Raw genomic sequence first — 72,089 nt, 5'->3', positions numbered from 1 at the left:
GGACTATTGCACATTGCTTTTTAAGGTTTTTCAATCACTATCACAGTTCTCTGATATAAACATTATTAAAAAATCTGCAGCCTCCTGCAGAAAGAATGCATGAAAATTCTCAATATGATATTAGAATTCCCCAGAGTTTTGCATCAGTCTCTTTTCCTTCACTGTGACTGAACTGTAATTAAAGTGTGGCTGAGGAAAAGATCTAGCTGTACTCTGCTGAGTTTTGGTTGCATTTACGAAAAACTGATTGTACTGGAATCCTGACATAATGCAATATGTAATTATTTTACTATGAAAGTTCAGCATTTTTAAGGCAACACAACTGAACTTTTATTCGTTAAATTTTTGCATTTTGGTGCCCCCAATTGAATGTTAACTCTGAGATGGTCTTGCATCCTGTCTCTTCTCTGAGCTCTTCCCAGCCAGTAAAAGCTATTCCGATCTTGACTTTTGTCTTATTTCTTACTCTGCCTCTATCTCTCTTTCTTTTCTTTTTTTCTTCCAATTATGTCCTCTTGTCCTTTGCTAAATCAGAAATGATGCATGTCTGAAACAGCCAATGTGTTGATATCCAGTTGCTGGAGTGTGACAAAAAAAAAAAAAAGTGTGGTTTCTTAGCTTCAGGAAGCTAAGATACCGGCCCTAGAAATGTGCATAATAAATGTCAGTGTGCCATCATAATAAGTCAGTGGTACAAAATTTTAAGGTTGTGAACTTGCTTTAAATATACTTCAAATTGTTATAGTGTCAAACCAAATCATTATACAATTATGTCTGCTTTAAAATCTACAACAAATCTTTGTTTTGCATTTCAATTTGCTGCATTTTGACACTCTTAAGCATTACATGCATATGTTTTTATTTGGAAATTGTAGCAATCTTACTTTTGCATTATAGGAAAACAATCTGTAATGTTATATTGTGCAATCATACCATCCTCCAAAAGACTTTAAAAGAGTAAGAGGAGGCAATAATAGAGTACCACACATAATAACATAGTTCAAAAGGCATTTGACTTAAAAATGCCAGACATTTTCACTTATGGACTTTGCGGTCAGTTGTTTAGGCACAGGCATTAAAAACAAGGCCTATTTGCCTCTTGTCACCATAATGCTTTACAGTATAAAACACTGAAAAACCTGAGTATTTTACAACTTCTAGGCCTTCATGGTGGCTCTACTATGTTTGGACTTGTTGAGATATACATTATGCAATTTTTTGTGAGACAGGGCTTCCACAACTGTATTACTTTTGGAGATCAGTTAATCAATTTCTTACAGTTGTATGTTTAAAGACGAGGGTTTCGATTCAGCTTACGCAAGCAAGATGCAGAAATTAAGTTGGTTAATGTTAACAAGTATGCATATGATCTGGCATTTTAAACCATGTAGTTATAGTTCCATTGGGGTAAATTGAGGAGATGTGTCAGTCTTACAATGTTTGTGATGGTGAAGTGGTAGTAGCCATCTTTTGCTGTAATTTGGTTGATGTACTTTGGCAAATGTTAGATTTTTATATGTTAACTGGAAATAAAGTCTTTATGGATGATGTGGCCTGCTTGGAAATTTCGAAGGCAAAAACAATGAGGGAGTAAAGCGATGACAGTAAGCGATTGCCAGGTTGTCAGGAGAAAGTAAGTTAAAGGAAAAACATAAGCCATTACAAAATGGAATGGTAACGGAAAGGCACAAGATATGACACAAAGATGAAATGTGAGGGGAAAAAAACGGTTTTCAGGGTGGCAGGCAACTGGAAGCAAAAGGGCTTAAAAGGAAGAAAAAAAATTAGGAAAAAAAAGGTATTAACTGTATCTTTCTCAAAAGAAAGCCACATGTTCAGAATTATTATGTCAAAACTGACTGAAAAAGCATGTTTAACGGAATCAAATTTCTTTCAAATGCTCCCAAAATGAATTAGTAGTAGAGCTGAACAAAATGTTGAGTCAGAGGCATTAATTTGGAAAAATTCCATTTGGACAATCGGCTTTGTATTTTGAGACTAAGAGAGAGAAAAATCAAGAAAAGGTGGTTCAAAGGATTAGTCTCGGGAGCCGCCAGTAGACATTTCTTCTCACATGTTTCCAAATAGGTCTAAGCTGTGCAGGGCAGCTAGCTGAAATGTCTTCTATCTCTACCACAACATTTTCACATATAAAATGAACTTGAGCTGCTTTTTCTCCAAGTCAAACTTTATCACTGACAGCCCAGACAGCGCTAACTTAATAAAAGCCTTTGTGACAAAAGCAAAGGAATTTAAAATGCACTGCAGTTAATGAAAACTTGAGTAGAATTTACCAGAGGTGGTATTTCAGTCTCAAATGTCATTTCACAAAACCGGGAAAGAGTTTTTAAATATCAACTCACACAAACTCATGACGGCATTCAAATGAATATAAAAAAGAGGTCTTGGATTAACGATACAAAAAAATGTTTTTTTGGTACCAAATTTCCCTTTTATATTACATCATTTTGGATTATAGTGCAGCATGAAAATTGGATCCAATGAGAAGTTTGATATACAGGCATTGTTGCATACACCTTTTAAAACCAGTTTAGGCCCCATTTTACCTTCAAAACTGCCTTAATTTATCATGGTATGGATTCATCAAGGGATTGGAAACATTCCTCAGAGATTTTGCTCCATATTGACATGATAGAATCACACAGTAGCAGCAGATTTGTCAGCTGCAACACATCCCAAAGATGCTCTCTTGGAGTGAGATCTGGTGACTATGGAGGTCATTGGAGTCCAGTGAACTCATTATGTTCAAGAAACCAGTTAGAGATGATCTGAGCTTTGTGACATCTTGCATTATCCTGCTGGAAGGAGCCATCAGAAGATGCTACACTGTGGTCATAAAGCGATAGACATTTCAGCAATAATACTCAGGCTGTCGTCCTGAAATTATGATCAACTGGTTCTAAGAGGACCAAAGTGTGCCAAGAAAATACCCCTCACACAAATACACCAGCAGCAAACTGAACTTTTGATGCAAGGCAGGATGGATTGATTCTTTTGTGTTGTTTAAACCAAATTCTGACCCTACCATCTGAATGTGGCAGCTGAAATAGAGATTCATCAGAACAGGCAGACTTTTCAAATCTTTAATTGTCCTATTTGGTGAGCAGGTATGAATTCTAACCCCAGTTTCCTTTGCTGATAGCGGTGGCATCCGGTGTTAACTTCTGCTTCTGTAGCCCATCTGCTCCAAGATTTGAGGTGTTGTGCTTTCAGTGATGGTATTCTGCATACCTTTGTTGTAACAAGTGGTTATTTGAGTAACTGTTGTCCTTCTATTATCTCCAACCAGTCAACCCATTCTCCTCTTACCTCTGACATCAGCGAGGTATCGTATTTTCCCTACAGATGCTTCTGTGTGAAAAATCCCAGTATATCAGGAATTTCGGAAATACTCAGGTGGTGCTGCCTTATGATTGGCTGATTAATTATTTGGGTTAACAAGTAATTGAACAGGTGTACCTAATAAGGCCAGTGAGTGTATATATTGTCATTATGCTTTGTGTACCTCTAAAGTTCCGCTTTACTTCTAGTATTTTAAACTTTTGTACAGTATTTAACTGTCAGCTCTGCACTGAAAAACTAGCAACGGAGTGAAGCCGTCATGTGTCAGCCGTGATGTAAAATCCTTGCTGGATAAAATTGTTGTGTGCTAATGAAAGTTTTAGTTGAAAGTTCCCCTCTTAAAGCATTTCTCCTCTGATCCTTGGAGGATTTAAATGTCAGCCGGTTTGTGTGAACCCCATTCTCTCCTCTGAAAGGACGAGTTCACACCTTCCGCTGTTACTGAAGTGTCAGCTGAAATGTGCACAGCGAGACGGCATGAAGCGCAGATGAATGAGACGGCTGATGATGTCTTTAAGCTGAGCGGAAACAGTGTGACAGCAAGATGGAGACAGGGAGTAGAAGGCTTCCGTAAAGTTACTTTGAAGATGTATACTGCAACCCTTAAATTGGTTGTCTTTGAATAAAGGCAGAAGTATTTCTTTTTGTTCCAGTGATTTTTCACAGCTGAATGAATAAACATTTTATTCATTCAGGAAAAAAAAAAAAAAAAAAAAAAAAAAAAACATTTCATTCACCAAGGCTTTCCATACCTTTTGTAGCATTGCTCAAATACATTACACACACAGTGAAGTGCAAAAGTCTTTTGCTCACCTCTATATCTTCATATTTAGCCTCCAAAGAGTCAGATATACTTGTGACCTTTTAAAATGTTCATCAGCAATAGTTCTACAGGCTTTTTGAAGGTCTACTTTACATTTTTCTTTGGCTGATGTTTCAGTGTCCATTTTTAATTCAGTCCATGCATTTGAGCATTTTCAAGCATAAAAACACATCTGATCAACCAGGGTTGTGTTTGATGAAGAAAAATAAAGAAAATAAATTAGTAAATTATGCTGATTCTAAATATGCGTTTCCGTGCAAAATACAACTTCACTGCTAGCATTTCTATCTCTTTCTTCTCTTTGACTGTTCTATTTTTCCAGCTTTTCAGAAGCACGCTTTCTTTGCGTTGTTGTGCTACGGTGTAATCCCAAGGTTCAAGGTGATGACAAATGTACAGCGCACATCTGTGATCATTGTGAACTCATTTAAAATGACCCCCAACAGTCCATGGAAAGCTGAGGGATCAGAAGCAGAAAATGAATAGCCTACATGTCCTTTTGCAGAACTACTGGCCATGAGCATCTTTGAAATACAAACAGAGCTCCATGCCACTAATGCCCAGCAGGCTCACAAAGACAGTTCAGGGTTTGAAGAAGATAAAAGAAGAAGAAGAAAAAAAAAACAGAGACAGAATAAAATCAACTTCTAGTCATTGTTCAACAACATCTGCACTCTTTAGCTGCTCAGTGGAGCAGGGGATTTTGTGGACAGGTCTTAGGGAGTGACCAGGTGCTCCTGTTTGTTGGCTTCAAGGAATATAAAAAGACTTTGTATACAGAAAGATAAAAACTACAGTGTCAGTTTGTATTTCACTGCTAATACTCAAGAGGAAGCACATTACAAATGGGGAAAAAGCAAAAGGTCACTGTTTAATTCAGACCCAATAGAATAACATTGTTCTCCCAGAGCCTGTGAAATAGTCAGGTTTGTTATCTCTTTAAGATGAGTCAGTTTCTTCTAATTCCATCCTTTTATAGCTCAATTATAGATACAGTTAGCCTTTAATTTGTTACTGAATATTGATTTAGGCCTGTTTTTTCACACTATTCTAGCCTTGATTTTACCTTGAATCACAAAAAAGCCATGACTGATTATTGTCTAATCAGTCTAAAGTTTTCTAATATGCGGTATGGATATTTTCCGCAAAGCGTTTCTTGTATGAGATGAATCATTCTTTCCTCTCTATGATACACTTTTATTTGAGACACCAGCAGCTTTTTCTTCCTTCCCGGATATTATTTCTTGCACTCCACACTGCTAACTCATTTTTACTGTATTATTATATATCACTAGCTTATATGTTTAAAATGTGGGCCTTTTTTGTCAAATTTTGAAATCCTCTGTGTGTTTACCTTCCAAGGTCAATGACACAAGTTGACAAGCAAAAAGCATTTTTCTGCTAGGCGCCACTCATAAGTCCAGCACATACAAGCAAAGAGCCCCAGTGGCTCAATTTTCAGTCGTCTGTGAAAATGAAAAAGTCCAAGTGAAAAGGGAAGAATAGCTCCTGATTTGCTGAGGGTTACTGTGCGTATCTTGATTCAAAATGTCACACTGCCCCTGGCTGCCAACATCCCATTTCTGTCTCTGCGCTGCATGCAGTCGCAAGAGAGGCTTTAGGACGACCAGCTCAAATAGAGTAGAGACTTTTTAGAGAAGTCAAAGAAGTATAAAAATTGTGTTATACGTGGTATCAGTGCTGGTCCTGGTGCTTTTAAGCCCTTTGATGGGATGTTGGAAGGTTAGGCAGAGAGAGGTGGAAATACATCTCTGAACTGAAGTGACAGTTTCCACTACCTCTTTACAGGTGATGATGAATATTAGAGGAGTTGTTAAGGTAATTGAACATTTGCATTTTCTCTCAGGAAGCATTTTTATTTGCAATCAGTGTAAATGAAGTCCTTGGCTGTTCAGTGTTGGATAATGAAAAGACTTTTAATAGAAGGAAATAAAAAATCCCCTCCCTTAGCCACCAGGGATTAATGGTAATTTTACCTGCCTGCATACTAATGTTTTTACCCAGTGCAAGAAAGCAGGAAATAGGTGTGATGATTTAATGACACATGCAAACATAAAGAGAAGTACAGCATATACGAGAAAAAGACGATTTAGTTTCAACAAACTTGAAAGTCAATATTTTGTAAGACCACTTGTCTTCTGCAACACAGTCTGGACCCTCTTAGACAAGCATAATTTCTTTAAGTAGCCTCCAGAAAGAGTTCCCTAGGCTTCTTGACGGGCATTTAAATCTCTTCTTTGGATGTTCCTGTCTTCTGTTCTGTACTCTGTCAAGATTAACCCACACTGTTTCAGTGATGTTGGGGTATGGGCTCTTAGGAGAATTAATTTCTCCATAAGCCTTTTCAGACCACTGGGTTCTGGCTCTGGCATGATTCTCGAGTCTCAGAATCTTTCTTGTGAACCAGCTTATGTTCATCCCAGTTTTACCAGATCCAAAATCGGCAGGCTTTCCTTTGCTAAAAGAAACATAAAGAGCTTGGATATTTCGTCATGAAGTAGTCAGGCTCAATTATAACTTCTGGTTTCCTAAAATAATCAATATATTAAGACAAGTGAGCAAATTTGACAAGATATTAGGATGTCACCACAAGCTTACATAAATGTAGACTATCGAAATTTTAATTCTTTGCCAAGGAACATAGCATTCAGGTCTTAGTCAAAATTTCTTATTATAGCATTTGATTAACCTCAGTTAGCTGAACTTTATTTTCCACTCCTGGTCCATAGTCCACTTACTGTCTTCATCACTGCCAGACCAAAGGAAAGGGAGTACTGCTCCAAATGACCGGCTCAGGTCAGTCTCATCACTGGCAAAATGTATTCACCAGTTCTAACCCAACATCTCCCTGGAAATAATATGATTTTATATTTAAGGTGACAAATGGAATAAAAAATCAAATTTACCCAGTTACACTTGGAAGCTATATATATATATATATATATATATATATATATATACATATATGAAGAGTGGCTCAACACTTTAGCATAGTAATAATAAAAAAGTGAAAAGAAAGAAAGAAAGAAAGAAAGAAAGAAAGATAACCTTCTGACTACAGTCTTTCAATTCTAGCACTTTTCTAAAATATGACTTTAGGATGAAAATATCCACAAACACTTGTTCGTAATAATAATGTTGAAGGACTTGAGTATTTTGAGTGTTTATCCAAACCTGGTACTGACACAGCACATAGAAATGCTACAAACACATACATCACCTAAGCAGCCCTATTGACCACAGACATGGACAGCCTTACTTTCTGCATCTATAAAAAGATTTCTGTGAAGCTCCACTTGTTTGGCTGAGATTCTTGAGAGGTGGGAGTCACGGCCATGAGCCCTAACTCTGCATGCACTACCATGGGGTCAGGCAGCAGCCATAGAGTCCATTAGCACATTACACAGTCCTCTCAGCCTGGAAACGAGGAAAAGCCATTGAACATCCCATTCCACCCCACCACACAGATTAGAGTGGCCCTAATGCAACTGCAATAAGGTGCGTTACTCATGAGGGAGGACGAGGAGAGGGAGTAAAGACCCACAGGGTGAGAGTGTAAAGGGGGAGGAACGAGAATACAAGAAAGAGAGATGAGGAAGCAAATGAAGTGTGCATCAATGATGATCATTCTCTTTGATGGTGTATCACTATCACATTCAGTAGACTGCACAATCATTTGGGGTAGAGAATAGAATGCTTTTTCCTTCCTCGTTTTCCCTTCACATGCCTGGTTAAAACCAACCCAGCATTAAGATAAACAACCTGATACAACACAGTTATCTTTTTTATCAGTAGGTGCAACTCTGTGCATGCTGACTTGTTTATCTAAAGTTCTTAAAATAACAAGTCTGTAGAGGAAAAAACATAAAAGGTGTTGCATTATATGTCCCCATGGGAGAATACTTTGTAGAGCCTGTCCCTTAAGGCAGGAGTTACATCCTCTTAATACTTTTTGTTACTGTTTGGGGTTTCTGGGCCAGTGGAGGAGTATGTGTCAATGCATTTGTGGTGCATGATGAATTGCTCAGCTTTCTTTGTTCCAGAAACTTGAAATAAATCTCATCCACAGGCAGGCGGGGTCTACGACAGTAAGTGACTCTAACTGTAATGAGCGCATGCAAGAATGCATGAAAGGATCATTTGACAGCTTTATCTGTGAAGCAGGTTTTACTGTGATAATGCAAACAGTCTTAGTGGCAAATCAAACCACGAACTTCTTTCACTGTTTGTTGTATGACAGCCATACAACAGGCATTCATCAAAGCACAGGTCACAAAAACTTTGAGAGTGTGTAGGGCTCTAAAATAATTTCCTGAGGATCATTAAAAGAACATCTCTTGTTTCTGCTGCCCTTAGTTTTTCTCCCATACCTTTTTGATGGAATGGATTGTTGGTTGTATGACTTGGAGAAAACAGCAGAAGCATGTTAACAACTTATTTATCTTGCGTTTATTTTCTAAGGATTTCCATAAGGGGAGGATAGTTGCAAAAATTGAAAGAGGCAGAAAGAAGGGCTGTGAGAGCACAGTAATTCATTAAAAATGATTTGTAAGCTCAGTCCACCTCCCTGCTATCTGCCCCTGCAGACACGAATTACCTCTGGTTATATTACAGACACAGTAGGAGGATTTTGTAGATGTCTCTTCCAATAGATCCATAAATGCACATACAGATAGACAGGGAAGCACCAACCATTGTAATCACATTAAATATACCACTACCTGTCCATGATATAAAAAAACATGCAGAGATATAAAAAAGCCTACCCTGGGGAGCTGTGCAAACATAAACAGCTGCAAATGGTGTTATTTCTTGATTTCCCAGCTTCTCATAAACAATCACCAATAGTCCTTTTTGTTTGTCTTTAATAGCCTAATGAATCTAGTGAGATCTCATCGTTTAATTGTAGGAGAAAACATATCTGGCCACCTCTTCACACCATGAATTTCGTCTAGAGACATTGCTGCCGTCTTTTTGCTAATATCCATTAAACTAATTAGCGTTTAGCTGTATTAAGTGCAAGCACCCTGCTATATAAATAACTCAACAAGTTGATATAGTGATGAGCTTGTCATACCTAATTTTCCATGATAAATGTAAGACCCTGTTCTAGCAGTTCAAGTAAAATGGTGAGGCCACACAAGATTTTTTTATTTGACCATGATGAATTTAATTTGTTGTACAGTATTTAAAGGCCAATACTTCATTGCACCTATTGATCTGTTACCTTGGGAATTTCTATTCAGATTTACAATGTTCTCAGAACTTTTTTTTTTTCTCTCTCTACAGTCCTCTTTTGTTTGCAACCCTGCAGGAAGAGCAAAACACTGAAAAAACGGTGTAAATGGTTATTTGTACTTAACATTGTGCTCCTGCTCCAGCCTTACCTTCACATCTCAGGTGCATTTCAAATCAAGCACACAACAGAAGTTGACATTTTCTATTTCTCTAAATTTATCGCTGCACGGAGATACTGGAAGTCTGTCAGTTCCACCCAACACGGCCCCACATGGCTGGCTGAAATGCCACACAGTGGTCAACGGATTTCAGAAACATTTTCTTTGTTTTAATTCTAGATCTTTTTGGAAGGAGAAAGCAAAAATGGAACTCAAACGTACCTTTCCAGCTGGGCTCAGTGGGTCTTTAGAGAAGACAGTGAAAATATGTCAGTATATTCAGCATGCAGCTGATTTCCTGTGAAAATCTGAATTAATGGATTTCACTCATCTAAACAGAACATCTGCTTGGTCGGAAATAAGGCTCAGTAATTAAAATGCGGTTTCCTGTAGGATGAGAGATTTTACACACCCAACAACAAGTTTCAGTCTCTGGACAACTACAGTAAAATCTGCAGCCTTTATTCCTGCAATTATTTTTGATTATTTCAGAAATCATAGTTCTTGAATCATTGCACTTAATTTGCATTTAGCTGTGAACACTGGTTTCATACCAGCATGTCCACCATGTTAAATACTTTATTAATGCTCCAAAATAGATACTATTCACATAGGTGTGGCCAGTGCCCCACTGAGATATTAACCATCCAGCATTGAGGGATAAGATGATATAGACCTAAAAGTTACAGTAACAGAAGATGATGCAAAAGGGTGCAAATGGTCCACGCCTGCACCCATTTTTTCAACAGAGTTACTATTAATTTAAAAGCAGGAGGGATAAGATGGCACCAGTGTGTGGAACGCCGCTATTACACCTGCACCAGTGTCTGACATGGACACACCCACTCTTTCTCCGGATTCCCGCTCTCAATCTCCTGATTACTAACCATCCACACCTGTGACAAGTTAATCAGCTAGGCTTTATAATATCCAGCTCTACACTCATTTCTCGTCAGAACTTGTTCCAGAACTGTTGGACTGTACTTCTCTCCATTCCCTGGCTCTGACTTCCTGGTTTTCTCCTGTGCGCTAGTGGTTTCTAACACCAGTTGGTCTTTCAGTAAGATTGTTGATTTTATCTGTCAGCAATAAAAACATTCTTATTCTCCGTAGAGGTCCTTCATAACAGCCGCCTGTTGCTGTCAGTGTTTGTAGTTTTGCTGTGTTGTACCTTTGGTATTAATGGGATCAAGTAGACGTTGGTGTATAATCTCCAAAAACCTCTGGATCTAGGGCTTCTAGTAAAATATGTTTTTACCTTAAATACTGTAGGCCATACATTTTTTACCCCTCTTTCTCACAGGATTCCTAGCTCATCTACACCAGGCTCCAGCGCTAGCCTCCAGGTAGAGACATTGTCGAGGTACCCGCAGTGGATAGCTGATGAAAAATCTGACTGAAGAATTTTACTACTTCCCAGGCAGGGTGTGAATTATTTCCCAGTGTCTTGCATCTATGCCTTGCTGGAGCCGGTCGATGGCTACTTGAGGAGCTCCAGCCCAGCCGACTCTGCCCTTCCTAACTCAGCTGGCGCGTGGCAAATCCAGGACACGTAAGGCCGCTGTGTCAGGTCCCCTCTCTGTCAAAGCCCTGGATCCTGTTCCAGCCAGGACTGGCCTGGTTAACACAGATCCCTTGCAAATAAAACAGAGTGGAGCGCAAGTGGAAGAAGGACAAACTGCAGGTATCCTTTCAAATTTTTTTAAAGACTGCTGGAGAAACTACCAGGATGCAGTAAAAGAGACCAAATAAGAGAGTATTTCTCAAATATTTTATCTCAGTCAGAACCCACAAGTTTTAGTACCATTGACTCTTCTTAATGCAGACTACTGGTTTAGAAGCCTCTACTGAGTTGTGTAATTTTATGCTTTTTTTTTTTTTTTTTTTTTTTTTTTTATTAAGGTTACCACCACAAGGGCTCTCATCACTCATCCTGACTCTGATCCTTCTGCCTATGTTCCCTGCTCTGCTGCTCAGTCAGTTTGAGCCTGTGACTCCATCCCTTTGAGATGATGTGATTGCTCATATTAAGCCTTCTGGCTTTCAGTTGTGAATCTTGGTCTTAGAATGGACAGTGATTTTCAAACTGGTCAGTCAAATTAAGGTCAAAGTCAAATGGAGTTTTTATCTTTTAAGGAAACTGGCAAAGTTAAACCTTTTCTTTCTAGGCAGCAGTTTGAGACAGTAATCCATGCCTTTACATCATCATGGCTGGATTACTGTAATTGACTCTATTTTGGAGTATGTCATTCCTTACTGCAGCTTGTTCAGAACACTGCTGCATGACTTCTAACAAGAATCTGAAAAAGAGAGCAGATGACCCCTGTCCTGTCTTCTTTCGGAGAGAAAGTAAGGTGAAGAGAAGCTGCTTCTTCCTGATTTCATTGAGAACAGCGGTGAGCATCATTTGCACTAACACTCAGTTTAAGTTGATTTCAGTAGCACATTAGGATTAATTTAGCTAACACATTGATTACTATCAGATATTCAATGTTATCACCACCAATCGATTTTGTGGAACCCACAATAAAATATAGGTACACTTTGTATATTTTAGCCCTTTCTCAGTGATCTATAATGACTTTTTTACTGTCAACGGATCCTGTAACCTCTGGATGGTTATTGAAGAACTGAATTAATTAGACTTTTACTGTGATTATACTAAAACTAATACAAATAATCTACCATAAGTTTACAAAGGGTTCAAATGAAACAGAAGAGGAGAATACACCAACTTCAGGGGCATAATCAATGAGGCAGAAAATAATTATTATAAACCTCTGTTAGTGAATTTGAGCCATATTTAATGATTTGTAAAATCTTATAAAATTCATATTAATTTATGTATCTGATTAGATTAAAATATTTCTATTTGTATATTTCACTTTTGGTTGACAGCACACAGAGATAATGATAATGTTTTATTTATTTAATTATGTATTTATTTATTTATTAATGAAGCTCATTTCTTAAACCATTATTTGCTGTTTCAGTTTCAGCATCAGTTGTTTGGAAGCAGCAGGAATACTGGGCTTAACAAAGCAAAGTAGATGGAACATCATGTTGTCCATTTCATCAACATCGGGTCTTTGTGAAAATCTGAATTATAGGGGGCCTGTGTCCCTGTAGAGCCCTAGCAAAATCTTTGCTATTTCAAGTCACTGATTTCATTAAGCATTTACCACAACATAAAAATGGTAAACTGTACATAGACAGACACATAACAGAGATTATTAACTATGAAAACAGGCATAGTTGTAGAAGATGTGACATTTCTGTGAAAGAGTATCGAATTTCTTGCATCAGCACTAATCCCTAAGAGAAATGTTTGCAGTGGAAAACACCCCTGAGAGAAAAAACACTTGGCTCTGCAAAGACACAAAGACCCAGACGGGAGAAAGAGGCAAGAAAACAAAGCAAATCAAACTCCAATGCCAAAAGCATTGTTTTTTAAGTTATCTTTTGTCACACTGGACCCTAACAGATGCTGTCAATCTCCATCTGTCTCTCAGAAAAGCCAGCTTTTTATATGTCTTCTTCTGGATGCTGTCTTTTTTTTGTGTGTGTGAGACAGACAAAAAGACAACACATCATTTAAGGTAAAGGCAACATCCTCTCGCATCCCCATGGCATTTGCAGCTCCCATAAACAGTGTTGAAATGCAGAGTGAGAAGACAACGAGATGATTTAAACAGTCAATTTGCTTCACAATGTTCTGCTGTTTTAAAAATAGCCCTGCTTGTAAAGCCATTTAAATGGCTTGGCTTGTTCTGGGTTTGTATGTTTAGCCTGTTCAGCTTGCTGCAGCATAATAGGACGAAAATTACCTCTTCAGGCTCAGGGATGAGAATTTGGGAAGGCAGGAGCAGAGTGGTACATGGTGACATTATTTCTCAGCATTAGTGCTGATTTTCGAGAAAATATGACGCATAACTCTAATGACTATAAATTTTACAAACATGCACAAAAACCCCAAGCTTGTGCCATTTTCTAAAGTACTGCCAAATGGCATGCAGCAGCTAATATAGAGTGCCGTATATTTATTAAAAGTTTGCCATAAATTCATTAAAAGCGGATGCATGTTTATGGTTTTAAATGTTTGAAAGGCTATTTCTTAAAGGAGCATAAAAATCCCTCTAGCTTCCTTGTTTCAAAATATCTTTCTTTGAGATGCTTTGAGATATGAAAAAATAAAAGGAATATTTCCCAGATTAAATTAAATGGCTCTTTTGGAAAAGAATGATTCATTTAAGGACGATTGAAGTGGAAGGTGAAGGGATGCACTAAAATATTTTCTTGTTACCTTGAAAAATTTTAGGAATTTTAATCTATCCTTCATAATCACTTGTGTTCATGCACCTAACTCCAGAGAAAAAGCCACCCTTTGCCTCTGACTGACATTGTTATAAAAAAAAAATAGTAAGGCAGTTCTCTTTTCCAGTGCTGCCCTCTCTGTGGTTTTGAGAAGGGCAGTGCATGCTTGAACCAGCCTCAGTCTCACAGGAAGAACTGGAAATAGTCACAAAGCAGAATACTTTGTGTTCATGCTGATAAAAAAAACAATCTCTCTATAATTTTTTCAATTCACGCAGCTGAGCTTTCAAAGAGATATCTCAGTCAGATGAATGGATCATGTTTTATGTGTTTAACCAAGAAAGCCAAACTCATTAGCCACTAATCAAGAAAAATGATGTGTTGAGGAAATAAATTAACAGTCTCTTTTATAATGGAGGCCATGATATTTTCCCCATCTTACCATGTAGCATTTTTTAATGAACCCTGAAGGCCTTTGAGCGGGATCATTTAGTACCACCTTTTGTGTCAGGTTCTTACCATGCATGGGCATGTAATCAGATGCAGAGGTGTGTAAAATAATGATCAGCAAAGTCCCCTTAAAACAAGCATCCATGTTGTTCTTCTGCTCGTCTCCTGTGTACCTGTCTGGTATGTTGTTTTTCTTGAAGGAAACTGATTCAGACACACATACTTACGCAGCACATTTAAGGACCAGATAAACTCTTGCAGACTTTTGGAGATAATGAAATTTAAGCCACTCAGACCTGATTGCTAAACTGAAACTGCAAATTGGCTTTGAGCTTTTAGTTTTTAATGCTAACACTTTGCCATGTAATTTGTAGAGTAATGACAACAAAACGACTGAATCCTAGATTACATTAAGAAGTAAAGGTAGTGGTTAAAGAAGAGTTCAGTTGTTTCATGTCAAACAGCTGAACTCTTCTTGAACACACAAGCTACACACAAAAATCGTAAGCACTTGCAAACCATCCAACCTCCAAATGTGGACTTTGTCAGCTTTTAAATGTGATGAAATAGTCATTTTTGACTGTTTCACAAAACCTATTGACACTGTGTTCCTCTGTAGAGATATTTTTATCTCCAGTAGTACAATAGAATTAATTACTATGGGCATAAATCATCAGTTTTTGTGACTTCACATTTTGCTGTGAGTTAGGTTGGTTATTTGGAAAATTCTGCAAAGAGTCTTGGTAACAACATATGGAAGACTTGCACAAAAAGAAGGTGGCACCTGCCTCTTACGTCTTGCTGCAGGGAAGGAGGCCTGGGAGAGCCCAGCAGCCTATCTGAGGAGTGAGGCTTTATTTTTGTTGGTCTCAGGAGCTTTCACCCGCAGTAAGAGTGTAAAATAACTTTGATGTGGCAGGAGACTCAGCTCCTGCAAGTATGAGATGAATAAATTAACTTACCCCATCAACCTGTTGTGTTTCTTTACGCAACTAAATCTTTCTCCTCTGTGTTTTATCCTTGTTACTTATTCCTCACACTGTGCATGCAAAGTCTGCATGTCACTCAGCAGTAACAAACTCAGAGGCACTTTTAAACCAGGCTCAGTTTTCCCAAAACACTTCAATTAGGGTAAATTTTAGCTCTACCCAACTGATTTCTCTCACAAATTCACCTTGAAATAGATAAGAATTAGAATTTTCCAAATGTTGTGTCAGGATAGCTTTGAGCTCATTTACCTTAACTTACTGTAGATCCCACATGTTCTGGGTTGAACTTGTAGATTTATTAATGAATACACATTTTAAACCATATGCATGATTAACAGGGGGAATAAAGCAGATTTGGCCACCTTGGATATTTATTCTTCAAAGCATTTAGCTGTCACAGCCAATTAAGACAGGTTAAAAACTACAAGATAATCGGGACGATTTTTGTCCCAATTTTTGTCCCGATCTCCCCCCTGTGATCAAAGCCAGCAAAGGCCCGATTGTCTGGTGTCTGGGCTCTAAATCTGTGAAGGTTTAAAGAATCCTGTAATGTGGAAAAGCTGACAAACAGAAAGAGAGGTTATATCTCGACTATGCTTTGATCTATAAAAACCATCAAGCAAATTGAATGGAAAACTCATTATTACTTATTAACTTATGTTTTGCTAAAACAAATTATTTTTGTGTCCAGTTAGCACGTCCGCCATATTGAATTTAAATTTAAAGCTTTGCTGCAATACTTTTCCCAAATTTTCATTCATGTGGGAGCAGATAATCTTATGACAAAGCTTTACAGTTGTTATCACATAGAATTAAAGATTTTGATCACTTTTGAACGAGGTGGTGAGCCCACTAAATAAGATGGCATCATGCGTAACTAATATTTTTTCATGTACCCTAAACTCATATGAACTTGTCTTTTTTCCTTATTATTCCTTGGGCAAGACAAGTTTATTTGCACAGCACAATTCAACGACAGGCTGATTCAAAGTGCTTCAGGTATATTAAAACATCATCACACAACAGAAAATAGGAAGCATTAATGGCTTGGTTTTCCAGTCAGTGCTTACACCTGTGTTAACAAAATTAGACTAAGTTGTCATGGTGATCTTTGACCCCTTCAATATCTCTTTACCAAGAGCAGTTGAAAACAGATATTTGATATTGTATTTTGTCTATTGTAATAGCATTCCATTAAATACATTTTTTCAGTGTTTGTTCATGTATTTCATGCTCATGTACCCCAATTCTCATTAAGCTGCCTTTGACATGACAAAGATTTTGGTTTATGATAGTTTTGTTTGTCATTAGGGGTCTTTCTCTCCCTCATATTAACATATTATGATTGTAACAAATTGTAAACACTATTTCAACATTTCCAAAACATGGGAACAAAACCTTTTATAGTCACATGCAAATACACAGATGTGGCCATTGTATCTTGCTTGTCTGTTTATCCTGTTCTCTCATGCGGAGAATCTTTCAGAGTGTGAGTCACTCCCTCTATGTATTGTCAGAAATAAAACTAGTGCGCTCAAACTCATTTCATTTACTATCAACAACATACCAAAAGCAGAGTGATGCTGGAATACTGATAACCTCAGGCCTTTATCGAATAAGAACGGAACAATACAGATGAATAACTGTCCCTTGTGTCAGGACTAATGGTTTTGGCTGTTGCATTAATCAATTTCCATCTGTAAAAATGGCATATTCATAATATTCACTGAGTGCAATGTTTTGCCTTTGTCTGCCTACTGAACCGAAGATGATATATAGAGAAAATGGAATTGATTGCTTACCTTGTGTGAATGGAGTTTCATGTTCTTTTTGATTTATTTATTTAATAATATTGACCTATGAAAGGTGATGGAAAAAAGGCATCTTAAATATTTCTATAGAGAAATAAGAAACCAGCTATTAAATATATATATGTTCCTTATTTTTTTGGACCCACAAGCATATACTGAGTTTTTTTGGATAATGAAATCCTAGAAATTTCAGTAAAACAATGTGCAGAAGGAATTTTAATAACAGCTGAAGCACCAGAGTAGCTTTAGAAGGCCAAAGTAACAACATAAAACACATTCATCCTTCCATACAGACCTCCCTGTATGACCTGAGTGCCTTTAGGTCTTTGGAAATTATTTTGGGTTCTGTCTTTGAGAGGTCATCAAAAGCTGATCCATTTCTTCAAGAAAGACTCATCTCATATGCTACTTCACAGATTCCAGTGCTGTCCAGGCAACTATATGTCTGATATGTGCAAGATGTTGAAGAATTTCAGAAATGGTCAGCATATACAGTTTCTCTTTTTCAGCTGTTGATATGTGTTATCTAAACCGGAGCTCTTTTTGTTGCATTGAAGTTAATTATCATTGCAGATTTTGGAAGTTTCTGTTTACGTACCTCCCCTTCCCTGAGTGGTACATTTTTGCCTTCACTGGCAAAATAGAGCAGAAGCTTGTCTGTTGATCTGTTTTATGTAGTAAGCAGGAGAAGCTTTTTTCCTTTCTTAAAAAATAATGAGGACAAAACACAGTTACAGAATGAAGGAGCTGAGAAGCAAACAGCTGTTTCCATGCATTTTAAAGAACAATCTTGTTGGGCCACCCATTCAGCTCAACTCCTCTTTAAGCTTCATGCAAACTTCATGGCTCCATGACAACATCATCTCATTTTTCATTATTACTTTGGCAACAAGATTTGACTGTAGATTCAAACAAAATGTGAACCAGAAGGGGGTTATCGTGGATTCATACCATTGAAGAAAGGGGAGCTCTTACAAACATAGACTGCAGTGTTGTGAATACGAATATTCGCTGACCAATCAATCAAAACCGATGATGTTGGCATTGATTCTGCGTTATATATTGTTTTAGTAGCAGCAACTCATTCTGATACCTCTGTTCCTCAGTACAGTCAGCAGGTACCTGTAAGTGTATGTGCAGTGTATGTGCAAATATGCAAAATGTCCTTCTTAGCAAGATTAGCAGCATCAGTGTTATTTTGGCTAGGTCGGCCATTATGATGAAATAAATAAAAAAAAAATAATAATAAATAAAAAAACAACCAACAAACAAAAAAGACTTTCACAAACATAATGGTCCCATGGCAGTTCCTATACTCTGGTCTCCCAGACTATCAACTGATGCTACAACTAACCACTACACCTCTGAATGAGTAGTTTTCACATAGATTTTTACTCCTTATACATGCTGTGAATGGAATTCCTGTCGGTACTAATAAATAAAATCCGCCTACTCAACTAGGAAGTGGAGGAGGGTCCATTGCCATGACAAGGGCAGTGTCAGGAACTAATAACAGCCATTTAATGGACACATTTATCCTACTAAATGGCGGCAAATCTAAAAACTACATGGAAGTTAGATAAAACGGCATTTAATCAGTTCTTTTTTAATATATATATATATATATATATATATATATATATATATATATATATATATATATATATATATATATATGAAATGTGTTCTGTTTTAACTTAACAGCACTCTGGACCAAGTCAACCAAGCTCTTATCCAGTCTCCTGACTGTTATGGCAAATATTTCAGAAGCTTGTCACAAGCTGTTTCATAGTAAAAGTCGTTTACTTATCAAGCTGCAATTGACTCTCCAACATTCCCACCCCACTGCTTTACTCCTCTGTCACAGAAAATATATAATACACTCCAGTGTTATGCATGGACCAATGCAAAGTGACAATTTAATTAAATTCACAAAGGAAAGACCTTGACAGCCACATTTTCTGAACATGGTAGAGTAACTCCAAGTGAAGTTTTATTTCCAGCATTCACCTCTGGCTGAGTCATACAGTCATAATCTCAGTAGCTGCTGGGTGTCAAGGCTTTTCTGCAAAAATGAGAGAAAATTTATTGCTTCATGCACAGATGTGCATAACTTCTACTGACACATTAAATTATACGAGACATCCTAAATGAGACTTTAATCGAATTTAAGCATTGACAGGAAGTCTATTGTATATTCATAAATCTGTTTACTCTGTTCAACCTTGTGTGAGATGCCATTCACTGGTCTGTGTGTGCTCCTACAACTTCTGACTCTATGTTGACATTGCTGTAAGTTGTGCCACGATATAAATGGATAGATATCAATATTTAAATAGCTTGCAATACTTACAGAATTGGATAAGAAACAGATGTGCCCTCCTTCTGCTAACACAAACAATGAACCAAAAAAGAAGCTATACAGCTATAAAAAGCTCTGTGCTTTTGATTAAATATGCAAAAGCTTTATAGGAAATTATGTACAAAGGCAAAGTTTACATATATTTCATAATCGTCTTAAAATTAAGCCAGCATTCAGATTTGAATATTCCTTCCATAGTTGCTTATTGTGTATTCTGACTCACCAGGTGAAGTCCTCCGATGTCTGCCCACACTGAAGGTGACTCCGGTTACCAACTGTCTGCAAGTTGGGTTTAAATGGCATATGATGGCTTTTTTTCTGAGGACAAAACAAATATTACGATCTTTAACTGCCTTTACTGTTGTTTAAACACTAATGTCAAAACGTATTCATGCAGACATGTCAGTGTACTAACACTTACCATTTGTGCTTCCATCATACAGGATGTTGTCCTCCATTGCCTTGCCAACTTCTGTTCTTACTTATTTGCCCTCAGTCTTACATATTTATGAAGATTACACAATAATGTCACAGTAGCAAAGAAAAATGGATAAATAAGATGTGATAAGCTGTAGTCTGGAAAAATATCTTTCCATCAAACTCCTCTGGTAAATATAGCTTTGACATTGAGTTCTGTGGCCGGATCCCTTTATTGAAAGAGATTATGTTATTTTTTTGGTTTCTGTGTTTCATACTAACTACTGTGATGGTGCTTTTGCTTCTCCATATATGTTAACTGATCTTACAGTGGTGTTCTGCATGTTTTGGGACTACATAAAGAAGGATTTACATCAAAATATCACCACAGAAGAGTGTGAGAGGGTGTGCGCTGAAGTTCAGTCAATATACACCATGAATTATTTTAACTCAGGATCAGTAAAAACAGATTCAACACAATTTACCAATGTGCGAAAGTTTAATCTGAAACAAATTTGTTTGGCATTTGGTATGCAATGCTTCATTTTGGTGAAATGGTGACACTCAGGGAATTGGATGGATCCTCCTCCAATTCTAGTCACTGATGGTGGATGAGCAGAGACAGGAGGTAACAAATGTCTCTGATGAGGCATCTCTGGTATCAAGAAGAGGTGGTAATGGGGAGGAGCTTGGTGACGAGAAAGTCAGCCTGATGAGTTATTTTTAAAGTTTTAAAGAACAGTGATCAGTCTGATTGGTCAAAAAAATGGCAAACAAGAAGGCCATTAGACCATCTATTTATCCATTGTCTATACCCCCTTATTCCAATGTACAATCTCTGGAGGGCTGGAGCCTGTTCCAGCAGCTACAAGGAGAGAGCCAGGGTACCAGTCCATCACAGGCCACTGAAACAGAGTTGTGAAATCAGAATTTAAGAAGAATGGAGTTTGACATTGTGGGAAAAAATGAAAATGCCAAAGTGAAATTGAGACAGCATAGCAGGATAAAAAATGCCAAACACCAAATAATGAGGGACGGTGGGAGGGAAAGTATTGTTATTAAACTTAAATTATGCATTAAATACAATGCAATTTAATACCTGCTGACCTTATATTACCGGCACTGGCAGTATATTATTATTATTATTATTATTATTATTATTATTATTATTATTATTATTATTATTATTATTATTAGTAGTAGTAGTAGTAGTAGTAGTAGTAGTAGTAAAATTACTGGTGATTGCTTTGGCATGGAAAACAATTAACAGCAATCACACCAGTTTAACCTGAACCAAAGTGGGAAGAATTAACTGTGGAAGTACTTGCAGAAGCAAAATGGCAGATCACATTGATTATCTGTAAACTTTTGTCCATATGCAGTCAACCTACCTCCTTCATTTGTGGAAGACCCAGGGGAGGGAGTACTCAGCTGGCATCTTGTCTGGCTGTGGCTGCTGCAGAGGCTGAATTCTGCACCTCTGTTACATTGTTTGCTTGTCAATGACCCAGCACACTGCCCAGCAGTTTGGAAGACAGAGAAGTAAAACCATGTTCAGCTCCTTTTTTTGCCCAAGACTTTCTTTACCATTGCAATATTCTTTTTCACTTTCTTAAGCTTATTGATTATTTGCTCTGGTGTTTGGGTGAACAAAGCCTTTGCCTACTGATGACATCACAGTTCGCGAAGACCAACCACTATTTTTTGGTTTCAGTTGAGGACCGTCTTTTCAGTTTACCATACCTGCCAGTTAAATTTTACATTTGAGAACCAGTAAAGGGCTATGTGTTTACTTACATGTGTACAGCTATATGCTTAATGCATGTATCTATCGCCAATAAATAAATATGTTGTTGGCAAAAAAGAAAAAAAAGATCAGGCAGGGATTACAATCATAAGATTTTAATTTTCAACAGAGGTTATCACTCCTACAGGGTTAACATTCCAACAGCTCTCTTGATTCAATATGAGCATATCCATTCACTTAACCTACTCTCTTCTATTACCTGCTATCTCTATTTTCCAGTTGAACCTGAACATATTTTTGTGTCACTTCTAATCAAGAAAAGTAAAGGGAAAGAAAAAAATTAAGTCAGAAAGGTTGTTGAAGTGTGTGATGAATATTGGCTGGGCATCAGTCCACACAGCCATACCTTGACAGCATGTGTTCAAATGTGTTCTAGCAGCTCACATAGAGAAGATGACATCACCCCCAGGAAATAATATCTCAAAGTTTGAATGATTATTCATATTTTCCACAGGGAGCTGCATGAAATATCAAGTGTGCCCTTTGACTGGCATTTGGACATGCTGCTCCTACTGATTAACCAAGGTAGCCAGGTCTGTATTCTCTGCTAATAGGGTAAAACTGACATGCTGTTCATTAGTGGGGTCTCATAATCAAAGGTATGGAGGCTCTCATTAAACAGTTGCCAATCACCTATCCAGGATCTGCACAAGTTAAAAACACAGCAGGCTTGTTTGAGCAAAGAACAGTGAAATCAAACCAAACATTCTGACAGGTGCATGTTTTTTATGATGCACACTGCAAAACATAAACAGACATGTTTTAAGTTGGATTTTTCTGCAGCACCGATGCTGATGCCAAGAATAGCATTCTTTCTTCTCCTTCCCTTAAGGTCTGATGACCACTTAACTTTTGTGGATTAAAGAGACTTTGCCAAATTATTTAATAGTAATAAAGGGTCCAACTAATTATTGTGGTTTTTACACATTTTATTTCCATCAAGATAATTAAGCTAACACATTTTAATTAATCACCAAGGAAAGCCACAGACAATGTGATGCACGTCAGAGCATTTGCTGATGAGAGTTCATTTAAATCATTGTTGGCTCACATGGTCAGGTGTCTTTAGCACTGATGCTGACTGGTCGGTGGTTGGAGCAGTGATGGTCAGGCAGAGCACAACCAGTGCATGCAGGTGGCACAATCAAAGATCCACATAGAGAAACTTGAGTGGACACTCAGAGGCTGTCAGTGATACAACAGAGATGGAGAGCATCCAGATCAAAGAGCTGAAAGTGGGATGAAACTCCAAAGAAGTTCTGTATACACACACACACACACACACACACACACACACACACACACACACACACACACACACACATATATATATGTATATCATGCAGCATAAAATCATACAGCACTATTTTCACACACTGGAAGCTGTGTAGGAGTGTGGATTAATAGGCTTTCATCATGTGTCTTAGATGTGTAGGAGCATGCACACATATGCTGTCAGACACAAATAAGAGGAAGCCTTTGGCCATGCTGGGAACCTTGTAGCTTCTCCAGAAGACCGACCTTGAACTGTTTTTCTTTTCTTTCATTAAGGCTTTCACTGTCATTTTAGTCTTTGATTGTATGTTCAACTCACAGGGACAATTTCAAGACAATTTCCCTCCTAGCTATACTAGTAAAACTCTCAGTGCCGCAGTAAATTACATAAGAAAGGTTTGTACCTTTGCTAACTGAACAAATCTGCAATGTCTTTATTTTCTGATTGTGAGGAGTTACCCTGTGCAGTTGAACCCAGCAAACAATGTTCACTCTGCTTTGCTAGTCATGAAATGATCTGTCTTAAGAGAAGGGCAGCAGATGATCAAATACTGTCCTATGGTTTCTAAAGGCAGTGAAAATGGGTAAATGGGAAACTTCAACAAGGAATGTGCAAATACTCCAAATTTAAAAGGCTTGATGGATTTCAAATGAGGCTTATCAGAAGAAAGCATACAAGCTAAAAAAACAAAAGCACAACAGGGGATGAGCAAAAAAGCGTATTTGAAGATTTTTGAAGATTTGCTTTTGGGTCAAATTGGGGTTATGAATGTACATTTAAGCTGGAGTGGAGGAATGTGTCTTTAGATCCCCATCTTGTTTGACAGCTGCATGGCTTTCTTCGATAATACACTATGACTGCTCTCGTCTCATTCAAAGAAGAACAAAATTCATGAAAGACCTTTAAAGTCCTTTCAGAGTGACGCATGTTCAGCAGCGAGGAGGGCTTCTCTTGTAGCTTGATTAGATTCAGACTTTTTTTTCCCTTCTTTTTTGTTCTCCGTTGTGTTTGGTGTAGAGACCCTTTGAAAAGTTGCTGTGATCTGCTGTTTTTCGGACTGTAAAATCCCATGAACGTGTAAACAAAGATAAAGTAGTCTCTAAAATGAATGAGTATTCATTTAAATTACTAAGAGTAGGATCCTGGATCGAGACAGCCATGTTAACGGATGAATCCAGCAATAAAAAATTAAAAAAAGCTTTGCACTTTCAGTGTTTTTCTTTGTGTTCTTAGTTCAGAAGGATGGCAGTGGTGTGTACATAACAAGCAAGCAGCTACTCTGTCCCTTCTCTACATGAATTCTCTTAAAAGCGCAGTATGGAATTTCACCTGCTCGATGAAGAGAATAACAACGGACGTAATATGAAGACAGTGTGAAGTAGTGGGGGATGAAAAGAGCTGTCTCAGTTGCTGACATTGAAAATCTATCTTATGTGACTCGCAGATGAAAAAGTACATTAAAGTTTTAGTCACAATATCATATATATTCCCTTTACATTGATTTATTTTGGTGAAATAGGGATAACGTCTGTTGTTTAAGCTTGACTTAACTGGGGATAAGTCATTTAAACACAAGCCATGCAGTCTACAGCACATGTGAACACAAGAGTCCGGAATGTTCTTGTCTAGTAAGATTCGTCCTCTTTTCTGCTGACATGTTGCTTTCTATCCAGATACTGATGTTATGGCTCCTTTTTCCATCTAGTATTGATATCTACACAAACATTGGGAAAACCCATCCGCCATTGTCAACGTGCTGTGAAAGAAACAGCAATCGCAACATTGTACTCACTTCTATTTCATGCTATGACAGTGCCACGGTAGCAGAAAAATTTCCACTGTCAAGTAAATGTGTGAGCAGCAACTGTAAGAAAATATCTGAACTAAACTGTCTAAGATTTCATGAACACGGCTAACTGTGGACACAAACCATTATGGCTTGTTTATCTTGTGTGATTTTGGGGTTGTTCGAGCTGTGTGGCCACAGCAATGAGGGACATAAGGCAAAATATTATATGTAAACATCACTCCAAAACATATGGCTTGAATTGGAAAATATCACACTTCAGGTCAGTCATTGAGTCTAAGAAGACAGTGTGTGGGTTGTTCCACTACTTTTCAGATTTAGCATTATTGACAAAAACATCCATTTTTCAGTTTTTTTTTTTTTTTTTTACTGGTGACACTTTACATGGCATACAACACATCTCAGCAGAGCATGCAGGTTTTGGCCTTAAAGTCACCACTGTTTTCTTTGATGATTCACAGGAACCAAGCAGAGGAAACTTAGGGTCAAATCAGTATGTGCTTATTCACAGCAACCTGGTTTCACACAGTTATGTGACAACATTGTAATGCTCTACACACACCTGCAGGTTTGACTCTGTGACAACCCTTCATTTCTGGTTTTGAGGTATATCAGCAGCACACCACCTTCACCTCCATTGAAGCTCTGTAGTTACAGAGCTACTAAGGATGTGCTCATGCACTCACAGATGTCTTGGAAATGCTACGGTTAACATGCATCTATTCATGCCCGTTCTCCTGCCTCAAACTAATGATGGACAATTTCAAATTAATAAAGACGTTTTAGAATTTATCACAATTTGATAAACAGTTAACTCCCACCTTACTTTTTTTTATTATTATTATTATTATTATTGCCGCTATTTTAAGACCGTTTTAAAAAAATGCAGCACCAGTATGTACACTCTATGCTATAGTGGAGTACTGATGTTCTCACTGACTGATCTTCACTTCAGAGGAAGGCTTAAAGAGATAAGGAGCCAAGAAAACATCTTATTTTTCTTTCTTTGAGCTGGTGTTTAGTATGCTGCATACAAACCCTCAGCCACATTAAACACACTACAGATTAACTCATGAATGTTTTTCTGGTGAATTTTAATTAAACTTTATATGGATTTGGCTTAAATTTAAATTTGGCTTATTACATATATGTTCAGTTTTCAACATCTCAAACTCAGCTTCTGCTTACCAGTAACTGCAGATGTTTTGAATATGAGTCATATATTTTGAGCATGAACCTCCTCCTCTTGGTCCTCTTTAATGTGCTAAAGAATAATTGAAAATACCACCGCTTAGCTCAGCATGAAGAATGAATTGGTGTTAAGATGAGAGTAGGCAGCATTAATTGGGAAGGATGACATAGTCGACATGATAGGTGTGATAAGAGACACATGGTAGTGGTGAGGGATACGCTTTGATTAGATTAGGGTTAGGAGAATTTAATATGCACAGGGAAAGAGACTCCATTTCCTCTAGAATCTATATTTGATTCCTTCCCTTATGTTATGTTAGGTTACATTAAGCTTGGATGTTACAACTTTAATGATTAGCTTTAGAAAAACTACATGTTAGGGATTTCACATTTTACTGTTGATGGTTTGTGATTCATGGCGGGCTGCATGGTGATGTGGTGGTTAGCACTGTTGCCTCACATTAAGAAGGTTCCCAGCTCAAGCCTTGGCTGGGGGGAGGGGCTCAAATCAAGATTTTTTGTAGGCAGTTTGCTTGTTATCCCTGTGCATGCATGGGTTCTTTCGGGGTACTTCAACTTCCTCCCAGGGTCCAAAAATATACATGTAAGTCTCCCTAGAAGTGAGTGGTTGTTTTTTCTCAATGTGTTGGCCCTGTGATGGACTGGCGACCTGTCGAGGATGTACACTGCCTCTCACCTAGTAGCCACTGGGATAGGCTCCAGCCACCCTACGACCCTCCGCTGGATTAAGAAGGTACAGAAAACATGTGGATTGTGACTCCTGGTACACGTGGCCCCACAGCAAATAAGCGTCTGCTGTTATGTCACAATTTTTAAGGATTCATTGTGACCCTACTTCATTTTAAAGATATAGACAAATGTACCTATTGAATATTGTCTGAAAAGCTTGGGTTTTCCATCCAGTGGTGAGTTTCATAATGGGTATGTATACTGTGTAATTTTCTTCATAATGTTTAATTTATTTAGTTTGGTTTCAGGTCTGAAATGTGATATTTGCATAAATAACTAAACTTGAACTGCATAGTAATTTGTATCAAATTCCACCAGCATTGTACAACTGCTGCAGCTGCAACATGGTTGATTAAAAAGATGCTTTACCATTTACTCATTTATTTGAATCAGGTGTGTTAAAACAGGGAATTTTCAAAAACCTGCAGGTCTGGGGCTCTTACCCCTGGCTTACACCACCCTCAAACAGTGACTTTGTTACTAGTTGTTGTTTTTTTTTGTTCAATCATGGCATGAATATGAGCATGTTTTATTTTATGGTCCTATATTGCAAGTGACGACACAACATTTAGGAGCACTTATAGGGTTTGACATCTCACTTAAAGTCTCTTCTGTCACTTCCTCTCCTTCTTTTCCTCGCAGCCTCAGATAATGTCTTCTCGGATTGCTGAATCAGCCATGAAGAATGGAGCGTGTCCAAAATGGCTAGTGTGTTGATGTCCTGTTGCTGGTGTGGGATGTGGTACCATAAAACACAATGCAGTTGTCACATGATGCGCCGGGCTCAGATATAAAGTTTGGTTTCTCAGCTCTGAGACAAAGTAGGGCAATGATAGCATGTAATGTGCATAGTAAATGTCAGTGTCCCATCAACACGACACAGAAGCAGAGTTTTAAGGTTAGAAACTTATCTAGTTTTGCTTTAAATTGTCTGCATAATGTTACAAAGGGCAAAACTTCAAGGACATTTACAATAATTAAAAACATATATTAAGTCTAAACAATACTGCCAGCTTAATTTTCACCAGATATAGAAGATCTATCAGCTGTATAATTCATATGTTAGCACAACAGACATCTTTAATTTAAAATTAATAGGAGTAAGAACAAAATACTATAAACATAACACAACATCCATAAAACATGTAAAGCATACAATATGGAAAGTGGTACACACCAATGAGCACCAGAATCGGTAAGGATCTTGACCAGCTGTGAAGGTTTGTGTCTCAAAAAATTGCTGCTCATTTGTATTCCTTTCTTTTCCTTCCTGAGAATGTCTGCTGAGAGTGACAGAGAGGTAGAGGTTGGATCTGAGCACGACACTTTCAATGAGCCCTCTGCCTTCTACACTCATTTGTGAAAAAAGGTCTGTAAAAGGTGACAAATGACACCATGAAGGGAAAGTAAGAATAAAGTGGGAGGGGAGAACAAGACTTTCCAAAGACAATGGTCCTTGGGTCTTCAAGTATTCTCTCCATGCAGCTGCCATCATCCCAGAATGCCAGCCTTCTGCTTCCAAACAGACCTGTGAGCCACTGAGCTCCGGGATACTAATTTTGCAGCCCTAATGTTCTGTGGCAAAAGAAATCTAAGTCATTTCAAAACAAATAAATTGTATTTTACAGCTCCTCTTTTTTCACAAAGCATGCCTGCAGGTATGAAAAGGATGACCATCTCTGAAAAGCAAAGGAGGACATAGCCAAGTTTTACTAGGTTTTGCAGTCTGATGGCATTTAAGTGGTTTAAAATAAGAAGAATGGTGGGGAAAAGAAAAGCTGGAATTTTATCAATGACTGATAGGCTTCTGAAGAGGTCCTGCATGCACCTGGGCAGTGGATCTGAATCTTTTTGTTAGATATGATTATAGTTACATTTTGAAAGATTGAAAAAAGGAAATGGTGGATGACAAAATACAAAAGAAGAGAAATAGTGAGAGTGCAGGGTAAGAACAGTAGGTGGTTTGGGAAAAAAGGTTGACATGACTGTATGATCAATGTTTCAGAACACTAAGGCTATTACACAGCCTGTCAGAGCCATCTCCCGTTGCACTTGCCCTCTTTTTTCACCCATGTTGTCCATCCTTTGGTCATCCTCAGACATAATCTCAACAATTTTTTGATCCACTCACTTTCCAGCTATTTCTTGACCTATTTTTTGGTTTGTTTCATAGTGCATAGGTCCAAATGTCAAATGCACAAAACAGGCTACTGTACATGAAAGGAAGGAAATGTCAGCACAGAAAATCTCTTGCAGCTCATGCTTGAGCTTGACTTTAAAGATCAAACTGACAAGATTATGGTCAGGACTCCAATTGCAGATTCAGATTACAGATAATAACACAGATTTACTTTGAGGTAGATTCACTTACTTGAAGGTCACGTTAACCTTTTGAAGCGTGCATTGAACATAAAATTAAAACCTTTGCATAACAGAGAGAAAGTATACCTTAGGAATGAACAACACTGATTTAATTTTAGGTTTTCGGCTTGCTGTTCTTATTCCGTTGCATGTTTACAGAGTTAGAAAGTTAATTAAAAAAAAGAAAAACAAAACATCTAAATTCCTTGCACCCATATGTGTGTATTCAGAAAAATAAAGCTGACTGATAGAGTACAAAGGTGCATTTATGACAGTACTTCAAATATGGATGTTTGTGTACAGCATGGAAGAATTCTAATACAAGAATGCTTCATGTGTATCTCCAACCCAGCAACACAAAGAATCTAGAAGTACTCCTCATTTTTAAGATGGACGTCCAACCTTAGTGTTATCTTTTCCATATCCAAACAAACGTACCATATGGTGTTGATCATTGAGATGTTTTCTGCACAATGCCATGTTATGACCCTGCAGAGCAAAATACAACAATTTTCCAGATTGACTATAAAATTTGATTAGACAGAGTATTATTAAATTTCTTCACTCATTCTAATCCATTTCCAGGATAAAGACATGGGTGGAGTTCATTAGGTAGAGATAAATCATTCAACCATGAGCTTCTGAATCTCCTAACACACCCGGATAAATACTGTCAGGCAGAAAATACGTTGTTTTGTTTTTAAAATAATATGCATGTTACCATGTTTCCTACACATTTAAATGAAATGTTTTGGAACCACAGGAGGTAAATTATTGGAGTTATTACAACAATTCCAACATCTAGCAGTGTTTTCTGTTTATGGTCATGTTGCAAAGCATGTTCATTTGGACACAGAGTATTACTGAGATTGTGCTTCCACCATCTGCAAGGGAATCCCTTTAGCTTTGAAGCACTGTTTTAAAATGAAAGCAAACTTAGGAACTCTTCACCTATGTGAGCACTCCTAATTTAGATTAATGATAAAATACGTGATCAATCATTAAGAATTTTGGTTTTAATGGCCTTAAATGCTACCAGGCAGCAGTTTTGGTTCTTCACTAATAGTCTTCACTGAGGTTACTGTGACCATTTGAAAAAATAAAAAATCACTAGGCTCAGAAAAAACAGGGACTATCCAGTTTTTCTTTCGTTACTCTGGCTGCTTTTAAAGGGTGTAGTCATCTGTACTGAAACACTTTTTCAGAGAAGTGATTGCCCAGCTCAACCTTGCCTATAATAAATTGAGATACTTCTTGTATGTTCAGGCTTATGAGAGCAAATCTGTCACTGTTTTTGTTTTATTTTTATTTATTTTTTGGCAGTTAATTTGAATGAGGGACCGTCTTAAGCTTCTCAGATATAAAGCCTTTGTTGTGCTACTGATGAACAGCATTAACATGAAACGCGCAGTCAAAGTATTGCAGTCAGGCAGGGTGGACGCTGCCTGCTCTCTCCTTGCGCGCACTTGGATTCATCATCTCTCCATTCGCGTGCCTAAACCTCCACGCACCACCACTCATCTCTTCCTGTCTTTTACTTTTTTGCGGGGGGTGTTTTAAGTTTATGAAGGCAACGGAAATTCAGTCAGTATCCTGTTAGAGACAGAGTCCTTCATATTCGTAAAAAAGAGCGATTACAGACCGTGTTTCTTTTTTCTTTTCTTTTCTTTTCTTTTCTTTTTCCGGAACGAGGACCTGTTCGTCCGGAATGATTAAACCTTTCTTCACATGAACAAGTCTGAGAAATGTCTTTACCCTTGGACAACACCGTCAGCATCTCTGCCATGATGCACAGACAAAAACAAGCGAGTCTTTGTGTCCTTCTGACAGTAACTGGATTGACAAGAACTCAAAGGTAAGGAAGTAATTAATTTCTAATCGCTTTTTTTTTCTTTACAGTTCACCTTTAACACCGCACATGTCCCCGTTGTTTTATTTCAGAGCTAGGGAAACCCTGCCAGAATTGTCTGATTATTAGAAAGTAAGCTGTCTTTACGCACAATATATTGAACATTGCGCGAGTGTTTAGATTTAAGTGGCACATGTGTCGCATTGCAATGCGTCTTCCGAGATGGAGGAGGTGGAGGCTGCTGGTGATAAAGAACTCAGCACACAGTTCGCACCTGCGACCGCCAGAGCTAAAACCCAGTTCTTATGTCTTTCTGTGTAATATCTGTGAAGAAATGTTTCGGGCATAATCAAGGATCATGGACAGAGAGCTAGATTGTTTTGCACCTACAAAACAAACATAAGACAAAGAAAGAACAAAGAACAATAAAGGTGTGTTCTGTGTGCAGGTAGGACATATTTATCTGTTTACTTATTTCTCTTTTGCATTAAGTCTTTGTTAAGTGTGTATAAAGGTTAATTGATTAATTAAATATTTAGTGAGTTGGACTAAATAAAGAGGAGTGCAGTGAACATCACTCCTCAGGACAAACATAAATCTACCTAAACACAGTTCTTAACACTTAAATGACTGATTTATATGATGAATACTGGTGTTTTGTCTCCAAATGGAAAATAGATTTACAGATTGTCTATAAATGGGTAGAAATATGTCCCTACATTGAGAGTTAGACAAGTAGAGCCACACACAATGCCATCAGTTAACCCCTGTCTCCGATCCTCCCTGACTGCAATAATTTAGATAGTCTGATCCCTTTTTAAATCGCAGCTCTATTATATATCTAGTTAGGTATCTAGCTGTCTATAAGACACAATCTAAATTCCGGTGTCTTGTCATCTGCTCCTGGAGTGTGTGATCAATACACAATGAAGAGAACTCTGAGCCTGCTTCTCACAGACAACAAACCACTCCAGCAAAAGTGTACATGGCTGCTGTTGACAACACCCTCCCATTGAATAATTCAAATGCATGTGACAGAGATGGTGGATTTGCACACTAGGGAACGCTTGAAATCATCTCTCAAAGGTGTGACAAAGTGTAAGTGAAGTGGTAAGATTGCAGCTGGACACAAGAGCAGACAGGGCTCCAGAGGGGTCCTGACTCCTCAGTAAAAGGGGTATTTAGGGTTTAGTGTTTTATCAGCTCCACAGATAGTCATGCAGACAGAAGGGGACAGACTATCAGCACCGGCTGCTGACACAGGAACAGGCTTTATATTCATTTCAAGTGCATTATGACATTGGATTTTATAGAGTCTCCTTTGATGATAATAGTTCATAAAAGGATCAGTCAACACGGTGTTAAGCCCATTACTCACTTAATCGTTTTCTGAAGCTTAATCTGTCCGCAGACTTTCATGTGCTGAGGCCAGGAGAAGGGTTCACTGACAAATGTGGTCTGTGATGTACTGTAGTAGCATTTTAAACGATGAGTTCTTGTGCATCATCCTGAGTTGTGTTCATCAATAACTACCTGGTGTTGCCTTATTATGCATATCAGATGCCATATGCTGCTTCTAAGATTAAATTACACAGAGCTGTTTTCGTCCAGGGCCGTAAGCAAATGTCCACAGGCGGCATCTAGGAAAAGCTGTGAGAGACCATGGGTGAAATACGCTGGTAAACATGTCAGACAGATAAGACACATTTGTATTCTGTTGCATCTTGCAATGCTGGCCTCGAGGCCTTGTTGATAATACCCGTTTTCTGCTTCAGGGTCAGAGGTCCGAGAATGATTGGCAATGGCCTGGCACAAGTAAATAGACTTTGCTGACTGGAGTCTAATGGGGTTGAAGCACAGAGATGTATCAGCATGGCTGGCTGGCATGTTAGCTGTGCCACAGTCTCAGTCTTAGACTTTTGCAACTTGATGCTTACAGGTTGTTCACTAATCTTTGAACTCCTCATCAGACACCTCTGGGCATCTCCTAAGCAGCAGCACTGCAGCAGGCAGGCCTCTGCTCAGGCCATGTCTGTCATGCTGAATAGTTTTCCTTGCATCAACGACTGCTCTGCCTCATTCGCTTTCAGTCGTACCTCCCAGCTCTTTATACCTCCCAGCCTCTTCTGTCTGCCAAAGTGCCCAAATGCACTTTACCAAAGAATCACACATAAGTGTGACCTCTCTTTCGCTACCCTCCTCTCTTCCTATCTCTTTCTTTCCAAAACACATCCACCCACTCTTACTCACATATATTTATTCACAGCCAAACATACACAACATGCAAACGCCTCCAAATAACCATGCACACCCATACAAAACTATGTTTATTTATTTTTATGACATTTATCCTCACTGATTCTGAGGTGTCCTACATTGCTCAGCTTGCACTAAAATAGCTTATTCACACTATAATTACTATTTGCTGAGGGAAAATATGCTGCCCCTCTGCAGCAACAACCCAGCAGCAACAAATTTGGAAGCATGAAAACAACATAAAGATTTATCAGAGCGTCTCTAACTAATGTCATGAAAGGTAATCTGCTGTCAGCTTGTAGCATAGTAGGAGTTATACAGTAGCAGAAGCAGTGAAGTACTTAGAGGAATACTTCTTCTGGCTCCTCCAACCATGTCAGTGACTTAGTTTATTAGCATTTACAAGGCTGGCAGAAAGCTTTTAGACCTTTAAAAATGACTCATTTATATTTTATTTAATCCATCTGGACATAGTTCTCCACAGTAACAACGCAAAAATCAGATTTTGGAGTGTCTTCTCAATGTGTTTAAAGATTTTAGGACACTTGCAAATGAGCACTGGTGTATTTTACACCTATCAACAGATCTTGAGATGATCCTAAGACATACCAGAGTCCCTCTATTCTAACTGAATTTATTGGTTATAATCAAGAGGATGCAGCTGCATATGTAAGGTCTGACAGTTATTGGTTTATACCAAGTCATGAGATTAAGAGGATTGCCCTTAGACCTGCAAGGCAGAGTTCTGCACTAAAATGAGCATGTAAAGACCTTGCAGGTCCAGCTGACCAGCCAGACTTACTACAATGGGTCTGTGTGGAGGGGAAAGACATTTAGAGGCAGGACTGTTAGGTGTTTCAAACGGTACCAAAATTAGCCAGAAGAAACAGTGATTAAATTTTTACCCATAATCCCCAATAGTGTGTGTGAAGGAAACCAGGCATGGAGCAGTCAGTAAATCAGTGCCATCCTTAAAATCAAACATGGCAGTGGCAGCATCATTCCATGGGGATGTTTTTCTTGAGAGGGGCAGTGAGGCCAGAAATAAAGAAGGATGGAGAAAAATAAGAAAATCATTTGAAACATACAATCTAGAAAACAGGAACAGCTTTGAGTGATCCAAAAGTCTGGGCCTGGACTGATCAGAGCCACCTCTTCACTGAAGTCACCTCCTCTTTCTGCCAGGACAAACAGGTGGAACTGTTGACCTATAACAGATCTAAACAGTGAATCCTGCAGAAGACGACTGCAAATTTGCAGTCACGTGATTTTGGTAATTAAAGATTTACTTAACGCAGTGTTGATTTATTGATGCTAAAAGGCTACTTGTGGCCCCTTCGAGTTAAGTGTCTATGCTTTGATTTCCTGTGACATTTTAAAAACACGGGGATACATCGCATGTTATGTGACACTTGTATCACTGTTGGATCCGTTTAATAGAAGGCAGGACAAGAACGAAAGGAAAATCATCCCCACCAGGTAAGTTGCAGCTTATTTTTAATGAAAAACAGTAGATCCCCTGCCGTGGATGGCAGGGGATCTGTTTTTATCTTTTTACTGAGGCACATGTGACCACAGGGTTTAAACCAGGGTCAAAGAATATTCTGCCCCTGAAGCAGCATCAACATCAGATAGCAACCTCAGCACCAACTCATCCTTTAGCGCTTGGTCCTCATTCTTCCATTCAACAAATATAAGAGCTGCATGAGTGTGCGAACCCCGGAGCTAGACATGGACTATCAGGAGCACTGGTGTGGAACAACAGTGTCAGCACATTCAGACACAGGAGGTCCGGCAGGGAGGAACCATGGTTGTCCAGCGCTTACAGAGCTTCAGGAAACCTGGGAGTCTGGGGCTTGTATTTTATTCATGGAGCAGAAAACTTGAAAAGTATGGCTAACAAAAATACTGCAGTGGAGGAAAATGAACAAGCAAACAAAAGAAAACTGCAACATAAGAGCTTCTTCCGGGAGAGGAGGGAGGGAATTCAGGAAGGATGTGTACATTAAACTGTAAAAATTGAAAGTGGATGGGTAAATGAATAAGTACAGGCAATGCCAACACAACTAAATTATTAATGAAATTGTTGATCAGTGTCCCCATCTGGACTCTGCTTAAGTGAAAGCACCTATGGACAGCTAAAGAACTTAATCCCAACAGCATGAAGTCAAAGCTCAAACATATTTGTGTGATTCTGACTAAGATAACTATATAATATGACACTGTTTGATTTATGTGATGCGGAAAACAGAGAATATGTAGAATTTGACATTTAAAAATGGAATTGGTTGTCAAAACGTGGAATTTACTCAAATCAGGCTGAACCTTATACTTTCCCTACTAATCTAAGAGTTTTTCATGGTGTTGGAACCAAACGAACAAGAAGATATGGATGGGAGTCAAACCGCTGCAGCTTCCTGTCTGTGTGGCGTCATCTGGGCTTTCAGGACTCAAGTGTCCCCCAGAAAACTGGCGACAGCTAATAGACCAACAAAAACACCAAAGTTGTGCAAGAAAGGAACTCTTAAGTGGCTGTAGAAAAAAATGAAAAATTTGCCTTTTTGGTGGAGTGTTGCAACGAGGAGGAGCGTTGGCAGAAAACGAGAGCAGCCTCTATTAAACTCACTTACCTCGAGTGTTCCAGCTGCAGCTGGAGGCTGTTATGAAGAAGATTCATAGGCAAAAATATTAGTCCATGTCGAAAAAGCTAGTTGTTGGAGAGACTGCTGCGTATTACATTAAAGGATGTTTATGACAGCCAGCTCATTAAACAGAGACTACAGCTCCTCCATGCAGTTGATGCAGGTTTGAATCCCAGCATGGAGTCCTTTGCTGCATGTCACCTCTTCTGTTTCTCATCTCTTTCCAGGAAATTCTGGAAGTAAATATAACAAAGTCTGTAAAAAGCTAAATAAAAAATATGATAGTTTCTACAACACAATAAAGATAAAAAATATATATATACCCTCAAGAGGTGCAATCTGTAGGTTTTACCACAGCTCTCATAGTCTTCACAACTGAAAAATCAGCATGCAAGACAACCAATGATTCCTACAGAACGGAAAGCCTTTTGTAGGAGGAAAGAGAGAAAGTTCTCCAAACATGAATTGATAGACTAACAATAAGTGTGTAAAGGCTAATACCCGGGTACTAATGTTGACAGTTTTCTTTGTAGCATTTTGCTTTATTTGCTTACACAACATAAGATAGAAATTTAGCTTTATGTCTTTTCTAATGAGAGCATTTTCTTGTAGTTCATTCTATTACTCTAAAATACAATTTGAAGCTGAACAATGTGGCAGAAATGAGAGACACAGTCCAAATATTTGCTATGGTACTCTTAAGAAACTCTGGTAAAGTTACATACTGGGCTTTTTAATTTTGAATTTGAATTTATTTGAAAAGAATTCAACTTGTAATAAAATACATCAATGTTGAAAAAGGAGGAAGAAGACGTCTATGCTTATTGAATCTCACCGATTCTTCCTGAGTTAGTGTGTCTTTTGTGGTGGAGGGAAATTCAACATATGGCTCACAATATAAGAGGCTATGCTAAATAAAGGGGAAAAATGTGTTTTTTTTGTTTGAATCAACAGGTTTTGTGGACATAAAGTAATCAAGCAAGCAAACAAATGCAGGAATCTTGATTGAAATGACTGGGGTACAAGTTATTAACTCCTGAGCCAACCATCTATTATCTTTAGCCCATTACTACAATGCCATTTTGCATCATGTCTAATCTTGTTGTCTGCAAGTAGAAGTATATAACCTTCAAGCATTTGGAAATGCAGCAGTGAGCCAGCCATACACGATTGGGATCAGGACCCAGAGAAATAATCTTCATTTGGCATTTCTATATAAACCACAGAATAATCAGAAGAAGGTTAAAGGTGGATATGGAGAAGCAGTAAAATTTAGGGTTATCTTTTGCAGTGTAGAATTAGGAAGGAGGAAATAAATGTATGTATATATATTGTTTTGGATGTTTATACAAATTACAAAACAGAGTAACAAGAGGTAGATAATGATAATAATAACAGGTAGAAAATATAGTTTTGATCTTTATCTGTATGAGTAGCACCAGCATTATATATGGTGCTAAAACTCATCAAAGCTACCAGCAATTTATAGTTAGGATTTTCATTTCTTGTGATGCATTTCCTTTGATTGTGTAATTTAGTCCTTGCAAATTTGGATAAAATAAAAATATCTCTGAAATAAACACAAAAATATATATATTTTTAAACATGTTGTTTAGTGTGAAACTTGCAAATTCAGGTAAAAATCAAATGATCTGAATTGCTGCTCCTGTACAATAAATTCAATTTAAATTAAAACTAAAACCATCAATTCAATTCATCAAATCATCAACCATCTTTAATGGAAAGAATATTGCGTTTTAGTGTCTGCAGTGATGCAGGTGTGGTATCAGTCTGTAGTGGTGGAGACAGTGAAGCCCTCAGGTCAATTTGTCAATTTACTAGTCAGTCTCACCAGAGCTGTGGTAGCGACTGCAAAAGTAAGCTTGTGAATACAAATGGCCAAAATGAGCTTCTTCCAAAAGGTGTCTTGCTTCATCCTAAGGGAGAAGATGAGGAGATGAGTCACTGGGAGGGGCTCAGAGTCCCTGCTGCTTTACATAGACAGGAGCCAGTAAGGCAGTTCAGTCATCAGGTCATGATGCCTTCTGAAAATCTCCCAGGGGATTCAGGTTGGACCATCTGGGTGGAAGCCTCAAGCAAGCCCAGTATCTGCTAGAGACATAGTTCTTGGATGCTATGGGAACAGCTCAGAGTCCCTCCAGAAGAGCTGGAGGAAGTAGCTGGCAACCTCAGCTCAGACCCTTACCTGACACAGTCTTTGATAAGTGCCAAAAGATGGTTGGAGATGGATTTATGGCTGTCTCCCACCTATTTTAACTCTTATCCAAATTCCATTATGAATAAAAATGAAGAAATAAAAGTCCTACTTATTATATTCTGAATATCAGACTTGTTTAATTCAGATGTGGAAGATTTCAAACATCGGTGGTTTATGAGTGTAAGAGGTCTGAGCTAACACGGATCAGAAAGTGAGGCAGATGACACCTAATAAGATTATTACAAATATACTAGGTGCACAAAAAAACCTGCACAGACACCAGGATATTTTAAGGAGAAAAAAGTGCTATGATGCGTCGCTGTTCCCACTTTGGTGTATTTACATATGTGTCAACAGCAGGGATGCAAATTAAAGTCAAGGATTCATCAGCTGGGTGCAGTTCTAGACAAGCTGAAAGCTGTAAAAGTTGTTGCTTCCGAGGGAGCGACCACTTAACTTTGATCTGATGTCGGGTTAACTGTTTCCTGCTGGTAAATGTTGTACAAAAACCTTCCAAGTTTTCTGTTGAAGCTAAAACTCTCCCTCTTTCTGTTGCTGTGTGTTTCCTCTGTAGATCTCCAAGTGCTTAATACCATTTACTCCTTTATTGACACAAACATCCGCCACTTAGGAGCCTGTTCATCCGCCACTCTTTCATCTTTGTGCTGCCACTGAGAAGCTCCTTCCTCTTGCCTTTTGACCCCTGTTGCAATGGAGAACCTGAGTGAGCTCCAGAACCCACTGCTGGACAAAAACACTAAGCACATGGTCAACGGTTATGGGGGAGAATTCCCAAATAACCAGTACCAAGAAAACATTATTAATTACTTTGCTGGAGGAGGAGGTGGAGGAGGTGAGGGTGGTGGAGGAGGAAAAGTCAATAACAGCAATGTAGTGAGCGGAGGAGGTTACAATACCAATGGGAAGATGAAATCTCAGCAGTTTCTGGATGCCACCTCACTGCATCTGGCTGTAGAGGCCTTCTACAGGCCTAACTTCATCCTGTACAAGGAGGACAGTGGCAGCATCAAGGCTAAGGAATACAAAAGTGAGTGCTGTGAGACCACCTTTACAGAGAAAAAGGCAAAAGATGTCTCCGGCACAGAGGGAGCAGAGACGCCCAGCACAGAGGATCCTCAGAACAAGCTGCTGGAGGACGGTGAGCACGTCAAGATCCAAACGGTTTCTTACGAGGTGGAGGAGGAGGAGTATGTGGAATATGAGGTAAGACGGCACAAACTTGCACAGATTAGACTTTGGAGAGCAAGTGGGATCAGTTACATGGAGGTAGATTTATAATGTTCAGTGGCAAATTTGATTGCTAAGCACTTAACCTTGAGTTTTCATGCCACCAGCTCAGCAGAAGACCATCAACAACACTAAAATTTATAGAAGTATAAGCACTTCAGTTTTGTTTAGTGTAGTAATTTATTGATGCTGTGTTCCTTTACTTCAGAAATCAGAAATTGTAACTGCGAATAATGCCACACCCAAGATCCAGGTAGAAGTTTGGAAAACCAATGAAATTTGGTCATTCGTTTGCTCGTTGCAGGCTAGCTAATGTTAGCAGCAGAAGCTAATAACGTGATGTCTTTCTTTGTTTGGCAAAAACAAAATGCTCTGGGGAAGCTAATTATGTGTGTGGCTGATTTAATGAGACACAAACTGACAGATTAAATTAAGATTAAATACGCAACTATCAACACTTTTTATACGAGGCACAGCCATGTTGAATTTGGTAAGATTCCTTTAAATTTCCAACTTGGAGACACACTTTTCTTGTTAGGAACTTCGGAGTTCCAAAGGAAGGTACCATCAGGTCGGTGTGTAACTGTGTTGTTTTCACTGAAAAGCCTATATCAGGCTCATAATCTGGTTAATAGAAGCTTGCATGCTTGTCATGTTTTTGTGTTAAATGAGGGTTAGCTTGCTTGTAGTCCTGCAGTGTGTGTATAGTCATTTAGCAGTCATTTAGCAGGCGCATTGATACCTTCACACCAAAGGATCAGGCTCAACTCCTCTATCTGACTGACATTTTACTAAGTGCAAATCCCATTTGAACCCCTGACCTTGCCCCCAGTTCCCAACCCTCATAAAATGCATTGTTAGATCATAATAAATCACCTTTTCCTGCCTTGTGCAGAGCTATGAGGTGCCACAGTACCATTGCATTAGCTGCAGTATTTTCACTCTCAAATGGCACAACCAACAGCACAGAGCACTCCAAAGGATTTAGAGGATTGGACAGGCAGAATGGGGAGTTAAGAGTCGATCAGTGTCCTGTAAGACTTAATAGACTGGCTGCCACACAGGAGTCTGCTACAATTAGCCTGGATATCGAAAATAAAAATGCAGTTGTGGAAATGCAATGTGATGTGTGCATATAGCTACAGGACCCACTCATTTCAGGTTTTAAGTACGAAAATATTCACTGAGGGAAAAACACAATTCTTAACTAATTTTAACTTCCTTGATTGTGCTTATCCTCATGGAATTAGGAATTTCTTCCATGTTACTCATTTAGTTGTGAACGTGTTCGCTAAAAACCAAAAGAAAAAAAAGATGAGGCATACGCAGTCTCTGCACAGACGACTGCCGGCTCCCTCAACCCGTTCAAAGGTTAAATGAGCACATTACCATATTGCTCATATTTTTCACACACTGCCTTTTCAAAAATGGACAAGTGCATAAAAAGAGCATCATCAGGCTGCAAATATCATTTTGAGAAGTAGAGAAAAATGCACAGTGGGACTTATTATGTAGCCTCCCAGCTGGAAGTAACTGACACCACAAAGTCTGTGGTGTCTCTACCTCTCCTGCCCAAAGTCCAACACAACCCAAAGATCTCAGACTAAAAAGCCTCGCAGCTGACATGCACAGGCTGGTTGGAGTTCAGCACTGAGTTAACACAGCCATACAGATACACTCACTGTCTAGTCTTAGTTTAAACTGCACATAAGCAGACAGAGTGCAGCTACCTCCCAGTCATTTTTACCATCTTATTACTCTTCTTGCATTTTTTTGCAAATTTCTCTAAAGTCATTGCACCTAAATGATGGTTTTGAGATGTCAGAGGCCATAATATTAATTACACTGAATCAGTAATGTGTATATTTTGTCTTGCCTTTCTCACAATCAGTTGCTTCCTTCTTGAGACTTAAAGTCATTCCTCTGAAGTTTCACTTGGAGTGTCAGCAACTTTTCTTGGATGCACTTTGGGTTTGTCTATCAGGGGATTTGCAGCACTTCTGGCTGCTGTAGTTTACCTCACCTCCTACACTTCTGTCTGCAGCCCTGACAAACCCATCATAGCTGTTTGACATGAAAGGCGTCACTATCAGCACTGAAATGCATCCACAGCCAGAGATTCATTGTGATAGGCTTAATCATTGTTGAGTTATCTTGTTTGGCTTGAGTGTGAATGTGACAGATGTTCATTTATACGCCCAGAGTAATGCTACCCAGTACAGGTTGTTCTCATTTGAATAGACAGTATGAAACATTTACATCAACACAGTGTCTACAAGACTTTAAGTGAGCAGGATGTTCACAAACCAGCAGCTAAAATGCTGGAGCACAAGTGAAACTTAATAAATTGGGTTATTCGTAGTTATTCTGTGGTTATGTGTACACACACTGCTTGGCAGAAGAGCTTTTGAGGGGAGGATGACAGCTGCAAAACAGCAAAGCTTCTTGTTTCTTACTTAGATTCGGAGTTCAGTCTGACAGTGCTGTGTTGGTAGCTTTCAAGGTGCAGTCAGCTTGTAAGCAGTCACACCTAAGATGAGTGTGTAAAATGGTTGGATGTCACCAAATATACTGTAACAGACATTTTTGATGAATATAAAAACACTTTAAGGATTCTGTCCATCAGCATTTAAACTAATGAAATCAAAACTGAGTTCAACTTTAGTCCAATTTTTGCACCATTGACCATAGCAAACTGTGTTGACAGTGCAGGGATCAGAGTCCTCAGGGGTCCAAAACGAAAGAAGCTATCATAGCTAATTAGCGGCCACAGTGCTCCACTGAAGTATAACCTGAATCACAAAATAGGGATTCACAGGGAGTTATGAGACTGCATTCAAGTACCTTTTGAAAAGAGAGAATTAGTTTGCTAACTAACAGCAACTTTTGTCGTGTTCCAGTGAATAAATACAGTTTTCATTGATTTCAGTTTTTCTTACTCCACATCTTAAATGATTTTTGAAGTTTTGAATCCATCTTGTCATTTTCCATTTAAATGCAGCTCCTCTTCAGCGAGCTGCATTGATGTAATGAAGGAATCGGTAAGGTGTAATGTCTTTTGGCTGATTCAGCACTGCAGTGTGCAGCAAAGAAGAAAGTTAGTCTCTAAATACAGTATGCTAGCTTTTTTCAAGGCATACTTTAATGGTCATCATCATCATCCTGGAAAAACAGTGAATATTATTGGTGGTGTTTGAGAAGTTTTCATAAAAAAAAAAATCTTAGTATCAATTATAGGTCAATCCATAAGGTTTTATCCAATAAGATACACAAGGGAAGTAATATATTACAGAACAGATTACAATGTAATGCAGCCTAATGCGACTCTTTCACACACTATGATCTCAATCATAAATATTAAGTGGATTGCAGCATTTTAACATCTGCAAAAGCTGAAAAGGAGGAAGAATTATGGCAGAGTGGTTGTATTAGATTACATTAGGATTTGGATGAGTCACTTGTTATGTGCTGTTACTTGAGAAAAAAGACACTGTCAAGATTTTGACGTTGCTGGCCTTTGTTTGTTCATATCAAGCAGAGTAGGCGTAGATCCGAAGCAGAGAGTGTTTTCAAGCAAGTCAAAGATGCAGAAACACAGACAATGGTGTCATCTCCGCCACTGGCTCAGAAGCACATTGGCTCTGGCTAAGAATATTCAAACATATGTACTTTTAAAAGCAGAGTATATCCTTATTTACCATATGCACCACTTCCATAATGTAGTCAACACACTGACAATAATGCAGGCCACCTCTCGTCAGCATAGACTGTTAGTAAAATATGTCATAGCAAGGTTGGCACCTGAGCTGTCATTACTGGAACCACTGTTGCCATGTGAACACAGTGGAGATAAGAGCATATTTGTGACTTTAAACCAAGAAGATAATGGTGCACAGTCTGGTGATTTAATCCAAGAAACTTGCTTTTCCAGTCCACACATAAACATAACAGTAGAGAATGAGCACATGACGTCACCGGGTCTGTGGCTGCCATTTTGGGGAAACCCATCTGTTGTTTACAAATACACTTTCAGGTTTCTGTCTAGAAAAACATGTTAAAAACATGTCTAAAAACAGGCTAGATAGAAATGTCCTTACTGCGATAAGCTCACAGGAGAAGCACTAATTAATGACTTGCGTCATTACAAGCTGCTGATCAGCAAACAGAGTTCAGGTTAGGTGTGTTACCTCCTGTTTCATTTTCAGATATCAGTGCTTACCTTGTGTTTGTAAGTCGGTACACTGGCCATGAATTTAACAAGTACTGATCATTAAATGTTCAAGCAGCCATTTTACAAATGGATGGATGAGGAGCCAACCATCATACCAAACCATCATACTGAAAATGTATATGTTACTGAAATATTAATTGTTTAGATATTTGGATCCTGAAATCAAATATATCTTCTGTGTGGATTCATTTCAGATAAATTAATATATTCTGGGATTTCTGAAAAGAAAAGACAGATTTCTAAATATAGGTTTAACTAATTAATATAATACATCTTTGTTAAAGCAAAACTAGCAGTAAAAATATAAAAGCAAGCAAAAATATAGAAGATATATTGTATATTTATTTATTACAAGAACAATAAAATATACAAAAAAAAAACTTTACTGGATCTGATGGCAGCTCTACTCTGAAAGCTCTGAAAAGAGTAAAAAGTCCTCAACATTTTCACTGAATGTGTGACAGAGCAGCACTGAGACATGTTCATGTGAATCAGAGAACGACAAACGGCCACTGTCTTGTTGAGGAAAATGATGTTCTCATTTGAACATGGGGTGTCATCCAGATCGCTACCATTTCATTTAAAATCCTGCAGCCAGCCCCGAGGCAGGCTGGGGTGTGTGTGGTAGGGCCCTGGGCTCTTCTGTGCTCTAGGGCTAGATGGTCACCTTACTAGAATCTCACACAGAATCACATGTAGAGTAGGGCAAGCATAATATGTGACTGCTGGCCTGGGTTGGACTTCCACCTGCCAGTGACAAGGCCTGCAACGAATGAGATTCTGGGCATTCTGGTGGTGGTTTGTCTAAGTGGATGGTATGAGTCCCTTGGGGTCACTTGGGCCCTGTGGCATCTTCCCTTGTTGATGGGCAACCTGTTCTGGGCACGTCCCCCCTAGACCAGTGGTTCTCATACTATATATATATATATATATATATACATATATATATATGTATATATACACCTCAGACTTGAGGGAGATGTAAGAAACACATTTAATGTTGAAGCAGGAGCAAGATATCTGCTGTCTTTTCATCCCAATTACCTGTTTCTCCATATCTCTCTTTCTTTTCTTCCTTTGCTGCGTTCAATAAACCCTGATCTCTGGGCTGCAGGTCTTCTTCTTCTTCTTCTTCTTCTTTTTCTTCTTCTTCAACTGCTGCTGCTGCTGATTCTTCTTCTTCATTTTTTTTGGTGGTTGCCAAAAAGAATTACTGCCACCCAGTGGTCTGGAGTGGGGACCAGAACGTTTACAAGAGCCCAAGTTGTCAAAACACTAGTTTGTCTGCTACCAATCCCATGCACCGAAATGACAGAAAAGTCTGTAGTTCTCAAAGTACTATTTTATTTGGTTGCACAAGGCTTTGGGCGCCTTCTGTCTTTATGCTTATTGTGCAAAGAGTAGAGTGAGGGGGAAACAAAGACTAGAAACAGAAAAGCATGAAGTCAACATTCTGCTAAAACATAAACGTTAAATAGTTCCACTGTAAAATAACAAACAGGGACTACATATGCAATGATGTGTCTTTAATAAAATCATTTAAAAAAGGAAAAAATGTAATACATCTTTTAATTATTATTCACTATATGATCCAAAAATCACAAATCATGTGTATGTCAATAAATAAAAACTTAAAACTTCAATTATTAATATATTTCAGCTGGCAGCAACTTATTTGACACTAATTTGACACAAGCAAAGAACAGCTTCTCTTTCCTTCAACATCCTGTGGTCACGAAATAGTAAATAATAGTGGGGACATATTTAGATATTTAAACCATGAAACTAAGCTAATAAATGGGACATTCATTAATCGTCATAGTTGCTTTGGAGCTCTAATGTTGGATATTCATGGTTTTTATATACACAAGGATTTTTTAAGTCTCTCGTATTGCTTGTTGTTTCTACAGCCAAAAACTGTGGAAACAACAAAAAACAAAGGAAATCCTGCAGTGGATTGAAGTGGTCTGCAATTTATTTTCAAAAAGAAAGGCGTTAAAAAACGTTAGGTGATTAAGTAAAGCATAAATTCTCCATTTATCAAAAAGCATAAGTAAATTACACTTTGCCTCCAAGGAGAATCAGTAAAGTGGGAGAGAAATGCAAGATGAGAAGTATCTGTTAATTATTTTCAAAGTGGAAATTCATTAGGATTTAATGTAACATATGTGGGTTTTATTTTTCTTCTAAATGCTTTTAAAACTGGGGAGAAGAACTCTTGTTGGCATTCAACCACATGGTTTCTACTTAATCTGTCCGGAGCCTTTCGATGCTTCACATCTTTACATCTTTACATCTTTACATCTTTACATCTTCACATCTTTATTTTATGTCTTTTTAAGTATCATCTTGAACATTCATGTTGCAAAATTCTCACACATATCATCTTTCATTATGAAGTTGCTTTTGTTCTTTTTTTTTATATTATCACTTGGACACAGAGGGGCTGTTACACAGAATTAGTCTGCAAAAATATTGGAAAAAATGTGCAAACTGAAATACGAATAGATAAAAGAAACAAGTAAGTTGATTATAATGTGAAAATTTATAATGTAAAAAAAAGGGAAAAAGATTAAATGTATCTTTCTGTGCTTTGTAAATATTTTCTTTTATAACAGATTCAGTGTACTTGATTTTGATCATCTCATAATGATTTATTATTTATTTTGTAATGATAAATGGTCAACACAGTTATGTTGATCCATCCATCCATCCATCCATCCATCCATCCATCCATCCATCCATCCATCCATCCATGTATACATTTTTATACCCACTTAATGCTATTCAGGTTTCAGGCCTGTTCCATTTACCAGATTTGTGCAGATTGTCTTTTCAGATGTTAATATTTTACATTTTTACTTAAATACAGTAAAACAGCAATGTAGTTAGTAAGCAGAACAGCTGTTAGCAGGTCCCTGATGGCATGTTCCACAGCTATTTAGGTGATCCTTTAAGCCAAGTGCAGAATCCATCCTAGCTGCAGTGCTGGAGCTCTGCACTTTAGAAAATCAAAAGTGGGAATTTTACTCTCAAAAGTCAACAAGCAAAACACGTTGTAGTTTCTGTTCTTTACGACCAAGGTAATCACACCTGTCTTTTCTTATCAACTTCAACTTTAACAGGTGTACAGTAGGTACAAGAGGTCTGCTAAATGAACCTCAGTCTGTCTCCATCCTGCTTTAGTCTAAGCGCTCACTGGCAGGTTAGACCATGTACATTCAGCCAGCTACACCTAAAAAAAAGCTGCTTTCCTGGAGCTGGGACACAGGGCTTGTACACTCATATTCCTGGAGCAGTGACTAATTTTAAATACTAGTGCAGCTCATTACAAGTGAGAAGTATATTTTTATTCAGTCAGAGGATTTCACAAGCATGCAGTGGGGTTATAGGATTATTGGTGCTGCAGTACTCAGACGACTGATAGTTAGCAGGTAGCTGATTATGAAACATGGACAGATTCTGATTAAGCTTTCTCACAGTGAAATCAGGACGATGTTAAAGACAACAGCTAAACCAAAGACACTCTTAAATAGTAGTTCTGTGTTTAAATTGGGAGGGTATCATGAAGTTACACAGTCCTGAATACTAAGTTAAAGCTGTGAGGCTGAACGTGGATTGTTTTAGCTGTTGTTTGTTCATTGAATGACGCAGCCCGATTACTTTTCACACCAGGTGCATCTTTTCTGCTTAGTTTACTCTGTGGGTAAAAGTATCATGACACAGACTGGACCTAAAATGTCTGCATGTTTGTTGGTACTGTGGACATTTTAGATCTCTGAGTGTTGAATGTCATTTCATCTTTTCCTGAAGTGGATGCTACAGATGTCACTCTGGGTAGGCAGAAAAAAAAAATGTGAAATTGAACTCTTAGTTTATGCATCATGCTGTCGGATTTTTAACCCATGCTGACATGTGTGGGACCCATTTGCATAAATTTGCAAATAACATCTTCCTTCAGAAAATAAGCAGTGATGCAGGTGTGTGCTTTCTCTGGGAACAATCAGGGACCTGCAGTGTTTCCACACCACATGTTGTTATTCATGTTGTTGTTCAATGCAGTTAGAGCTTTGTCCAAGGTGGTAATGAAAAGAAAAAGGTGCCATCTACAGAGGAAACAGTTTGTGAAAAAACTCAAATCGAGCTGATAACTTTAATTTTAAATTAGTTCATCTAACAAGACTGAGGTCAGGCTATGAACAAAAATGTTGGATCTTGTAAGTTCTTTCTTACAGTAAGAAACCAAAACATAACTTATTTTTATTTATTTAAAAAATATTTGTTCATTTTGTTGGTTAGTTTTTGTTGATTTCACTTAAACTAGATTTGGGAACACGTCTGTCCCCTGAAAATACTAAGACTGTGTTAATAATGCAAGATGTGTTTCCCAACGACACAATAATTGATCGCTTGCTTCAGGAAGTATACTTTGAGTGGCTGCTCTGTCAAAAATATGACTGGAAGAAAAATGACTTGTGCATCTAATTATGCTGAAAAGTGCTATAGTGGCCCATATATTCTCCATTTCCAAAAATAAGTGGAACATGGGGAACTGCTGTATTGAGTGGCAGATAATGGGTGGAAATACATTTAGTAGCTGTGCAGAAAAAGCTGCAAAAACCAGGTTTGATAGGATGAAAATGTTATAGCCTCAAGCATAATACTCTCCTCGCCAGTGACCCTGGATGTCTTTGATCTTGCAGTCATGGATTCGGTCCATTAAAATTTTCATGTTTTTTCACCTGCAAACAAAAATAACACTTGAGCCAAACCGTATCTATTTGTCTGCCATCTGTTGCACCATCTCAGTGCATGAAATTTGCATTTATCAGTACATTTTATATTCACACGGTAATTTGAACATGCGGCGCCCCTGTGCAACCTTTCAATAAAACAGCTTCCTCTCAGCCTTTCTGTTGTATCATTTTTGCACAACAAGCATTGAAATGTTAAAATTGTCTGCATGGGTGAGGGATCAATAGAAGGGTTAGTTTTAAAAATATAAATCAATGACCTCCTCCCTCCTCATTTTGCAGTTTTTTTTAGATTGGATCAGGTTTGATTGGGAGGGTTATTCATTCACGCTAAATATGAGAAAATGTCAGTACTTGTGCTTTCATTAGATCTAAAATGCAATTACTCTACAGTTCACTGCACACCAATTGTTCCTCAGCTCCTCAATGGTCCATCCAGTTTGAGTTTCAAACACACGCTCTGTCTGTCTGTCACAGATTCAGACACAATGGTCTCCTGGGTTATACCAGAATGTCTGTATGTTTATAATAATTGCAGAACATACTGGAGCAATGCTGGTCCTCATTGGGAAAAAAAAGGTTTAGCTTTAATCTCCATATGACGGTGCAGCTTAAATCTCTCTAAAAGTACTGGAGGTGTGTCCTCTAAATACTGATTGCCAAATCTCAGATCAGCTCAAAAGTAAACTGCATTTATGTGAAATCTTAATCTCTTAACACTTGAATTTATTCCTAATAATTCCATAACTAATGCAGCCCCCTACTATAAATTTATCATATAAATGCACACCTATTTAGAAAAACAAATCGCACTAGCAGTAAAGAAAGACACAAAACAATTGTTGTTTACAAGGTTACTTCTGGCATAGCACTAGCATGTAGCCAAATCAGAAAATAATATGATCATTCATAAACTTTTAGAAATGCCTGCAAGTACAAGAAGTCAAGAAGAGGGTGTAAAATTAAGTACCAGGTAAATTGAAAGTAAAACAAACATTTTTCTTTTACTTTAAACAGACTAATTTTAGAAAAAATAGTAAGGCTCAAAGTGTCTAACACAGTTAAATATATGAAGTAGGATTAATGCATGAATAGGCTTTTTTTGCCCACCACTACTGAAAAAGAAATAGAAGAAGACAGCATGTAACATATAACTGAGTAATATAACTCTTATCCCACCTCTAGTTTTCCTGACATGCTTAAATAGCTTTGATCTTCTCTACTTCACTTGTTAATTCTGACATTGTGCTTAAAAATAACTAAACTCTGAGCTGCTGTTGCTGAGGTACTTACAGATTATTTTATGACAGGCCACTCCTTCCTACAACAACACTAAAATTCCCTGCTCCTGCAAGATCTAAGCATCAGGACCAGGACCAATGGGATCTCATTCCCAATGCAGCCCTCGTCTTGACACTGGGGGCAAAATTTAAGAAATAATAGTATAACAGCAACAGAGAAAATGTTTCTGTTATGATGTATAAAATATACATTTTCCACTATACATGTTTTTTAAAAGCAACAAAGATTTGCACAGGTTATCCCAAATTGTGTAATGATGACACAAGACATGCTTTTACCTCTTAATTAGCAAATAAGAAATAAAGGATTCTGCATATTCTTGGTTTGGTGATGGATTTCTTCCATGAGTAATAAAGTAGCTTAGAAATGATTCTGTGTCAAATCTCACTGGTGCTTCTTTAATCCTTCCCTGAATGGCAGCTTGGAGTATTAAAAAAAAGTGAATAATGAGACAGATGTGTCTGTAATGCAATGAGTTTTGAGTAATATCAGCCCTTGGAGGGATGATTACGCGTCGCAATTCAGAGCAGTTTTTCTCTTAGAAGCAGACTCACATGAATCAGGGTGTTGGATTGAGATGGATTTAGATACTTTTGTTGTTTTCTCTCTTTTTTTCTCTCTCTCAAAAATAAACAAAGAACAAAACTCTTTGTGATGTCGGTGGTTAATACAGTGGAAATGTTCCTCTTCATATTTACTCTTTCAATTAGAGAGCAGGTCTGATTTGACACCTAGTGGATGTGAGGACAGTCTTGCCACATCACTCATAAAACAACTAATGTAACCACCTAATCAACCTTCTAAAAGGGCTCACGTTAATGCAGCAGTAATTATGGTCAGAGGGTCAGTTTATTTATATGGGCATGCAGGAGGTGTGATGTGGTTATATACTAATCATACAATTATGTCTACCTTAATTTACCTCTTTGTTTTATAGCTTCTTCTTGATCTCTTATATGGAAAGATGTTGGAATTGTCTCTTTTTGTTTTGTGTACTACACCGGAAGGCATTTGTGGTACATTTTATACCTGTGTTTGATGCTGGAGAAGTGATGGGAAAAGGGAAAGACAGGGTATGACATGCAGCTAAGGTCTCTAATGGAGCCTGAACGTTGTGATTTATTAAACTCCCAAGGTTACAAGAGCATCCTAAAAATAGTGCTTTTCTAAAAACATGAAATGCATAAGAGGGATTCATGTTTCATCGGACAAGAAGCTCTTGTCAGATTTAATTACTGATTTCTTTGCTCCACGACCTAATTTTGCTCGTGCATTTCAACCTGTTTACATAGCACAGTGTGAATACTAAGCATGATTAGCAGTGGTTTCCTGCTGTTGCCACATCACCCGAATCTCAATTGCACACCTGTCAACAACAGACAACAAGGCAAAGGAAAGAAAAATAAGTATTTTGGTCATTAATGCAAAGTGGGTAGTGTGCCCCCCCCCAAAAGACGATGGTACGCATTTGGGTGGACTGCATCACAGCGTCATGACAACACTCTTATTATTGTGATCACACACTTTTTTTTTTGTTCATGAATGTAGGGCAGAGCAAGTGGCAGAAACCATAACATAATGCAAGTTAATATGCATAATTGCTGTCAAATCACATGAATCCTCGCTCTTTCTCAAGCTTATAAATGTGCTGAAAATGTAATTTTGTGTTGCATTGCATCTCTAATGGAATTTGTTCATTAACTTTGCTTATGCATCCAGCCAAGTAATTGCATCCCCTTTGGTTGTAAAGTTTCTCTCTGCATCCAGGCCTCCCTGCATGCTGTGCCTTAGTGTGGCCGCACAGTAAAACAATTAATTTGGGTGTAATTTCAACCGCAGGGTTTCTGCATTATAAAAAGGTTGAGAAGGCAACATTGATTTTATTGTTTTAATTAGACTGTGTGGGGTTTTTATTTAGAGAGTGTGTGTTTGTGGTGTGTCCTCTTTCTCTTAGATATTCAAGCAAACAGCAGCAGATCAGAAATGCTCTTCTTTTTTCCACCCAAGCATTGAACCTTTTATTATTATTATTAATATAGACTCACTGGATAAAAAGGTGTGCAGCATATTATTTTTAGTAAGAAGTCAGCTTTCGTAATATGAAGCTGCCCTCTGAAACCTCTAAGAAACATCTAAGGAGAATGTGACTTTTTGATTTTTATGTATCTCTGACAAATAGAAAAGCAAAAATAATGATTGCAGAAATCCAAAATTGAGAGGTGACATGGAAAGAGTCATAGGGTGGTAAAGGCAAACAATTTTAGAATAAAATGTGTCTAAAATGTGGATATAAGTTAATGTTAAATTCCCATTTTAGATTATTAAAATTTAGGAATTTGTAATCATGCTTTGTTGGATGTTAGCAATATATGCAGAATCTGAATAAAATTATAACAATGTGCAAATATAAATGATTGATTAAAATGTACATTAGAACATCTCCTTTGCATATGATTGCCTATCCTCTGGATGCACGTGGACAATAGCTCATTCCTTGTTGTACAAATTAGACAAATCCTGCAGGTAGCACTTGCCATTTTTTCAGCCAGCTGTCAAATGTTCTTGGATTTTACCCCACAAGGCATATCTATGAGCAGATAGAAGCATCTAAATATAGTCACTAGGGCCATCCAAAAAAGTGAAGGTGAATGATTGACAGAGCACCAGCACTCACACATACTCATTAAAAGTTAGAGGGAATATCGAAAATACTATTTATATTAAATCAAATCCTGCTCGGCTGTGAATGCAGTAGAGGTTTGTGACCCATAACTATATTTCCAAACAAGTTCCTGAGAGATCGATTTAATTTCATGGCTGCAATCGATTTGGGAAAAGAAAAGATAATCATGTCATTGCAGGCTAATAATTGGTTCGTGAGATTGCCATTAGCCTATTTTCTTCTGAAAAGTTTATGATAAATGACCATCTCATGTTCTGCACCTCACTAACTTCCTGTGCTTATTGAACTTCTCTGTCTTTGGTAATCTGAGCCAATGGGAACTCTGGAAAAAGTGTGTTTTCATTCTCCAAACAGCCAAAAGGCTGTACAGATACTGGTATTAAGGTCTGAGGCACAGCACAGAGCCGGCAAGGTTCTACAGAGATTGTACGGTAGTGCAAGCTTAGGGCTATAAAGGCAAAGGGACATTATGCACAATCTAACCTGCATTATGCTCAAGCATGATGGCTATTTTTTGCCACAGTATTTCATTGTAGAGAGAATAAAGTATATTGATCACCACAGCAGGGGCCTGTTTTTACAGCTTTTTACTGGTTTGGGAGCACAGCTTGATAAAACATTGTGGCATTGTCTGAAGGCACTCAAAACTTTGAAAGGTTTTGCTTGCACAACCATGGTTGATGTTTATCATGTTTCGGTTTTATTTATTTATTTATTTATTTATTTTTATTTGTCATAGATTGAATCCAGTATTTCTCCTACCATCTGTTGGGCAGACCCTCCACACAGCTCAACCATCCAGTGTCTAATCCCTATAATCAATCACACAAAATGGCTAGTAATGGTATGTGTGCTATTGAAATTATTTGAAAACAGTTTCACTCTGAAAGATGTGCTTCCCTTGCTTTCACCCATTTGGTTAAGAAAAATAAATATATTACTCAAATTCAGTCATTTCAGGACAATGTGGCTGCCTAAAAGGGGGTGTATTAACTGTCAGCATAGTAACTGTTTCAGGTCAGGTTAGGTTTTCGCATATTGTATGTACAATGTAAAATGTTTTTTTTGTTCAATGTTCACATCGTATCAGCTCAGAAAATATGTCCTAATTATCGCAGGCACTGTTTGTCTTTGGTAATTTACAAAGAGCACGTAGAGGCTGCTCAGTGCTGCAACAACTTGTGCTAACACGTCATGTTCAGCTGAATGACCAGGGTGTTGGTAAGAGCAGTGTGTTCTAGCAAGTCAACTTGTCCTTCTATACAAAGCTTATTATATGATCACCTCTGTTGTCAGAGGTGTATTTCCCCTAGGTTTTTTGGCTTTGGGCTGGTGGGTGGTGTGGCAGTGACCAATCGTTGATGAACCATAGCGACATTAGCCGATTATTTACTGACCACAGCCGATTGTTGATGAACCTTGCGGAATCATTGACGATCGATTGTTGATTGCCAATTTACATGTCTGCCATCTAGTGGTGAAAAGTGGTAACAGGTTTAAGCTCTATTTTCTGGAGACATGACCTGTTGCTTGTCGCAAATTTGCGACTTTGGCACTTGAAGAATTAAGTGAGATTCACTGATGTAATCAAATTATTATTAATTACTCCTTCATTACTGGGCATGTAGGGGAAACTTTAGTGGTCCCTAAAAACCAAAAGTGGCTCTTGATTTCACATCACTAGACACCGAAGAACTATTAAAGAGGTACTACGGAACTTTTGCAGATCTTCTCAGCAACACGTCCCCTAACAGCGGCTACATCGGCATCTATCTTGCATCCTACCTGTACTGTGAGCTCTCTCAAACCAGTAAAAGTCAGTCCAATGTTGACTCAAATCGGCCATGTGTTTATATCAGCTTGCTAGCATGTGACAATGTGGGTAAAGCAAAACTCAGTCACACAGCGTTCCGGAAGCAAAAGCTATGAAGTGTGTTTTTTTTTGTTGTTTTTTTGTGTTTGTTTTTTTTTTTCTTTTTAGCATCAGGACGCTGGCAGGCAGTGACAGCTCCAGAAATGTACATAATAGATGTCACTATGTCAATATTGCATTTCTGTCAGATTACTCCATAGTGAACCATAAAATTAATGCTTAATAAAAGGTGTAAGTCTATATTCTGTTGTTGGCATTTTGTAGGACGTAGTTCACCTAAAGTGGTCAAATTCTGTAATATCTTAGAAATATAATGAATATTTAGAATAATCTGAGAACTAGAAGCACTCAGAGAGCGCAGACCTCCGCCAAGCCTCCTATTTTTTATTTATTTTATTTATTTTTTTTTGTCAGTGATTGTGGACATTATTTTGAGTTAGGAGCTCTAATGGCAAAACTATCTATATCTCCCCATAGTAAAGAATCCTTTAAAAATTTCCTGGATCCAGGCGATGATCCTGATCACCCCCAAATTCTAATCACTTGTTCTTCATTCCATTTCCAATATGAAAATTGAATCAACTTTTTGAGTTATGTTGCTAACATACATACGTATATATACATACATACAGACAGACAGACAAACCAGTGCCTCTGAATACATGACCACCTTGACGGGGGTAATTAAGAATTATGGACCCACTGACAATAGTTATAAGTAAGAATTTTGTAGAATCAAGTTTCAAAGGAAAAACTACTTCATTATTTTCTTTATCAGCTTACCATCTTTAGACTTACCTGTTCACAGAATCTCCCTTGCTTCTCTCATCTCATGCTGGCTTTGCCTCGTTTCTGATTGAAACATCCAACATAATAGTGAACTCCATTTCTTTGACTCAATAGCCTTGATTTTTTAAATTTATTTTCCATGTTCCATACTCCTGCAGGATCATCCTTCAAACAGGATAATGTTGGAAGGATGCAGCTTAATGTCTCATATAGAAACAGTGACCTCAATCCACAATTTTCTTTTCATTACTGGAACCATTGAAAGTAAATCTCTGCTTTTGATCTTGCATTTATCATTGTACTTTTATATGTGTACATTATATGATTATGACATATCATTTAATGCACCTCAAAAACCTCCAAAACACAAAACAGAATGCAAATGTATGTGTGACTGTTCTCGTTTGCTGAAGTCTCAATGTGAGGAACATTGCTTGGAGCGTGAAATAGTTTCATAAAGCTTTAGGGTGGAGGTGTGTTTGATTCATAACTATTTCACATCTGAAATGGAGGTTACTTCCAACCGTAGCTTTTTTGATCTGTTGTTCAGTTGCCAAAATGTTGAAATCTGCATATATCAAAACTAATGAAAAACTAATGGGCCATCGCAAAAGATTCATGAATACGAGCTGTGATATTTGAGGAAGCAAATGATCCTGTGGGCGATGACATGTTTTGTTTCCTATTATACAAATGCATTTTTCCTTTTCAAAGGAATTCAGCCTGAAAATCACCTCTTCCTGCTCATATTGTTGTACTGCACAGACTAAAACGATCTTTCATCCTGTACGGTGAAATCTGAGTTAATTTGTGTTTGTTTGTTGATCTATTCAACCAAAGTTCAGCAAATTTATCTTTAATGAATTATGTCAAAATGTAGTTCAGCAATAATAAATAACACAAAGAAAATATCGAAAATTTGCAAGAATATATATATATATGTATATATGCATTAAACTAGGTAACCCGATAAGCATGTTTTATTGATCCTGAGCTGCTACTGTCAAACCTAAAACTACCTGTACCCCGTGATTATTCTGATTGGTCCAAACCACTGTAAATATGCCACAAGTGCTGGCTATAATGGTATATGATGCCCTAAACAGAGAATGAGGTCGGTCTACTTCCATGTTTGCTGTAATCCAATCATCCCTGCTGACTGTTGTGGCTGCCTGCCCTACCATGCATAAATATAAGTTTATTTAAGCAGCTCCAATGCAGTTTATGTAAACCATGCTCTCAGGCCAAACAAAAAAACTCCCACATAGTAACTTCAGACAACACTGAATTGATGGAAAGCCATATAAGTTGTAAGGTCTCTGAGTTAGGTTCAGCCTTGGGTTCTAGTTCTGTTTGTTTGATGCTGTTCAAGGATGACCTTCAGTAGTTTCTTGTTGTGGTCATATTTAAACCTTTAAGGTTTAAAACTAAATATATACTGAAACAAGAAATACAATGTTTCAGAGCATTAAAGGAGCTTCTGTTGCTACCTGTAGCCTAGCTGTATACCTTTGTTTCCATTTTTCATCCTAAGCTAACCCCTACAGGTACTTTTCAATCAGCTGGGGATTGGACTGCCAAGGCCTCAAGGCTTCTGCTTTAGACTGGACCACCCAATCTATATAGCACTGGGCCCTTAAGGGATCTCTTGCAATTATTGGGTCAGTAATAGGGTGATCCAAAGTAACTCATGTCTATGAGTAGCCAGACTTTACGGGCAAAAATCCTACCACCAGGCTCTTGCTAATGAGCCTTTACTCTAGGAGTGACTTCAACCTGGGCAAAATAATTAATTTCTTAGGTCAGCTTGTCATGAGGTTCACAAATCTCACTTCGTATGGCACTTCACCCAAAACCAATTAGCCTTCAGAGAGTGTACTAGGGTCAAACTGCAGTCAACAACACAGCTTCTAGTATCCTTGGACCACTCTATCCCCTCCATCATGATGAGTTGGCAATTTATGGAGAGGGCCCATGACATGCTGGAGAGATCATATCTGTCAGCTGACTCTCAGTGGCCACCTCCCTAATCACCTCCTGAAGCTGTTCATGAAAGGTGACCCTTCCGTCATAAGCTGGGGAAAAGCGAGGTCTGGGGAACTTCGTTACACTACCCCCCCCGTGTAAACAGCATGTTTACTGTGTCATGACCGCTGATAATGTTTTTACTCCTCATTCATTTTTAACTTGAAGTTCCAGAAAGCAACATATCAGTTATTTAAGTAAATCTACTGTTTGTTTTTTTTATTGTTTTTTTGTTTTATAAATGCATGCTAATTCGGATGGATGGATGGATGGATGGATGGGTGGATGGATGGATTTTCAATTCAAATTTTATAATGATATTAAACTTTGCATGACTTTTAATTATTTTGTGAAAAAAAATAGTGACATCATTATTTTTAGCATTGCTAGCATTGTAGTTTTAGGCATTGTCAGCTCTACACAGTCATTGTTTTATGCTACATTACAAAATTTAGAATTTATCAATGGATAAAACATAACTTGTACACATTTTGACTTTTTACTCTGTGCAGACGGACTGCTCCAGCGACAGCGAGAGTGAAGATAACTTCATAGTTGTCCCTCCACGAGACCACCTTGGCCTGGCCATATTCTCCATGCTCTGCTGTTTCTGGCCATTGGGCATTGCAGCCTTTTACTTCTCACAAGGGGTGAGTATACACACACACAAACACAGATATAAAACTCACATGCCTTCTAAGCAGCGAGCCGTTGCACATGAATGACGCAGCATCTGTTTGTCAAGGTCTAACACTATCCAGCCCCCCAATGACACTCACATTTTCATGAACACTCACACATCCACATCCCCAGCTTTTTCTGTGTCTCATTATTTGAAGATTAAGGATCATCACACATAATAAAAGACTTACAGCTGACTGTCTTAATGCAAGGCCAATTTTTACCTAGCAGCCCATCAATAACTCAAGGCTAGTCTGTAAATGGGATGCTCTGTAATCAGGACTAGAACCTCCATTAGGAAGAGTGTATAAATCACTTTCAAGGCTTTATATGTAAGTGCTAAGAAAAGAGGTATTGAGAATGCTTAGATGAGACTGTCCTTTGAACTGGGCTTTTTCAAAAAGATTAAAGATGAGTCCAACTGAATGTGTGTGAAGATGATGATCTCTCAGAATCATTAAACAGACACAAGTCTCTCTTTTTGGAGAAAAACATGAAAACACTACAATATTGTACATATTATTTGCAATGTTTTGAATGAAAATGTCTTTTTTTCATACCTATTTTTGAATAAAAGCCATTGAGAACTTAACTTAGAGGAAGGCTTTATAATTAAAATATCTTAAATCGAAAGCTCGGGTGTTGGATCATTAATTGGCGTTAGACTGGCAGTCATATATTTACAAAGGCTAAATTCTTCAATGTGTTATCCTAACAGTGAAATTGTATTTGCCTATCATGGAGAGATTAAAATAGATAATTAAGTTGACATAGGTAATTAAGTTGCTGGGTGAAGTGAAAACGTAGATCATATCAAACACACATTTACTGCTTTTCACTCTCTTAATTTGTCACTGCTATACTCTTAAGTAATTGATTTTTCAGCTTAAAATTTGCAGGCAAGTCTACAAAGATGTGATGTGGCTGTCAATGCTGGCTGTTTTTGCAGTATTGTTCCCTCATTTTAAATTTTATATAGTATTCCAGTTCAACTTCCTTTGTCTTTCATTTCTGGAGGAAACAACTCTGAAGGTGTATCACAAAGATTCTGCTGCTAAGGCTTTATGTCCTGTCCATCAACAGCACATATACTTTTACATTTAAACACACACACTGTACTCACATACATGCTATTGACAGACAGGCTTTTGAGTAAATTGCTCTGCATTTGACCATAAATTCTTATCAAAAGCTTGAGTATTTAGCTGTCTTATCTGTGGGTGTAAGGAGTCCAAGCCAGTCAGTGAATTATCTTGTCAGGAGCTAATTTGATTCTTCCTGGGTAATTATGTGAAAGTGATGGCTGTGTTTAGGGAAGGATGTTTTTTTATGTCAATCTTCCTCTAGTAGAAGGTGCACCAAGAAGAGCTGTCAGGAGGAGATATTGAGGGAGTATGAATTGCTTCATTTTATAGCTCAATAACCCACTTCAATGGGCTTCATTTCAGAAAGTCCATCAAACTAAAAATTTTATTCTGCAGCAGTGAACACTACAGTATTGAATGCTTTTAGCTGTATGCAGACTAGAATTACTTATAGTTGCAAGAAAAAATAGTGACAATTTTGGCATCGATTTCTCATAAAATGCAATCTGCTCTCAATTTAAATCACAATTATAGACAGACACAAATTGACTAAACTAATAACAGAAAAACAATGGTGCTTTTTATGCCTGTATTGAACAGAGGCTTGAAAAAGGGTAATGATGTCTGTGAGTGGCTGAGGTGACCATGGTATATTAGAGGTGAGAAGTTAATCTGCAAATATCACACCAAGAACATAGGCAATCTTGCAAAAGTAACAGCAAAATATGATCAGAAAAGTGCAGAACTAAAAAGAAACTTATACAGGGTGTTGTTTATAGAAATATAGGAGAAAAAGATGCTTCACACAAGCAGCTAAGCATAGTTGTAACTTTAAAGCAAGATGTTGGCAGAATTGTGTGTTAAAGCTTTGTTACTATGAAAGGATCTGGATGAATGTAGTCTTAGTTCTTAGTTTTTACTAATTCTATAAAAGCAAAATATATACAGGTAAACATCAGAGCAGCTTGTGATTGCTAAATAAATGGTTGGCGGACGCAATTTTTTTTTATTTTTAAAAAATTTTTTTTTGTCTTGTTTGTCTCTGCATTGGTCTTGTGCGAGGCCAGCCTGTCTATTGTATCTCGCCCATTGGCAGCGTCCCACCATAACCCTGGATTAATTTATAAATTCAGGTTAATGAATGAAAAGGAAAATGAATGAATAAATAAGACAATGGCCCAAAGCCCACAAGTAAACCAGCATTATTAAGCAGTTAAAACAATTAGAAAAATAATTAGTATTTAGGCGAATAATGAAGAAATCAACAGCAGCTCACAAAACCTTTTTGCAGTATTGATTTGGGCAATATTTAACTTAAATCCAAATGTCTATCATTTCTTTACATATTTATGTACAACTACATGGCACAGCTAACTAGTTAGCTAAAGCTAAATCTACCTACTAGCCTTGTACTTTTATTGGATAAGTAATAGCACAAAAAAAACTTGAGCAACAAAACAAAAATAACTTGCATTTGGTACTTCACCTGCCTGCCTGCAGTGAGCCTGTCTGTGTGCATTGCTCTTAGTAAACTTAAACCAGTGGTTACACCTATTATCGAGTTGTTTTCTGAAAACTGAAATTAAAATGATTTATATGCACCGCATGGAAAATAAAGTTGCCAACATGAAGACGTAGTGCCAGATGTCATGTATGGAGTAAGGGTGCAACGTCAGCATGACAGTGTCATCCAACTCCCTGTCTCAGCCTAGTATGAACCACAACTTAATCACATTTTGTAAATGAGATATTTCTCTGATCTACCGCATGCACAGTTTCCTCCTTCAAATACAATAACAAAACAGTTTATGTTGCACATTTTCACAATAAATCTATCACGGTAAAATGTGATAAGGTCCAATTTGGGTGACAGCTCTATGCTTCTCTGTATTTCAGCTTGGTACATGTTAGCTTTAAATCAAGGGGGTGCTAACATGACAAATCAGTGCCCACAGTCGCCAAGCCCCATGTGAAGGGTGTTGAATAACATTGCTGGAAACTGTTTTTCATAACTGCTCAAACAGTCAGACACAAAGGAAGAGATTAGGTTTTACCTCAGAATTGTATGTTTAGAAAATCTGGAGACAGCAACCATGATGCCACCCACTGGTTTGCAGACTCGGTAATTAAGCCTTGAGTTTAGTGTGGCTGTCAGCATATTGGTCTTCTGAAAGTGGAAGAGTGGAAAACTATTAAAACTACACATTGCCTTAGGTCACAACAGCAAGCTGTCAATCACAGCATAGTGCTGCCCTAATGTCCTCCCTTATGCACTCTCTGATAAATGTAAATGAGATCATAATTTACAATGGACATCATACTCTATTAAATGAGACATTAAACTAACTCATTAAAAAATTACCAAGGTAATAAATTAAGTGACAAGTAGCATAATTTTCCAAATGACTTGCATACCAACTAGCATCTTTTTTCAACCCCAGGCCAATAGATAGAATGCAGGTTAAGGTACTTTTTAAATTGGTCTCTTTATTTAAATGGCATTTTGTTTTATACAACATTCATATTCTCCACAGCAAAAGAGCTCTTTTAGCCTCTCACAACCAAATCTGGGGCTAAATGAACAAGATAAAATTATCTTAAAGTATGTTCATTATGCAGTATTACTAAGCTCTCACCTTTAAATGTGTTTTTTTTTTTTTTTTCAATTTCACTTTTGAAATGTAAATTTGGCCGTTATAAAGAGGTGCATTATAATTTTTGGCGAGGGCACAAGAAAGTTTAGAAATGATATTACATCAACCTCAACATTTACAAACAAACCGGTTAGTGACTGTAAGAGCCTGTGGATGGCAGATCAATAGTGTTGTTGTTCCACTGGAAGGTCAGGCCTAGTCCTGTAGAGCTGCAGGAGTGAAGCTGAGTCTATGCATTAGGGAACATATCAGCACAAAAACAGACATGATTCAACACTACTTTGCTATAGGACTGCATTTTTAAAAGATATGTGTTTATGGTAGTGACCCATGGTTTCAGGATTTATGTTCAGCAGCTTTCACAACTGATGACTAAAATACCATAAATGTCTGAAGCAAATCAGTTCTGGTTAGGAAGTGGTACTAAGTTTGAATTGTTGCCACTAATACGGCCCGTGTTTTGTTTTGTTTTGATAAAGCAGATCATTTTTCTCTCAGCTTTGACATATCTATGATAGTAAAAAAGGCAGAGCTGAGGAGCAGCACTGATTCCTTTCATGATTATGCAAATATGACCCCCCGAAGTAATATTGTGGCATACAAGTCATTATAGTAAATGAAAATGAATGAGGTAATTATTGTTAAACCGTTAATGTATTTGTGTGACTGTGAGAGGTTGGGAGACAGACCCAGACAGGAAGAGAGACAGTGACATCATGCTTTCCGTGTTATCTGGTAGAAAAATGTTAAATTAACTGTTAAAACTGTTAAATATACTGAAATGACTTTTACAAACGTAAAGCAATTTGAGTCTCCATGCAGCCAAGTCTGAGATGTTATCTGCAGTTTTCCATGACACCCCATTTCAATCATTTTGCCAAGGTTGTGGAGATAAAGCCATAAATGCTTCTAACCATTTTGCTCTCAAGGGTATTTTCACATTCACGCTGTCATGTACTGGACACAAAGTTTCCGTCAGCTTTGTCCACATTACACTACGCAGTCAGATCACTTGGCAAGAGACCCTTCATGGTTTTATTTAAGAAATAAATAGTTTAAAGAGTATTTGTTCAAATAAATTGTGGATAAAATGAATAGCAATGAACCCTTTAACGTTGCCATGGTGGAGAAAACTGCATCTGTTTTGTCCCTTTTAAAGGTAAAACCTTAGTATCATTGCTTTTGTTTCAATAATTACTGTATTGACTTGGAGGCCAATGATCCTTCCCTCAAATACTCCTCCTTTGTCTGTCTGCTTCATGACCTTTAAAGGTATTTGTTTAAATGCCTCTGACTCTAGTCTGACTGCCTTTGCTTTTATCTATAGAATATTATTTTCAAAGAATCTAAGAAATAAATCAAATACTTGACACATAGTGGAAAAAAAATGTGTCATAAGTAGAAACAAATGATTAATCCCCAAGTGGAAATACTTTTGTAACAGCACTCCAATGGAAATTCTTAAAAGATGTAAAAATCGTAAAGACTTAAAAGGAAAAGAGATGATTTAGCCTGTAACATACTGCAGTACTGAGTTCATGAAATAAAAGGTGGCTGGATGTAAAAATATGAACCTTAGAAAAGCAAAGTCTCTTAAAATTAAAGATGGGGAGATGTTCTTTAATCTACAGAGAAACTGGGCAAAAAAAAAAAACATGCTTTGTTGATGCTTTATGTCATTAGCGCCATAAGATTAGGCTTTCAGATGCAACAAATTGAACCTGATTTAATTAAAATGATAACGGACCTCAGCCAATGGCTGAACAGGAAGAGGGTAAGAATTGTTAGACTAATTGTTTTGTAACTGTCATCATTAATGTTGAATGTAAAAAAATGCTGTTTACTTCATTAGGAGTATAGTTTAAAAAACAATCTGTCAGTTTTTGTTGTTGTTGCTGTTGTTGCTGTGCAGGCTCTCCTTATAATTAGCACACCTAAGCAGCCACAGGGCCAGGAATCTGAAACTGGCTCCTCTCAACAAGAAGATGTGGCTTGACTTTAAAGTCCTCCCAGATTTTTATCATTATGTACAAGGCTATGAATTCAGCAAAGGAACCTTATATGTGAGAAACTTTAATCCTCAGTCTCAGAGCTTTAGAGTAAAGTTGAAGGTCAGACCTCATGTGGAGGCTGTATGGAGACTTGCTTTGGTGTTTAAGTTTTCTGCCCACTGCCAGTGTCAAATGCAAACTTCACAGCTGTGGAAGCTGCATACAGCTGGCATGCTTAAATAATAAGTCTTAAATAAGAAACATAGCACTTTTAAATGAGCTAAGACTTGAATATGACAGACATGGACTGAACCTGAGTCCAACCTGATTATACATCTGCACATCGCACATTGTTAAAAGTTATTTGACATTATACAATTCAGAACTTTTTTTTATGTAACCTGATAATCTGAACAATGTATGGTGTTTTATAAAAATTAAATATGCTTGCTCTAGCAACATGCTGCACTGCTCCTAAATCACACCAGCTAACACCAATAAATACGTAAGTATTTAACAACATTATATTAAAGATATCGGAATTCATGTAGCTGAAGATAATTAAACCCAAAGTGTGTCACTGTAAGGCTTTTTACTGTTTAATTTCTGCTTTAATACTGAATTCCAATTTAATAATGTGAATGAAAATAAGAAATAAAAGCAGTCGGTCTTTCTCCCATTTTAATCCTGGCACTGAAGTTCAATCAAGTATTGCAATACACTCTGCAGCTGCTCTGAACTCATCAGCACTGCCCAAGGTAGACAGACTTTAACCAGTATTTAATTTCCAGTCATTGTTGTAGTTTTAAAATTTATATAAATTCTCAAAATGGTATGAAACTTTTCAAAAGCATGAACATGCTTTGAGCCTCAGTTATGTGATTGTTTACCTGTCTGCTAATGTAATTCCTCTTATATATATATATATATATATATATATATATATATATATATATATATATATATATATATATATATATATATATATATGTATGAAAAGAAGATGTATATGTGTTTTAACTGGAATGACATAATGGACTACATCCTTCAGTGGGTCATGGCAGTGGAGACTGCTATTTTGAAAAAGGAGAAACAAAACCCTTCAGGCCATAAATCAATATGGACACAAAAAGTTTTTAAGTTGTTTATTATAAACGTAATTCCATTAGGATATTCATCTATATGTCTTTTATTTGATGACAGTTGATATTAATGCTTTTCTCATAGGCCATTCATCATTCACGCTAGAAGCTGAGATGTCCATAACCCCCCTGTCCTTGACATTTTCACACTAATTGACATTTTTGTCCTGCCATGCATGATGAACTCTCTTCGGTTCAGTAAATAGCCCATCTTTCAAATCCATTCCCTTTTTCTTTTTTCTACACTGCCACAGAAATAATAAGAAGCAATTAGTTTTTGTTTTGATTTTTCTTTTTTCTAAATTGCTCCCTCTTTCTCTTGAGATTGCTGAAAACCGTATTTGGCTCCTGACTCTCCCTTTCCTTTCGTTTTCCCTTTACAGACCACCAAGGCAGTGAACAAAGGTGACTTCCCACTGGCCAACATCGCCTCCCGGAGGGCTTTGTTCCTTGCTGCCCTCTCCATCACTATAGGCACCGGTGTGTATGTAGGGGTGGTGGTAGCTCTCATTGCCTACCTCTCAAAACCAGGACACATATAGCAGAAGCACCCTCCTTTCAAACATCTCCAGGGAGTCTAGGAGGAGAACAAGCCCCTCTGGGGAACATCACTGCACCTGCAGACTCTGAGGAAAGTTTTATGGGGATGTACAGTTTTCTTCCCTCCACCCTTCTTTGTTTCCTGCGTTCCCTCTCTCTCTCTCTACAGACCATATGTCAGCCAAGATTAGCCACAATGACTGAAGAGGGGTCAAGCTACAGTGCAAGAAAAGAGGGACTGGGGACAAGTTTTTTCCTTTATTTATGTATTTATTTATTTATTGTTTGACACAGAGGATGTTGGTAATGGAGGGATTCCATGTTGGATTTTAATTCCATTTACTTAAACCATGTTGGCTTTGTCTTCTTTTGGCTGGTTTGTAGCTTCCAAGGCCCCTACAGTAACTTTGAAGAGAAAAAAAGGACTTGATAATGTACTAAACTCATCTGATTGTTAGTAATGAGATTAAGGAAGGCTGAAAATCAACTTAAATCCACTTCTCTGTTATATTTTGTGCTGTTGTTTAAAATGGAGCCTCTCTATGGAGTCTTGCTGCCTTCATCAACACACAACACCCGGACTACATATGTCTCAGACTGGCTCCCTCACAGTGGAGGTTAAAAAAAAGCTTTTCATTAACATTCAGTGTTGAATTGTGAAAAATTGAGGCTTTGTCATGATTTAAATCCAGAGAAATGTAGGATTTAAAAAAAATACAGAACTTTTGATATTAAATTAATAAACCTGTAAGGTGAAAAAAGCTCAAATGTTATTAAGAATACAAGATGTTTTGATCTCTTTAAATAATTTCTGCACTGGCATGAATTGCAAGAATTTTTTTCACAGGTGTCCATCAACAGAAACATGCCTGATGAATGCCTGAGAACTAAAAAAAAAAAACATCTCATGCAGACATGGTTTGCCTACAAACATGAAAATGTGTTTTTTTTGTTTGTTTTTTTTTATTTATTTTTAGACGTCTTTATGTGTTCCTTTTGATGTCTGAAGGAATTTTCACTAACCTCACTTTAAGGAATGTAAAAGCACAAGTGTGAGTTGCTGAGATGGTCAAAAATTCAGTGCAAATAGTGTCCAGTTTCTCCGAAAGAAAGATGCAAAATTCTGCACCTTATACCATGAAATGAAGCATCAAACATTCACAATGAATGAGGAGATAATAAATCAGGTTGATGGTGTCATTAAAAAGCAGACCTTCCATATCCTCCAGGGCTGCACAAATAAACAAAAGTGTCGCCGTCTGACAGCTTTGAAGTTTGCTCTAATCATTTATTCTGTTCATGAGTCTAGCTATACCAACAGTAAACCGTGATGCATGATGGATTGGATTTAGACCTTGTTTTCATCAGATCATAAAACAGCTCAAATTAAAATTGATCAGACTTTGAAGGGGCTCATATTTTGCACAATGCTTAATCCCACATCCCTCATTCCAGCTTGAAAAGGACTTAGCGATCTCCGTTTGTTCCTTCATGTTTTCAAGAAGTCATGCAAACACTTTTGACTTTATAGAATTTTATAAAAAAGTGGATGCAAATCATTGGTATTTTAGGTTGTGTGGCTATATTGTAGATTAGAAGTCAGGGAGATAATGAAAATGATGAAGCCTCAAGAGGTGACACTGCACACTTCCCTGCACAAGTGCTGCATTCTTCATTCCTGACAGTTATGGTGCAAAATTAGCTCCCACGCAATGACGTTTTTCTGAGGGATTGTGTATTCTCTGGAGCATAACCCTAAAATAGCACAGCCACATTAATTTCACTAATAAGCCACTTTTGGTGTTGCTGGTTGCTGTCAAACCCTGCAAGTAAACAGACCATTTACACATCCCTGCTGTGAAAGTTTTAACGCGGCTCTGTTGTGCTAATGAAGACAGAAAATTCCTCCAAGAAGAAGTTTCTAGTTTGCTTTGCTTAAACTAAACTGCAGCTTTACTTTGAATGTTATTTTTGGCTGCCTGCATAAACATCTAGTCGTCTTTGGATTGAAGCCAGTGAGAACCAGAACATTTTGAGCTAAATGCAAACTAATTCTAGGCATGTGTTTGGGTTTCTCTCATCTGATTAGCTGGATCTATATTGGGTATTTAAGCTCTTGTAGCCTCTGATTACAGTTTCATCCACTTTAGCAACTCATGATCCATTGGTTACAATGAATGCACACATCATGACTATCACTGTAAGTATGGTGAAAGGCACTTTCATACCTTGGAGAAAGTGTTGTTGCAGAGAATAATGAACATGCTTTGTGTTGTAAAAATGATGTTTTTATTCGGCCTTTTCAGCAACCTGGTATTGTGCAATGTATTCCAACAGTATGTGAATTATGATGCTGCTGTTTTCCTCTTTTCATTGTGACGAGCTACACCTCCATTCACAAAGGCGTTTGTTAAAGTCAAATCTCAGTGCCAGGGTGACAGTGATCTCCTTGTGTTCTTTTTTTCTTTTTATTGTTTTATTTTTTTGTATATGTTTGGGGATCTTTTTTTCCCATTTTGTGTGAAGGCAACATGTACATAGTGCAAATACAGACATGTTCAAATGTAATGACAAATAAAATTGAAAGGAGGATGACCCTTCTGAAAAGCAAAATGTTTTTCTGTGGGAGTTTTATACTATAAAGGTATAGACGTATCTCAAAAGTTATCTGTACTTAAGGCAAAAGAAAGGCTTGACTGAGTCATAAAGTGTAGGAAGCAAGACCTCCCTTTGTGCTCTAACCACAGTTGCTATAGAACAAAACTGCAGAGACTCAAATGGCTGAACACTGAGCATGATTACTGTGCATTGACTGTTTTTACACCTCGTTCATTTTTAACTTGGAGTTGCAGAAGGCAACATATCTTATTTAAGCTCGTCATTTTTTTTTCCTTTTTTATAAATGCATGCTAATTCGGATGGATGGATGGATGGATGGATGGATGGATGGATGGATGGATGGATGGATGGAACCAACTGGAAAACTGTCCGGTGGTCTATTCTTTTGTTAAGCATGAAGGTTGCATGCTATGCTACAGAAATACAGAAACCATCCATCTTGTTAATCTCTACTGTTTACAGGTCAGCTCTGATGTCATGAGGGTGGATCAGTCCATGACACATTTATAAAGGCATACATGTTAAAACAATATGACCAACTTATTTTAACTTTTTAAGAAACATCTCGCTTATCTCATGAAGTCAAAGCTAAACATTACAACAGAGTGGCTACGGATCAGTCTGGGTGTTGTAGTCTACAAACGTATATTAAATTTATGACAAGAAGGCTTTAAACTTTAACAGCTGAATTGGTATTTTAAACAAATATTTAAAAAAGTGATCTTAAAGCACTTCTACATAACTTTCCACTCCTCTGTGCTTCTGACTTGTTTCAATGACACGCTGACATTCATTATACACATTACTGGGGCCATCGATGCCCTGCAGCAACCCAGGGCTGAGAAAGCGCTCTTCACAACATTCATTAGCATTACTACAACACAGTTATTACTGTTTAGAATAAAACTTTATTGTCCACATGGTGTAGTTAATTTAAGAACTAGTTGTCCAACATTAATACACACGGAAGATATGTGGGACAATTTTGGTGTGTTAGCTCTTTTTCTAAACTATATTTCTGCCTTGATGGACTTGATGTAACGAATATGAGGGTCTAACTGGAGACAGGTGTTTTAAGGGTTGTACCAAAAAACTTGTAACAGAAGATGGTACTTGTTTCTAGTTTATTGTGGCAAGAAACAGCCAGTTTAAACACAAATCAGTATGGGATTTATATCAGTCTCATATCCACTTGTAACTTTCTTAAAATGAACAACCACTGAGTTGTGTTTTTTTAGAATAAAAACTTTATTGTTATTGTACAAGAATACTATGAAATTCTGTTTGGCAGCATCTCTTGTAGCAGCTACAACATCTCAAAGAAAATAAAAACAGAAATGAATAAAAGTATCTAAATAATAAAAGACCAATATTATACATACTAGCTATGCAAACAGATACATAGATAGTATCTGTTTGCATGAGAATGAAGCTTCTTGTCAAGGACATAGTTCATATAACAGGCTCATACTTAATCCCATGGTAGCGGGACAGGGGGAAAGGTTTCCTCAGAAAATCAATAGACAATTCTTTGGTTTTAGCCACATTTATTTGGAGGAAATTACTCCACTTAACATCATTTAGCAAATATTTCAATGACAGAGATGTTATTTTGCTAATCATCCTGCAGACTCTGGATTAGAGTTTATAGCAGTTGCAAGGATATATCATGGGCTAGTTATGATACTTGAATATAAATTTGTATCTTCTCTTTGTAATCCCTGTTGTACAGCTGTGAATAGCCAGTCCTTCCATGCAGGAGCTCAACTCCTGTGTGGCTGAATCCATATATAAAGGTCAGCTGTGCCAGAGTATGCAGCAGCAGTGACTGCAAATGCAGCACAAGCCAGGGAAGAGCTTTCGTTACAGGAGAGTAGGAGTGAGTCACAACATGATGTCTTTGTCATTGAACATGAATATAATAAAACAAAGAGCATGCTCTATTTTTGTTTGCTTTTTTTTTTTTTTTTTTACCAGGATATGCTAAACATAAACATCCACTGCTCAACAGCAAGCACACAAGCAGGTTGAATTAATAACTTTGCATGGATCAAAGGAAAGTGGTTGTTTTTTTCCAGTGTTTATGTCTGAGAAAACAAGATGGTGCGAAGGGAAATATTTTGCTCATTCCTCAGTGATGTTGTATTTAATGCTCCTCTAAAAATAAAATGTTAAAGTTTAAGCACCTCATGAAAATAGATTTCAAATAGAATCATCACCAGCTCCCAGTCATTGGGTTATGTCTTTTTTTTTTTTTTTTCTTTTAATTCAAAAGAGCACTGCAGGCCATTTGACTCCACCAGTTCGTTTTGGATGAATCAGTTTCCATCAGTCCATCACCAGTTCATGTGTGCTTTGTGGATCGTGCCAGAGATCAGTGTAGGCGAGAAATGAATTCAGTTATATTTTTGTTTTCCTTGTGATTCCAACTGGCAGATAAAACACAACACAGCAGTCTTTCTGGAAATGTATTTTTTAAAACTGATAATTGTATTTTACTGAAGGATGGTGCAACACTTGGAAACTTCTTAAACTGCTCTGACATTTGTGTTTTGGTTACAACACCAACTGTGTATTGACTCTGAGTTTTTGGTTTTTTTATAGTTGATTTGTACTGGACATAAACATGTGTTCAGCAAACACATGTTTAGCTGATGTGAGCTGCACTCAAAATAGTACTTCTTCCAGAAGCAACACTGGCAGGTTTTTCAAACCAGAAGGCAGAGTGAGACTGAATTTAATTTAAGTGCTTTTATTTATTTTTTTGAAAAATTAATTGTTTTTCCAATCTGCCAAATGGAAGATTGGATTGGGGTTGTGGTACATACTAACCAAAGGATTTCCAACTTCTCTCAAATGATTCTGAGGTTTGCTTTGGGGTATGAAGTGGCTCCAAGGAGCAGCAGTGAGGAAGCTGAGGAAAAATGAAAATGAAAAGAAAGCGAGTGGCCACCTGGCACTGAGGTCATTTCATCCCCACAGCTGTAAAATTAGAACAGATTTCGAATTAGCATATTTTATTTGGAGTGGTTTGTGATCTACTTAAAAAGGGATATTAAAAGAAGGAAGGAAGGAAGGAAGGAAGGAAGGAAGGAAGGAAGAAAGGAAGGAAGAAAGAAAAGCTCATTTTATATTTTTTATTGCTACCACTTGGACTATAAAGGAGTTTTTATCTTTTTTTTTCTAGACTTAAAACTCAAGAAGTTCATCATTTGCTTTATAAAAATAGCAGGTGCAGATTTTTATAAATGTTACTAATTCATAATAGAAGATGGAAAATGCTTTCTCTTCTAAGAAAACTTTGAAATGGCTAAAAAAGAAAGGGCATACAGATTTTATGTGCTGTGGACATTCCTAAGAGGACATTATGCCAAGTCCAAGGCTATGTTTTGGCTTAATTTCTATCAAAGTCCTCAAGGATACAGCTCAAGAGCATGTAAACCTGGTGGTAAAAAAAAAAAAAAAAAAAAACCCTCTGCACAAACACATTACCAAATTCAGGTGTAGAGCTACACCTATGTCTCCAGTGCCAGTCTCTATATTTAGTCTCTATAGTCTCTATGTGTTGTTGTGAGTACATGTGCTTTTCCTTATCTCTCTCACAGCAGAAAAGAAAATATGTTCCTCTTAAATAACTGATGAGAAGACTGTTCTGTATTTGTGAGTTATTCCTGGGATTTGAATTAAATCCTGCATTTTAATTGGCTGCTGTTAATTATCTACAGATGGCATCTCAACTTTCTTTGCACCTCTCTACAGAATGTAAGCACTGATTTAATTAAATACATAAATGAATGAATGAGTCTAGTAGAATCTTGCCCTTTTTTCTTTCTTTTTTTTTTTAACCACAAACTTTAAAACTAATGGTTGTGGTAAGTTGCCTGAAAAATAAGGCCAATGCAAAACCTGTATTACATTTAATAACCAGCAGGGGAGGTGACTCCTCTGGACGGTGTACAGGAGTCTTGGGAAATGACTCTACTTCTTACCTTGTTTAGACAACACCAACTTTTGTCTGCAATGGTAAAATAATGTCTGCAGCTCTGTGCTTAGATTTTAATGAAACTGGGAAATAATCAAGGAAGTGGTCTTTTTTTTTTAGACTTTTCCATGACATTTTTAGATTGGTTCTATTACATCTAAAAAATTCGATGACAAACATGTGGTACACTGAGCCAAGAGGAAATGCATGAAATAGTCATGGAATTAAGTTGTGCAATTATTTGCACACATTTACACAGCACTACTCAATAAAACCTAAGGATGGATCTTACCTTACAGCAGCAGCTTCATTATGCCTGCTGATATCTTGGCATGACGGAGGAGCAAGCGAATAATATCATACTGACTTTGAATCTGTCATATAGAC

The 72,089-nt window shown here is 37.7% G+C and overlaps 1 protein-coding gene across 1 annotated transcript; it reads left to right on the top strand.

Moving 5' to 3' along the window:
• The first annotated feature begins 30,585 nt into the window (after window positions 1-30,585).
• syndig1l (synapse differentiation inducing 1-like) lies at window positions 30,586-66,628 on the top strand. Its single transcript, XM_041975040.1, has 4 exons — window positions 30,586-30,993; window positions 38,678-39,327; window positions 57,521-57,658; window positions 64,945-66,628. Exons 2-4 carry the CDS (start codon window positions 38,815-38,817, stop codon window positions 65,101-65,103), a joined length of 810 nt encoding a protein of 269 aa, XP_041830974.1. The 5' UTR covers window positions 30,586-30,993; window positions 38,678-38,814; the 3' UTR covers window positions 65,104-66,628.
• Window positions 66,629-72,089: the final 5,461 nt, after the last annotated feature.

Source organism: Melanotaenia boesemani, chromosome 22 (assembly GCF_017639745.1).
Source record: "Melanotaenia boesemani isolate fMelBoe1 chromosome 22, fMelBoe1.pri, whole genome shotgun sequence".
NCBI lineage: Eukaryota > Metazoa > Chordata > Actinopteri > Atheriniformes > Melanotaeniidae > Melanotaenia > Melanotaenia boesemani.
This window is presented reverse-complemented; position numbering and strand designations above follow the sequence as displayed.

Coding starts and splice junctions, on each gene's coding strand:
- syndig1l (XM_041975040.1), top strand. CDS start 38,815: ATGGAGAACCTGAGTGAGCTCCAGAACCCACTGCTGGACAAAAACACT. Junction 39,328..57,520: donor AGGAGTATGTGGAATATGAG/GTAAGACGGCAC, acceptor TACTCTGTGCAG/ACGGACTGCTCCAGCGACAG. Junction 57,659..64,944: donor CCTTTTACTTCTCACAAGGG/GTGAGTATACAC, acceptor TTCCCTTTACAG/ACCACCAAGGCAGTGAACAA.